This window comes from Sinohyriopsis cumingii, chromosome 11 (assembly GCF_028554795.1).
Source record: "Sinohyriopsis cumingii isolate HCF-2022 chromosome 11, ASM2855479v2, whole genome shotgun sequence".
Taxonomy (NCBI): Eukaryota; Metazoa; Mollusca; class Bivalvia; order Unionida; family Unionidae; genus Sinohyriopsis; species Sinohyriopsis cumingii.
In genome coordinates, this window is record NC_142971.1 from 14,179,267 (window position 1) to 14,251,355 (window position 72,089).

The 72,089-nt window shown below is 35.4% G+C and overlaps 1 protein-coding gene across 5 annotated transcripts; it reads right to left on the reverse strand.

Moving 5' to 3' along the window:
• Positions 1-2,660: 2,660 nt before the first annotated feature.
• Positions 2,661-51,512, reverse strand: LOC149787638 (farnesyl pyrophosphate synthase-like). 5 transcript variants are annotated; one of them, XM_089973817.1, is made up of 9 exons: positions 51,395-51,512; positions 32,311-32,430; positions 28,632-28,766; positions 23,722-23,802; positions 18,646-18,768; positions 15,585-15,749; positions 11,117-11,194; positions 10,146-10,280; positions 2,661-3,323 (listed from the first exon to the last, which is right to left on the reverse strand). In XM_089973817.1, the coding sequence occupies exons 2-9, from the start codon at positions 32,422-32,424 to the stop codon at positions 3,123-3,125; spliced, it is 1,032 nt and encodes a 343-aa protein (XP_089829943.1). In that variant the 5' UTR covers positions 32,425-32,430; positions 51,395-51,512; the 3' UTR covers positions 2,661-3,122. The 5 variants fall into 5 exon arrangements, with proteins under 5 accessions (XP_089829943.1, XP_089829944.1, XP_089829941.1 ...); XM_089973818.1 differs by having other exon boundaries at positions 51,424-51,509; XM_089973815.1 differs by lacking the exon at positions 51,395-51,512 and adding an exon at positions 34,440-34,551.
• Positions 51,513-72,089: the final 20,577 nt, after the last annotated feature.

Genomic DNA, 72,089 nt, shown 5'->3' on the forward strand with positions numbered 1-72,089 from the left:
GAGTTGGTGTGGATCCCTTTCTTCTTACATGTGAATAAAATTGCAATCAAAATAGGTAAGGGCTGTTACATTTAAATATACATGGTACCCAGGGAAAGCAGTTTTTAAAATATATATGACAGGGTATGTTGATTTCACAGAGTTCTATTTAAAATGATAAGAAATTTTAAATTGCATCTATGAGTGAGTACCTCACTTTAAAAGTGCCTTCCTTGGGTCCCACATGTTTTTTAATGGAACTGCCGTAAATTAAACAATGATATATTGTGCATTTATTGTCAAAAACAGCTGTTAATGCATGGAAAAGTCAATCAACATAAGAAAATTCAAAATTTGTAATAAGTATTCCTATATTTTGTTATATGGTCTTTTTTTAAAAGTTGTACCACATTGTAGTTAAGTTTTTATGACAAAATGTCTATTAAAATGTTAGTGATCTTATAGCCTAATAGGGACAAGACTTTAAGAAATAAATGCCAATCAAATAAGTCTTGTCAAGTGAAATTTGTGTTTTCAATTTTTTTACTAATTTGGTTCCATTGTAATCGTCATAAATGTGATATGCCCTCTTGTATTCAAACATGAAAAGTGCCAACCGTGTTTTGATCTACATCTTGCAGAAGCTTTTGCTGCATTGTTACAATCAATTAAAAAAGGACCTACTTTGTAATATCATGTTATTTCATTTGTATCAAGTCATACAAATGGACAGAATAAAAAGGAAATGCAAATTCCCACCTGCATTAGAGCTAGCAGTCACAGTTGTGTGTCAATAGTAATCTTTGCCACAACTCACATTTGTGGTCAATTTAACCATCAATTATTGCTAAATACATTTCGAATCTAGCGACTTATTGGTTGACCCATTTTACCAGCTGATAATCTTATTAATTTAGACTAATGAGAAGCAGTATTCCATTCAGCATTTTTGACTTGTACATCAAGTTAGCCCGATCTTGGCCAAATCCAGCAGTAATTTTAGAAAATGAGTTGCACTTCTTTATAGATAGAGTAGTAAGTCTGTCAAAAATGTTGAATCTCTGAGCTGAACTCAGGTGATAAATTACTATGCTGTGTGACATGTGGCTTGAAATAATGGTGTTGATTCTTAAATAGGTCACAGGAGAAATGGGAAAAGTTTTGCCCCTTGTATATTGGGAAAATTAGTACGTGCCCCAGTAAGTATCAATATAGGTTCAGTCGACTGGTTTACTGGATTACAAACAGGCATAAGTGAATTTTACAGAAAATTCTTTTTATACAGTAGTATATAGCTATGATGAGCTTTTAGTCAAAAATTTAACTCGACCATTATCAATTAAGTTTTTTTAAGTGATGGATTTTTAAACCAAATCCACTTAAGTAGTTTAGGTTGTTTGAAAAAAATTGTTGATATTTAGTTTTTATTTGCACAGGATTAAAATTTTCATTTTTATTGTTTCCTCATACCAACATAATGCAATTCAGCAAAGTAAACATTTTTAATCTGTAAACTGATACGACTTATACTTGTTTCAAGTGATACATTTTGTCATTTAGTACATAGTAATATGTCTGATTCACATGTTATGGGAGAGTCTTGAAAGAGAAGTAGCTTTCAATTTGAAAAATAACGTTTTCTGAGCAAAAATGTTTTTTAATTCCACTGAGTGATGGTCTTAAGTGAACCTTGAAAAAATAAATTTCATCCTGGCAAAAAAACAAACCCAAATGCTTCTTTAAAATAACATGGGAACCATATGTATTACATTCACAGATGTCAGAATCGTGATGTAACACCCACCAGTGTTGCTGTTATACGGTTTGGTGATAATTAGTGTTTTCAATTATATATTCAGTAGACATTAAATCCTGAACACTAATGCATGTAATATTTCTTCCTGTTTCATGGTCATTCTTCCTGCTGGATGGTCATTCTTCCTGCTGCATGGTCCTGACGTCAACAACTTTTACATATCCAATCCAACATAAAGTTCCGAGTATCATGCATTTTAAATGGCATCGGTACAGTTCTAAAGCAAAGTGCAAATTATTCTCAGAATCAAATTATACACTTTGTTTTGATGAATATGATCTTTTATGAACCTGTAAAACTGACCTCTGCCTCGCATTAGTCGGTGAGGTTTACTGGTTCATACAACCTCACATTTACCTCTACAGAGGTCTGCATTTTTATATTATCACTTGCTGTAAGGAATTTTTTGTGACTAATGTATTTAACTTGGATTACAAACTTCTGTCTTGTAATGCACCTTATATACTCACTTAGAAGACGAGTTCAACTGCAGATACCAAGATATACTGTCATGTGTGCCAGCAGATCAAAGTCTGTGCAATTTGTTAGGAGTAATCAGTAGAACAAACAAAGGCAGACCCTGATCTGCAGGTACATTATGCTACAACAGATCACGATCTTGGATGTTTGCAGTTTGAGTCATCCTGTAAGGAAGTATATATGGTTTGTTTCTATATGAAATGCATAGAGAGAGAAATAGTTAAGTATCATACATAAGAGACAGATACTCCCTTCTGAGGCCACATATCAAAAGTTGAAGGTGTTAATAGGTGTGGATTTGGTGAGTTGATTGAAATGTCAACAGAAACAACCATAGACTCACATTTTAGCTAGTATTAAATACAGGTCAACAGAACACAATTGATTTAAAAAAGCAAAAACTTTTATTTCATAATTTTCATATTAGAATTAAGGTAATCATTTGAATCACATGGGGTGAGGGGATTTAGTCTGATTTCTTTGGTGCTTTGTGGCACAGTATTACTCATAGGGTATTTAGTGCCAAGGCTACTGGAGTAAAAAGCCTCACCCAATGACACACCACGGTAGCTGACCCAGGCTAGTCCTGATGGTAGGAGTCGATTTTGCAGCCTTTCAATGGTATGCTAACTACTGAGCCACCAATGCTTCCCAGAGGAGGTGATTTAAATATATTAAATTTCATATGTGCATGAAAAAGATAGCAAAACAGAAGTAAAAACTTCATATATAAATAAAAACCTTTAAAAGTAAAAAAAAAATGCATTTCACAGATACTCATTAGGAAAGAATTTAACTCTAAAAATAATGAATTAATTCACAACAAAGCAGCATCTGCACACTACTATTATCTGTTCCTCTTGTAGATTCTCTTGGCAAAAGTAATGAAAATTTCTTTGTTTAGTGATCCACTGAGTTGGTCTATAAGAGTCAGGAGTTGATCATAGCTGATGTCTTCATATTCTCTATATAACCTTTCCATTTCTAAGTCCTTATACAGTGATCTAATTTGTGCAACTCTGTCAGGGTCATGTCTTCCATAATTATCCTGAAAAATAGAAAGAAAAAGTTTCAACAGAATAAACATTTCAAAAGCACAATTTTTTTAAATTATACATTTTTCATGTAATATGCAGTTCACATCATCTGAAATTTTCATCATATAAAAGAAATGATAACTGAATGAATTATTCTTTGTCTCTCTGTCATAAATTCTGGTGTAAGATGGATCACAGCATCCCAATCCAGTAAATACCTTTTTATTCATAATTCAATATTCACAAGTCGATGAAGTTGGTGTGTTTTTTTTGGGAAATTTTGAATAATTCTTTGTACTGAAGTACAAGTCTAACCCCAGTCCTTTATCCTGATTTAATTGTTAAAATTCTATACAATTCTGATTCTTTCAGCAATTTTCCATTTATAAGAAAAAGGTTTTTCCTTTTACACAAAGATTTTGCTTAGGTTTGAAGCATTTGCTCAATTAACTCAGAAAATGATAAATTGCATTTAAGCCTAGAAAATATCCATTCAGTTCTGTTAAAACAATATCGTTTTAAACAAAGAGAAAGAAAATAGTAAAAACCAATGAGTTTTGTAAAATTTAACAAATAATTTATTTCCCAAAAATACAAAGTAAAAATTTAAATATTACTTACAGCATAGTGAATGAAATTTTAAATAGTCTTAAAGTTCTATCACAAGTCTAAAAGTGTCAAATATTTTAAATGAGTTTCAGTGGTATTCAATCTCTTGTGCTGATGTGCCAATAGTCTTGATGTGTTACAGTGATATAATCCAAAATGTCTTTAAATAAATTCACAGTAACTACAAAACAGCTACTAAATCCTAAAGTCCGATCACTTTGTAATTCCAATGAATAACTGAAATAAATGAATTAAATCCATACAACTGAATTGAACACATATGACTCTTCCAGTACTGATATTTAGGCTAGGAATAAATATATAAAGAATTAAGATGCAAATTCAGAAGCAGAATGAGGGTCAAATAATCATTTCAAAAATCACTCTTTGTCAACAAGGTCAAGTACTTTAGCAGCTAGCCAGTCAGGAATTAGGAGAGCCATTTTTTTTTATTCTTCAAGAAAATCCATTACATGAACTCATCAATGTTTTCTTCTATCCTGAAATTATGTAATCTGTTTACTAAAATGACCTCATCCTAAAGTACCTAAAATCAGTAATAAATATTATTTACTTAATGACGTTATCACTCGATAATCATAAAAATTAACATACATGATATAGATGAACATAACTTTTAAATAAATCTGATAACTCGGTAAGAGAAGATTTAAAAATCTCCATTCTCTTCTTGGCTTCTAGGTCTAATTCAAACAAGGTGTTTCCTCATAAGCACAAATCTATTCAATAACTGGAGCACATCTGAAGTAGCAGACAATATACCGTATTTGCCGGCCTATAAGTTGATGCAGAATATAAGTCAAATCAACAAATTTGACAAATTTTCCATCCATCATTGATATATAAGTTGATGCTGAGTATAAGATGAGGCCAGCTGAATACCTCATAGTCTTTTTCACTTCATTCCAGACAGCATCGCAAATTTTATCCTATCTGTAACTCTGTAACCTTTCCAGTCATGATCATTAGATGCAACTAAAAGTACCTAATTTGTTTCACACAGTATGTTAAATGTATTATGTACTTTGAGCTAAATATAATGATGCTGACCTGAAAATTAATTGAGTTACAGATAGGATAAATCTTGCAATGCTGTGTTGAATTAAATTATAATAACTTCCAGTTTCATAAACATTAAAAGTATCACTATGCTATTTCCGATTACCAGCAATAGGGAAATTGCATCATTAATGCTAAAATGCTTTTTCCACGTGTTTTTTTTTTTTGGGGGGGAAGAGATACAAAGAGAGGGATGCATATGTATTCTATCACATTTTTCTTCTGGCACCTTGTGATCAAAATAAAATATGCTCCAATATATGAGAGAGAGAGATTTCAGCTCTTCATTTATTTGGCTTTTTTTGTTTACCAAATTGCCCCTGTTTAGATGAAGCTTTCGTCAAAGAGAAAACATTAATAAATGAAACATTAAATGTAAGCTATGAAAATACATACCATACTCCTTCAAGGATTAAATATTCACAATAGATATATCCACATAAACTCCATTTAGGTTAAATTCCAAGAATGACCATGTCACATGCAGTCTAATTTTCTTTGCAAGTATAACGACCTCTCCATTCCCAACAAAACAGATTTTTTTAAGTGCATGTACTCTTCCTGTACTTAGGCAGCAATTGTTTTTATTTATCTTCGCGCAAGTTAGATGTTATGTTGCTTTAAATTGCTGTCTGTTCCATTGGTGAGTTAAAAAGATGTCACTAGCTGAGAAATCTACACAAGAAACCACCTTGCATTTCCTATCATTATATGGTACGGTATTCATAATACTCCTGGATAGCCTCATTTCCCTATTGGTAGCCAAGTTAATCTGATTTGGTCTGCCAAATCTTGACCTCAAACAGGTATTGGCTTGGAATGACTGAATATAACTGTACCATATTTAATTAACACGCAAATACCACAAAAAAGTCACATGATTCATGAGCAATAGAAGTGAGAACTAAAACTAGAAGGAATTGCTTACCCAGTGTTATTAACTGATAATGGAAAATGGTACTGCACTTGTACACGAGTAAGATCAATCATGTAAGTGAACAATACAGATTTAAAACCGTGAAGACATCTCTCTCTCTCTCTCTCTCTCTCTCTCTCTCTCAATGGGGCATAAAAAAAATTTTTTTACATTAGGTGCAAGAAGAAAATTGTGATGGAATAGGTCCATATCATAGATACTGTATTTCATGTATTTTTTTTGTACCCTTTAATAATTCATACAAAATCTAGTTATCAAAATCATAATTATTTAAATGTATCATAAATTTTCATACAAATCACTTTGTATATTTTAAAAAACCATTAAATTATCAGACATAAAATTTCTACTAAGAAGATTTACATTTGCAAAAAAGATCAATAATACCATATTAGCCATTTTGTTTTTACAAAAATATATAATTATTGGTGAGAAAATACAATGATTGATGCATAAGCTCTCTTGTTGTCATTACAATATCTACTGGTGTTTATTAACAAATGGACAAAGGACTTCACAGACCACACATTTAAATATTATCATTAATTAGTTCTTATGAAGTCCATCACCAAAATAAAACACCACGGGCATTTTAAAATGAGTTCGGAAGCCCTCTGATGTTTTCTTATCCAACAAAAATTACATCTCCGTACATGCTAAAGTGAAGACCACAGACCCTTGGTCAACTAGTCTTATTGTTTCATTATAGTCATATATACATAAAATATAAAAACTTTGTCATTTTTTATCGTAAATTTGAAAGTCATGGACTCCGTTTAATCGATTTGTATATATAATATACTTTTAAGTGTTTGTTCTGTTTCGTCTTGGATATAATTAACATTTTATTGCAAATCTATTCAACAATATACCCCTCTATTTATTGGTGAGTTCAAATAATAAGTATGATAGCTTGTCCTAATAACAAATTCTGTATGAACAAATACTCATTGTGGGATCCTATATTTTTTCATACACAATCTCTTCCCCAAAATGAAATATTTTTTACACATTAATTTTCGTACTTTTGGAAAATTATTTTCCACATGAAAATTATCATAAAGTGATTTGGATGACATAATCCATATATGTCAATTTGGCAAATGTTAGAATTATTCATTTTGAGACGTATCCACAAACCAGTTATCATAACTAGATAACACCAGGTCCATGATACTGAGGGGATAATGAACAAATAGCTGAAAATACAGATGTTATTAAGTGAATATTAGGTCACAGTGACCTATCTATAGTATGTCAGACTTGATATCCATCAGATGCATCCATATATCTGATTTTATCTGCATGTGAAAACCCGATCGAAAATATTGAGTATACAAATGGCTGATATACTAATGCAAATATGGTCACAGTAACCCAGCTTGTGTCGCTGAAACAGTGTCCAAGATTCAGATGGCATAACAAATGAATGAACAAATAGAGACAAAACACCATATTCCTTACTAGCTCTTTTGGTAAGTGGCTTAAAAAAATTCCATGACACAATTAAAAAGCCTTGCAGAAATGTGAGCACAATGAATATAGGTCACTGTGACCAACCTTTGCCTGTAGTGAGTTTTAATTTCCATGATGAATATACCCTCTAGGTTCATAGAAAAGTGTCAGAGAAAGCAAGTTAAATGCAAAAACAGTGTGTAATCACTAGAGCATGAAAAATAGTTCAGTGACCTTTTAGTACCCAACCATCAAGTTTCAAAACAAACATTCAACAAATTCCAAGAAGAAACTTGTCTAAATGCATACATGCCAACCATTATGCTTTTAGCATAATCATTATGCTTTTTTTCACTAAACTCTGCCTTACACGTATATGTATTTGGATTATGCATTTTCGGTATATCCCCCTCCCAAAAAATTAATAATTTGTTTTCTCATTTTTATTAACATCCCATTAATCCCACAGAAAAGACGGCTTCTATGTAACTACGACATAAGAGTATGCTTGTCCGTAGACTTGCATGCACATTCCTAACAGCATTATGTTCTATTTACAGTAGCTGTCCGATTTTTAAAAAACATGCTGGTTTTACTTTCAATGTTGTGACCTATGTTTCTATTTATAGCAGCTGTATGGCTTAGATAGGAGAGAACAGACTGGTTTTCTAACTTGTAATCTTTGCTCACAGATTCTTTGTTCAAATTCATAAATGGTACAGAACCAGTCTGTAGGTATTTGGCACTAAAAGTCAAGTCAGATTTATTCTAGTTGATGCATGTGTTAGAGCAAAAATGTTTTTCAGATAATTTACAGATGGATTAGAAAAACACAAAAAAATCAATTCAGAGATGAATACATTAATTACACAATACAGCGTTCCATTCTAGGGCAGCTTCTTGACCCTTGCAGGCTGTGTGGAAAGGATTTTAATATTGGTCATGGTGGTAAAACAAAGAAACTTTGAATTAGCTTGTTTTACTAACTCCAATACTAAGGTAACTTCTTTTTTACAGCAGAACTAAATTGTGGACATGAATTTTATAAATGCAGAGGCGTTACGTACCAAGTCCTTAATAGAACATGGACTATCCCTAGCAGTAGAAGACTACACTGGTCCTTTGTTCAAACGGATGTTTCCTGATTCCAAAATTGCAGACAATATGCATGTGCAAAATAATCTAATATTGTTAGGTATTTAGCAGAAGATACTTCACTTAAAATTGCAGAAGCCAAGAAAATTGAGCCATTTAGTACTGCAACAGACAGGAGTAGTGATTGTAATATAATGTTGTACCCAGTCTGTGTAAGAGAGTTTGACATCAAAAGAGGACAAAGTCAGAGTACCCTTCTTTCATTACCAGAATTAACAGTAGATTCCACTGGAGAATACATTTTGTTTGCTTGATAACGCTTTGAATAACTATAAGTTGGCAGAACTGTATGGGCTTTGAGCTGATACTGCATCAGTGATGACTGGAATTCATAGAGGAGTTGCATTCTATATTTTGAAAAATGTCTCCATCATTGTTCATATCAGGTTGTCTCTGTCATATGATGCACCATGCTGAACTCCTGAAGTATCAAGTTGGCACTTTACCTGGTAATGTATTTATTTCTTATTTCCCAGCTAAAAGACCCAATAACTGGAAGATATAAATTTCCTCTTCTTTGTCAGGTTATGAAAGGAATATTGGTTCTTTACCATTCTGATGCTGACTGTGAGAGATTGTTCAGTATTGTTAACAAAAGTAAAACTGAATTCAGGTCCAGGCTCTGTAACCCAGCACTTAGTGCTCTACTGGTGTGCAAAACATGCGTAGTCTCAGCTGGTACAAAGTGTTTTGAAATGCAATACAAGAGTCTGTTGCATTTTAAAGCTCAAAGTGTTATATAGAAAACCTGAAGCAGTAACTGATGTTAAAAGTCCAGAGGGGTAAATAAATCATTTTGTACATATGCTCATTGAATTTTTATCATGTTATATGTGAATTACTCTTTTTCTGCTCAGATTACTCTTTTTGTCCACTTGGATTACACTTTTTCCTCGCCAGGGGTTGGCATGTATGTAAATCTTCAATTTAATGTAACACTGGCATGTGAAAAGTAGGTCACCATGACCAACTTTTACCCATGTGAGTAGTACCTGCCAACATAAATATATGCATTCAGTTTCATTAATGTACTTAAAATGGTATTGGAAAAACTGAGCTAAAAGCAAAAACTTACTTGAGTGAAAAGTAGGTCAATATGATCTACTTTTGCCTGTTGCAAGTAGTACTCAAAGATGAACATACCCATCAAACTTCATAACTGTACAACAGTGTCAGAGAAAATGAAATGCAAAAAAACAATCACTTAAGTCTGAAAAGTAGACCACTGTAATCTATTTTTGCTCATGATGAGCAGACCCACCAAGATGCTGTTAGATGGTTACATGGTTTTAATGGTACTTTTAAAACAACATTGGCTATATCATGGTGAGGAAGGAGTATCTAAATTCCTTTCACAAGGACTTCAAATCAGCTAAGTTGGGTTGGCCTTGGTGGGTATCAAATCCAAAACCCTTGGATGACAAGTCCAGTTCTCTACCCTTATGAATATACCCACCAAGTTTCATGACTCTACATACAAGTGCCAATAAAACTGAATGAAATGCACAAACTTAATGATGATGACAATGACAAAAATGCTGCTGAAAAAGGGACCTATCTGTCTTGCCTGACAAGACAACAGCTATAATATGTTTACCTTCAGAATCTGTCTCTGTTTTTCGTTGACATGTCCAAGGGCAGTCACTACCAGCCAACTACATTTATTGTCCTCAATGTCTGTACCAACTTTACCTATCACCTCTGGGTCCCCATAGCAGTCCAAGTAATCATCCTACAAATATGTAGTGAGGATAACACATTTTGAGACTTGTATCACAATGAAAATTCATATATAAATGACTACTGTGTAAAGGTCACATACTGACCATGTTCTGAGGGTAACTTGTTCTATTTAACTATATTCATTTCATTTAGTAACAACAGCGATACTAGATAGGAATAAAAATATCATAAGTAATTTTTTCACACTGCCCCTGGGAAGTCTCCTGAAAATAATTCTGGCACATTATATACTACAGGAAATACTGACTGAGCCATTCTGCATTAGTTGAAAATGGGTTTTCCACCTGGCTGCTACACAAGCCATCACACACATCAGATAACATAACCTAAGAAACATTCCTACCAAGTCTGGTCAAAATTGGCTTGACCATTCTAGTAAAGTTAAAGGCTTTACATTCTTATGGATGCCACATCATTGTCAGGGAAACAGTCTCAAAACCAATTCTAACAGAGCATGTTCCATGAAACATTCATAAAAAGATAGCAGTGATTGGTAAAAGTGACCACTCAACTGCCCAAAGCCCTTCTCTCTTTGTGGACAAACTGCTAACAACTACTAGGGAACAACAGATGCAATACCATCAAAAAAGTCCTTCTGGTCTAGGACTAGTACAGCTAATGCCACTCCATATGACTCCAAAGAATGGATGTGTACATAAAATTACTTTGCTTTAAGAAACAGCTATGACAATTTCTGTGGAAGCCATAGTATCACCAAAAGGGATCAAATATATCAATTGACATGGGTTATTGTAACAACAGATAATTTATGTCAAAGTGGACAGTAATAAAAAACATAAGATTCTTTTCTGAACTAATATATACCTGCACTTGAAAGAAATGTCCCATTTGCAATAGAATGACTTTGGCATTACCATGAGATTTTTCATCTGTTATTCCTGCCTGAAAGGACAGAAAAGGTGCAAACATGTCTTTTTGAGGCAGCAGGTGACCCAAACATCATTATTTTATATATCCCCCCATTTAATTAATAACGAGAGCCAATAAGAAATATTAATATGTAAAAACACTATAAAACATGAACAAAATTTAAAAAATAAGAAATTGTAAATTTATGCTTATCATACAATATGCATATTCGAAAGACTACCTGGAGCTTGACTAAACGAGTTTTTGCACTACTTACAGTTTACCAAATCAGCAAATATCTTTGCTTAAATATTTAATTTATTTGGTCATTTTGATGTTTTGAAATTTTGCAGAATTTTTCTGAAAAGCTATATTTTAGTTTTCAAATTTTTACCGGTTTATTAATATTATAATATAGTATGATTTTAATTTCATAATTACATTTAGATCATAAAGTGTGGTGGCTAATGATTCTGGATGTAAGCATTTTAGCCAGTGCTTTTAAAAGTGATTATTTTCAGTCATGAATTTTTAAAGTCACAAATTCATGATGAGGACATTTCAATAATGTAAAACTGGTTGATGAAGATTTGGAGGATTCACTGCAGGGATGTTCCACATTAAATATTTCTGTCATAAGAGATGATTTTTCATATGTTTCATGTTATGCATTTAAATGATAAACTCCATAAAGAATGTGTTAAACTTTCATCAGAGTTCAGTCTGGCCAGCAGGAAATTAATACATTCATCAAATGTTTGTCCCTGGAGCGTGTTAATGGATTTCATGATGAAAACAATAATTTCATACAGAAGCAACCAACATCTGAGCAAACAGTTTCATCTGAGAACAACCAATTGTTTCTAAAAATGTGGATATGTATTTGATCTTTAAAGAAGAATTGTTCAAACTTTATTGCTGGTATTTCAGAATTTTCACTATGGAGTTTTGCAATCGACAAATCATGAAGGCAATTTGGCAGCATCTTGTGTATATGGTTTGGCTGGTTTAGATGAAACTTGATTGAGAATGTGCAGCACACAAAATCGAATACCATACACATCTGCCTATGAGATGAGTTCAACTGCAAAATGCACAGACTCAGATCTGAGGTCACATAATGTGCTGGCAAATCTGGGTCTGTGCAGTTTGTAGGGAGTAATCAGCAGAATAAACAACACAAACCCTGATCTGCAGCACATTATGCCTCAGCAAATTAGGATCTTTGTTGTCTGTAGTTTGAATTATAAGCGAGTATGTATGGTAGATGAGTGATGTTGACCATATGGTACAAGTAAGACCAAAATAAAGAAAATGTTATTTAAAAAAGAAAACAGACTTTCAACCTATCACGGTTTCTGTGGATGTGCTTGCAAACTGTAATATTTAACTGTGAAATTACTATTTTTGCTGGGGTACCAACTTTCATGAATTTTACAGCTGCTGCAAATTAGGGGTGAAACAAAAAACCTGTGCAACGTATTGATACATTCATGATACACAGCCTGCGATATGATACATTATTGATACACATATGAACTTGATGGTTATCCATCTTTGAAGGGTAGGTGGTGTTCTTTCCTGTATGATGACATTCTGGTTGTATTTCTTGCATGCAGATTACTGATAGAGTTATTACTTATTTATATGCAATTCTCACTGATGACAAGAAAACAAAACTACTTTCAAACAGACTACTTGCTGGTTATCAGTTTTATACACCATTTTAGGCTTTTTAATGGTAACTCCATTCTACTCACTTTAGCCAGCAGGCCTTTCTTTTGCATGGCATAAATGCTTTGAAACATCTTATTACCAATTTCATGTCTCACTTAAACTTGCAAGACATTACGATGTTATCTTCAAAACAGAAGAAATAAAGCAATTTCCTCATGCAAAGAAAATCTCATCTAGAACAAATCTGGGATAATAAATGAAAGTGAATACCAACACAATCTATCTTATTGTATTTCCTGCAAAAGACTGCTGCATTCACAGATACTTGTATTTGTTAGTGAAGAAGGAAAACTATTAACAACACCTTGTCCTATTATGAATTTTTAAAATTGTTTTACACAAGGTGATAAAATTGAGCAGTTTAAAACCTGCCCCTTGCTGATTCTATGCTTATTTTGTTTAGTCCATCAGCACCTTCATTCACTGGGTAAATATCTCTGCATTAAAAGAGAAATTCCAACTTTGTTCCCGATGTACATGCTGCCAGGATTTTATCTGAAGGGGGACCCTTTGTCAATGAAAGAAGTGGGAGTAGAAAGAAGAAGGGAGAGGAGGAAACAGTCCAATATTTACCTAATACTTCAATATCTGTCGCTCTTTCTTCCTGCTCCACTTTTTTAGAGCTCTACTAAAATCAAAATCTTCAAAAGATGTCACTTCTATTTGTACAAGTATTAACTCATTCGGCCCCAATCCTACCTGCAGGCATGATGAGGCTGTACCCTATTTCCGAGCTCTGCAGCATCAAGGTCATTTAAGATACACCAAAGTGGGTGGTATTACAAAAAAGCAGACAGATATAGCTCTACAATGATACCAAATAATCTGCATTTCAGGCAAAAATGACAAAAACCTCTGGGGCCAAATGAGTTAATGGGAGAATTTTTTGGTGACATCACCAAATCTGAATATTACTTATTTATTTCATCATTTGTGCATCAGCATTGCACATAAGTTACAAAAAGAGCCATTCTTTGACAATTTCTAAGAAATTTCCATAAACTTGATTAACTCATTCAACCCCAATTCTGCCTGAAGGTGTGATGAGTCTGTACACTATTTCCGAGCTCTGCAGCATCAAGGTCATTTAAGATACACCAAAGTAGGTGGTATTAAAAAACTTTTACCCTTCTGCTCATGCGCAAGTAAAATAACCAATGGAAAACGATGTTTCTAATACAACTAGGAATTAGTCTCATGGAAAATCTGCTGAAAGCTGATGTATTACGATGTATTCAGAAATAGCCCCCAAAATGTCTTTCCTACTCGCATTTCAGGCAAAAACGACAAAAACCTCCAGGGCTGAAAGAATTAATCTGTTAATTATTTCTGAGCATACTCTGTTCTTTATCTGTGTATATATATTTTTCTGTCTTCCTTCTGAAAGGCATATGCATTGCCAGCTTTGTCAGCTTGAAGATGTTGGGGAACTCATCTTCATGGCTGTTATTTACAATTTTCCAAAGCTCACAGACATTATCTCTTTGATACATCTGCTCCAAAATAGCATTCATGGAAGGTTCAAACTATGCCATAATGCTTATTCCAGGGCACAATGTGCCAATCAAATTTAGTTTAACAACCATTCATGTCATACTTGAAGAACCAAGATGTGTGAACAGTTGCCTACCTGAAAAACAGATGTCACGACAAGTTAAATAAAAATTGTATACTTCACCGAGTACACTTTCATATCCATTTTCAACTAATTTGCAGAGTTCTTGCACATCACTGTTCTCCAAATGTACAAATTTTGCATGATATATGCAATCACAGCCCTGACAGCATCTCATAACTGTTTAAGTACTACATATCAATGACTTTTGCACTAAGTTTCTCTGTTGCTTTGCTAGTACCTCCTGTTGCCATGCCAGCAATAAGCTACACTAATTCCTGATTGGCAGTTATTATTTAACCTGCAATGGAATAAGCAATAACTACCAATTTCAATGTAACATTTCATGTGTGACACACTGGTTTAGCAGCTTTCAAATCTGCTAAAGTTGACAAGATAAAATTCAATCTAAAAGCTTCACGTAAATGTGGTTAGTAAATGATGAGTAAAGTACTTTATTACAAATGTGGAAATTGTTTGGATGTATCCTATATGCTGAACATGCGGCTGGGTTAAGATAATTAGCATGGAAATGGAGTTGGCAGATAACCAACCATGTCCCTTTGTTTTAATTTGCAGACAGTGAGCGAGTATTCTCAATGGTCTTTTTCATTTATAATAATAAAAATAGTGCCTAGGACTGCAAATGATGTTTCAGATTAATTCTATAAAGAACAACAAGGTAAACTAATAATAATTATTCATGACTGCTGATGACTAAAATGACCTACATATGGTAAGTATCATTTCGTGTTGATTCTCCATCTCTTGTATTGCTATGTGTATCATTACAGCAAGACTCTTGATCCATTTATATATCAATGAATCGTTTCACCCCTCTACTACAAAACAGGAATTTAAACAGTCAACAATAATACTGACAAACTACATGATGGAGTACTAACAAATGCCACTATTTTTGCTAATCCACGAAAAATAGTAATCTAGTCCATTAGTGAACTTTCAAAGCTGCTGCTGCCATCTCTGCTGGATGCTACTGGAAAATGATGCCAATGTCTCACTGACTGTTAACACTGGTTAGACAAAGGACGTGATTTTAACAAATCTCACCATGTAAAAAGCTATTGCCACTGGAAGATAGAAGGAATAGAAAGCCGTCTTCCACTTGACAATTGCATTGTATCTTTCCATTGTGAAGAGGGAAAAGTCCACAGAGCCCTCTGGTGGGGCTGTGATTAAATCCAGACACTGTCCATGAATAGTTTGCATAGTGGTCTGTATAAGAAAATAACCAAGGTTGTTCAGTATGTGTTGACAGCAAAAACAATACAATGTATCTAGAGAAAGCATATACTTCAGGTTCCTGACTTATGAAAGTACCCTACAGTACACAATCACAATCTGAATGCTAATCATGGAAGTAATCTACAGTCCAACAATCACAATTTAAATACTAATCATGAAAGTAGTCTACAGTCCAACACTCACAATCTCAATACTAATCATGGAAGAAATCTACAGTCCAACAATCACAATTTAAATACTAATCATGGAAGTAATCTACAGTCCAACACTCACAATCTGAATACTAATCACGGTAGTAATCTACAGTCCAACACTCACAATCTGAATACTAATCATGGAAGCAATCTACAGTCCAACACTCACAATCTGAATACTAATCATGGAAGTAATCTACAGTCCAACAATCACAATCTGAATACTAATCATGGAAGTAGTCTACAGTCCAACACTCACAATCTGAATACTAATCATGGAAGTAATATACAGTCCAACAATCACAATTTAAATACTAATCATGGAAGTAGTCTACAGTCCAACACTCACAATCTGAATACTAATCACAGTAGTAATCTACAGTCCAACACTCACAATCTGAATACTAATCATGGAAGTAATCTACAGTCCAACACTCACAATCTGAATACTAATCATGGAAGCAATCTACAGTCCAACACTCACAATCTGAATACTAATCATGGAAGTAATCTACAGTCCAACAATCACAATCTGAATACTAATCATGGAAGTAGTCTACAGTCCAACACTCACAATCTGAATACTAATCATGGAAGTAATATACAGTCCAACAATCACAATTTAAATACTAATCATGGAAGTAGTCTACAGTCCAACACTCACAATCTGAATACTAATCATGGAAGCAATCTACAGTCCAACACTCACAATCTGAATACTAATCATGGAAGTAATCTACAGTCCAACACTCACAATCTGAATACTAATCATGGAAGTAATCTACAGTCCAACACTCACAATCTGAATACTAATCATGGAAGTAATCTACAGTCCAACACTCACAATCTGAATACTAACCATGGAAGTAATCTACAGTCCAACACTCACAATCTGAATATTAACCATGGAAGTAATCTACAGTCCAACACTCACAATCTCAATACTAATCATGGAAGTAATCTACAGTCCAACACTCACAATCTGAATACTAATCATGGAAGTAATCTACAGTCCAACAATCACAATCTGAATACTAATCATGTTAGTAATCTACAGTCCAACACTCACAATCTGAATACTAATCATGAAAGCAATCTACAGTCCAACAATCATAATCTGAATACTAATCATGGAAGTAATCTACAGTCCAACACTCACAATCTCAATACTAATCATGGAAGTAATCTACAGTCCAACAATCACAATCTGAATACTAATCATGGAAGTAATCTACAGTCCAACAATCACAATCTGAATACGAATCATGGAAGTAATCTACAGTCCAACACTCACAATCTGAATACTAATCATGTTAGTAATCTACAGTCCAACACTCACAATCTGAATACTAATCATGGAAGTAGTCTACAGTCCAACAATCACAATTTAAATACTAATCATGGAAGTAATCTACAGTCCAACACTCACAATCTGAATACTAATCATGGAAGTAGTCTACAGTCCAACAATCACAATTTAAATACTAATCATGGAAGTAATCTACAGTCCAACAATCACAATCTGAATACTAATCATGGAAGTAATCTACAGTCCAACACTCACAATCTCAATACTAATCATGGAAGTAATCTACAGTCCAACAATCACAATCTGAATACTAATCATGGAAGTAATATACAGTCCAACACTCACAATCTCAATACTAATCATGGAAGTAATCTACAGTCCAACACTCACAATCTGAATACTAATCATGTTAGTAATCTACAGTCCAACAATCACAATCTGAATACTAATCATGGATGTAATCCACAGTCCAACAATCACAATCTGAATACTAATCATGTTAGTAATCTACAGTCCAACAATCACAATCTGAATACTAATCATGTTAGTAATCTACAGTCCAACACTCACAATCTGAATACTAACCATGGAAGTAGTCTACAGTCCAACACTCACAATTTAAATACTAATCATGGAAGTAATCTACAGTCCAACAATCACAATCTGAATACTAATCATGGAAGTAGTCTACAGTCCAACACTCACAATCTGAATACTAATCATGTTAGTAATCTACAGTCCAACAATCACAATCTGAATACTAGTCATGGATGTAATCCACAGTCCAACAATCACAATCTGAAAACTAATCATGTTAGTAATCTACAGTCCAACACTCACAATCTGAATACTAATCATGGAAGTAGTCTACAGTCCAACAATCACAATCTGAATACTAATCATGGATGTAATCCACAGTCCAACAATCATAATCTGAATACTAATCATGTTAGCAATCTACAGTCCAACAATCACAATCTGAATACTAATCATGGAAGTAATCTACAGTCCAACAATCACAATTTAAATACTAATTATTACTAAATGTGCAAACCAAAAATGGTGAACTCGAATTATCATACAGAAATGAAACAAGTGACAGACACATGTATAGACTAATGAATGGAGAAAGTAACATAATTCTATGGCGGTCATATCAAATTGGCAATTTTTTTCATACAAGAGACAGAACCTTACATTTCTGCTAAATTCATATGAAATCTTTTCCCATATTTTAGTTGTAAACGTTACCAAGAGCAGAAACTAAGTAACACATTTCATATAATCAATCTGAAATAAGCAAACTATTAAACATTTTCTATCTACTGGAAAAATAGAACGCATTCATTCATATTACTCTTACTTCATGAAAGAGTTCCATCATGTCAACATAGTATGGCTTCCCCTTGCAGTAATGTTTGAGAATTTGATATATGCATGCTTCCATGTAAAAGGAGTCATTGATGGCTATGTTGTTTACATTTTTCTGAAACAGAAAACATTTACAATACAATATTATCCATAATCTCTCAACATTCTTTCTCTTTGGCACACCATCAATAAACAACAAAATGGCATTCATGCTTTCAAAATTTCTGTGAAGATTGTACTCTATGTAATTGAGAATGAACAGAAAATTAGTTAACTATTTCTTGCTTATAGTAATTCAAACACCAACAAATTAATGAAATGTGTACAAATAAATACTGACACAAATTACATAAGTTAGGTAAATTCAAAATCTGTGGGGCAGTTTCCTTTCAACTGATCATGGGTTACCCAATAAACAGTGAGCATTTAAGTTCTCCTATCAAACTGATCTTTTAAAAATATCTTCTACATCTTATTTTCAGTGCAAACGGGATGTATAGTAATAATTATGCATGAAAAATATTTATGGCTCATTAATAATTTTGGCATACATGTATACTAAACAAAGTAGTAAAGACAATATTGGTCAATTATGTCTGTATCACCAGAAAAATATGTAAAATTTCTACTGTCATCCAAACCATGGCAATTGAAAATCAACAATTTTTGGAAGAAGTACAGTAAGCAGTATGTTATATGCCCACCATATGGTAAATAGCACTGCAATATTTATTTTATGTAAAAACCTCAGATACCTTTTTTATCTGAAATCAACAGCATGACTTATAAGCGTGACATCCTTAAAATGTGGACAAGGTAAGAGACACAGAATTTATTTTGCAGAAACAGTTTTCCTTAATTAAGTTTTGATTACCTGTATCTTTCACCTTTTGACCCAGATACTGATATGTGCTTTTCTTGTTGCAAATGCAACCCTTCTACCGAGTTTGGTTATGGTCAGGGTCTGAGGCATAAAACATCTGATAGTTAAGAGTAGTTATTTTCCTTCTTAGCGACTCTCTGGTCTTGACATTTGACCTTTTAACCCTCAAATCAATAGGTTTCTTCCTTTTCTCAAATGCAAGTCATCTAAACGTTTAGTCATGAAGACATTTGGTTCAGAATTTAAGTAGTTTTGTGGAAATTGTTATTTCTTCTTTCAGTTGCTATAACAATGACATTTAACCTTAATAAATGTCTTCCTTGTCTCAAATGCACGCCAGCCACAAAAAGTCTGGCCAAAGGTAGTAATAAAAACTCATTGTGCAAAAATCATTTTTTTCTTCTTAGAATCACCATGACCATGGCCTTTGATCCCATGATCAACTAGTGTAATGCTCAAATATGAATCATTTATTATGGCAGATCAAGGTATCTGGAATATAAGCCTAGTTGTCATGTGGAAACAGGTTTCCTTCCTTCAATCCCTTTTACCATAACCTTTGACTTTTTGAGCTCAAAATACTTAGGTCTCCTTCCTTGCCCAAATGCAAGCTATTTAAAAAGCATGGTAATGACAGGTAGTGATGAAATCAAGTTATTGTGTGGAAAGAGAATAGGAAACAGAAAGACGCAATCATACAGATGGAAAGCAACAGAACATGATACACTTTTCCTCATGGCAGGCTTATGGTGTTACAACTCTATGATCTTAAACTAAATAATAGAAAAGAGCAAAATCCAAGTTTTGTAACATTCAACAATTAATTTATTTCCCTAGAATACAAAGTGAAAATTATAAAGGAACTTACAGAATTGTTAATTAAATTCCAAACAATCATAAAAAATTCTATCACAAGTCCAAAAGTAATGTTTCAAATGAATTACAGTGTAGAATGTTCTCATGAGCCAGTAGCCTTGAATAGTTTGATGTACTAACAATCTTGATGTATCACAATGATATAATCCAGAATATCCTTGAATGAATTCAGAATAATTCCAAAATAATAATTTGGTCATATAGGCAATCAACACTTTGTAATTCCAATGAATAGTTTAAATAAATAGTTCCTCTCAAATTAAATCTGAAAACAAGTTAAAGATAAGAATGAATAATTCTGATGGAAACAATCATAATACAAAAACCTAAAACACAATAAGAGACCAGGACAAGGATCAAACATTCATTTCCAGAACATTCTAAGTTGTAAAGACTCTTATAAAGATCCCCACTGAAACTGTCACAACAACCATTTTTTTAAAAATTCTCTATCTTAATGGAAATTTCCTTTGAACTGTAAACAAAATCCATTTCTAAAAAATTCTAAGGTCAGATACTAAGTAAACATCTGAAACAAGTGAAAATTTTATCTTAAAATATAATCTACAATCATCGAAAAATACAAATACTAGCTATGTAATATATTTACAAAATAACCCTTACAATATATAATCATAGACACACAAAAATTAAAACAATAGAGATATACATAACAATAGTAAGTATTGCCAGCCATTCAATGAAATTAGTATAACTAGTTGCTGGAATCACAAAATCCCTTAAAATAAAATCAGTAATGATGGGGGGGGTGTTTATAAAGTAACAAAGAAAAATGACAGAGCACTGAAAAAGGCACATTATTATCTGTAAAAATGTGCACAAAAATTATCAATGATTGCAAGATGTCTAAATATTGCTAAGCTATGATGTTGAGCAGACATAAAACAAAACATTTCAGATGAAGAATCATAAAATTGTCTGAAAGGAAGACAAACCCCAAAAACCAAGATGCATTAAATTAGCTTGACAATATACAGTCAAACCTGTCATTAGCTGCCACATATGGAAAGAGACCAAGCTAGCCTTTGTACACAGATGGCCTCTGAATGCAGTGTCATCTTTCACACCTGGTTTTAAACAAATACTATGCACTGAATATCATTATTGTTATCATAATTATTGTCAACAGATTTAGAGAACTTTCAACAAAATTATAAAATACATAGTTTGTTCTCTATCAAACTTATGTTTCAAATAAAATCACTGCATCCTGTTCACTTTAAATATACGTTAAACCATCACTATCTCTTAATACAAAATCAATTTAAGTTTTGTGAACTATGACAAATGCTAATTTCACCACTAATTGCCAACTTACATATGACTGAAAATAAGGGCGTAGTCTTTGTTCTACCAACTTGTACAAATATGCATAGAAAAAACTGTTTACACTTCAATTAATATCCATCACACTTTTAAAAAATCTGGATTAACCAGTTGTTCAACTCCTCAAGATCAAATGGCACTTGTCTTATGTGAGAGGTCTGTGATGAATAGAGCACTAAAACAACTCTTATGTAGCTATTGTTAGCAACACATGAATTGACACTCTGCCTGCTTTCACAGATTAAAAGGTGAAAGACCCATGAACCTGATGAAAAAAGAGGTAACTTGTATTCCTCTTCAAGATAAACTTTTTTTATCAGAGATAGCTTTAATTCACAGGTAAATAAGACAAAGATATCAAACAATAACTGTCACATTGGCAGAAATGGGGATGCCGATATCTGCTTTGACAACAAAACTGCTTTCCCCACCATCCAACAAATTCCATCTACCCTGTCAACTAAACACATAAAATCATCTCACATACAAATTTAACACAGTGTTACCTTTCAGTGTGACGGGAATACTTTCAGTATATTAAAAATAAAAAATGTTTACAAATCCATTCATATGCCATGCCTTTATAAAAAAAATGGCTTCTTCATGTAACAAGTCAATTCATATGCCAAGCCTTTATCAAATTAAACAATGCTTTCTTCATGTAATAAATCAATTAATATGCCATGCCTTTATCAAAATAAACATTGCCTTCTTCATGTAATAAATCAATTAATATGCCATGCCTTTATCAAATTAAACAATGCCTTCTTTTCATGTAACAAATCCATTCATATGCCATGCCTTTATCAAATTAAACAATGCCTTCTTCATGTAACAAATCCATTCATATGCCATGCCTTTATCAAATTAAACAATGCCTTCTTTTCATGTAACAAATCCATTCATATGCCATGCCTTTATCAAATTAAACAATGCCTTCTTCATGTAACAAATCCATTCATATGCCATGCCTTTATCAAATTAAACAATGCCTTCTTTTCATGTAACAAATCCATTCATATGCCATGCCTTTATCAAATTAAACAATGCCTTCTTCATGTAACAAATCCATTCATATGCCATGCCTTTATCAAATTAAACAATGCCTTCTTTTCATGTAACAAATCCATTCATATGCCATGCCTTTATCAATTTAAACAATGCCTTCTTCAAGTAACAAATCGATTCATATGCCATGCCTTTATCAAATTAAACAATGCCTTCTTTTCATGTAACAAATCCATTCATATGCCATGCCTTTATCAAATTAAACAATGCCTTCTTCATGTAACAAATCCATTCATATGCCATGCCTTTATCAAATTAAACAATGCCTTCTTCATGTAACAAATCCATTCATATGCCATGCCTTTATCAAATTAAACAATGCCTTCTTTTCATGTAACAAATCCATTCATATGCCATGCCTTTATCAAATTAAACAATGCCTTCTTCATGTAACAAATCCATTCATATGCCATGCCTTTATCAAATTAAACAATGCCTTCTTTTCATGTAACAAATCCATTCATATGCCATGCCTTTATCAAATTAAACAATGCCTTCTTCATGTAACAAATCCATTCATATGCCATGCCTTTATCAAATTAAACAATGCCTTCTTCATGTAACAAATCCATTCATATGCCATGCCTTTATCAAATTAAACAATGCCTTCTTCATGAAACAATAGTTAAAATTTACATACAATGAATGGTCACTGTCAATACACTTCACTGCTTAAAGCAGTGAGAAAACCTTTCTGGCTAGCAAACATTTGTCCACTGACTACAGAAAGCAGGTGACTACTGTATACATCACTTTTATATAAGAATTTTGTTGGGGATAAATTAAAATTGCCATCTAGACCAGGTGACTACTATACAAAGGTGACTGTTTTAACAGGTATGTCTGTATTCAGTAAAATATTGACAGCTGCCTCTGTTAACCTGTGCAACTTACTCTTTTATACCAGCATGGCTTGCCTCTTCTTGTTGGTGAAGCATCCATTATGTCATCAGCTACCAAGAAAAAAGCCTGCAGCTAAAGCATTAAAAAAAAGTCATTTTTATTTTCCCAGTAGCACATGAGAAGCATGAAAATGTAATGTACAAACACAAAATACTGAAACTGACAAATGAAACCAGAACATGAAACAAGCAAATTCTGAGAATGTCTGTCCTCAACCTACCATTATTAAGTCATAAAAGTTCACAATTACGAAATCTGACTATTGCCTAATGGAATCTATTTGCTTGTGACAGAATTTGAATCCACTTGGAAAACGAAAACAGACAAGGAATAGTAAAATTCAAATAATTCGACTTTAATTTGTGGAAAAGTGTTTATATGAGCTGACAAGTGTACAAGATATTCCATGAAAATATTGCCTCTCATTTCCCTGTCAGCTGATTGGTGAACACAATAAATAATGCCATTTGATTAAGCCAAAAAAGGATGTGTTTCCTATTGCACTGATTTTAAAATTAGGGTAGGTAGGCAGGTAGGTTGTTTTAAAAAACACTATATATATTATAATGATTATTATATATAATGTTATGAAGATAGATTAGCAGACAGCTGATTCCTTCCTTATTTCCTTTTAGTAGATGGTAGATAGATCAGTAGATAGTTGATTCCTTCCTTATTTCCTTTTAGCAAATGGTAGACAGATCAGGAGATAGTTGATTCCTTCCTTATTTCCTTTTAGTAAATGGTAGATAGATCAGCAGACAGTTGATTCCTTCCTTATTTCCTTTTAGTAGATGGTAGATAGATCAGTAGATAGTTGATTCCTTCCTTATTTCCTTTTAGTAAATGGTAGATAGATCAGTAGATAGTTGATTCCTTCCTTATTTCCTTTTAGTAAATGGTAGATAGATCAGTAGATAGTTGATTCCTTCCTTATTTCCTTTTAGTAGATGGTAGATAGATCAATAGATAATTGATTCCTTCCTTATTTCCTTTTAGTAGATGGTAGATAGATCAGCAGACAGTTGATTCCTTCCTTATTTCCTTTTAGTAGATGGTAGATAGATCAGCAGACAGTTGATTCCTTCCTTATTTCCTTTTAGTAGATGGTAGATAGATCAGCAGACAGTTGATTCCTTCCTTATTTCCTTTTAGTAGATGGTAGATAGATCAGCAGGCAGTTGATTCCTTCCTTATTTCCTTTTAGTAGATGGTAGATAGATCAGCAGGCAGTTGATTCCTTCCTTATTTCCTTTTAGTAGATGGTAGATAGATCAGCAGGCAGTTGATTCCTTCCTTATTTCCTTTTAGTACATGGTAGATAGATCAGCAGACAGTTGATTCCTTCCTTATTTCCTTTTAGTACATGGTAGATAGATCAGCAGACAGTTGATTCCTTCCTTATTTCCTTTTAGTACATGGTAGATAGATCAGTAGATAGCTGATTCCTTCCTTATTTCCTTTTAGTAGATGGTAGATAGATCAGTAGATAGTTGATTCCTTCCTTATTTCCTTTTAGTAGATGGTAGATAGATCAGTAGATAGTTGATTCCTTCCTTATTTCCTTTTAGTAAATGGTAGATAGATCAGTAGATAGTTGATTCCTTCCTTATTTCCTTTTAGTAAATGGTAAATAGATCAGTAGATAGTTGATTCCTTCCTTATTTCCTTTTAGTAGATGGTAGATAGATCAGTAGATAGTTGATTCCTTCCTTATTTCCTTTTAGTAGATGGTAGATAGATCAGTAGATAGTTGATTCCTTCCTTATTTCCTTTTAGTAGATGGTAGATAGATCAGCAGACAGTTGATTCCTTCCTTATTTCCTTTTAGTACATGGTAGATAGATCAGCAGACAGTTGATTCCTTCCTTATTTCCTTTTAGTACATGGTAGATAGATCAGCAGACAGTTGATTCCTTCCTTATTTCCTTTTAGTACATGGTAGATAGATCAGCAGACAGTTGATTCCTTCCTTATTTCCTTTTAGTACATGGCAGATAGATCAGTAGACAGTTGATTCCTTCCTTATTTCCTTTTAGTACATGGTAGATAGATCAGTAGAGAGTCGATTCCTTCCTTATTTCCTTTTAGTAGATGGTAGATAGATCAGTAGATAGTCAATTCCTTCCTTATTTCCTTTTAGTAGATGGTAGATAGATCAGCAGACAGTTGATTCCTTCCTTATTTCCTTTTAGTAGATGGTAGATAGATCAGTAGATAGTTGATTCCTTCCTTATTTCCTTTTAGTAGATGGTAGATAGATCAGTAGATAGTTGATTCCTTCCTTATTTCCTTTTAGTAGATGGTAGATAGATCAGTAGATAGTTGATTCCTTCCTTATTTCCTTTTAGTAAATGGTAGATAGATCAGCAGACAGTTGATTCCTTCCTTATTTCCTTTTAGTACATGGTAGATAGACCAGTAGATAGTTGATTCCTTCCTTATTTCCTTTTAGTAGATGGTAGATAGATCAGTAGATAGTTGATTCCTTCCTTATTTCCTTTTAGTAGATGGTAGATAGATCAGTAGATAGCTGATTCCTTCCTTATTTCCTTTTAGTAGATGGTAGATAGATCAGTAGATAGTTGATTCCTTCCTTATTTCCTTTTAGTAAATGGTAGATAGATCAGCAGACAGTTGATTCCTTCCTTATTTCCTTTTAGTAAATGGTAGATAGATCAGTAGATAGTTGATTCCTTCCTTATTTCCTTTTAGTAAATGGTAGATAGATCAGTAGATAGCTGATTCCTTCCTTATTTCCTTTTAGTAGATAGTAGATAGATCAGCAGACAGTTGATTCATTCCTTATTTCCTTTTAGTAAATGGTAGATAGATCAGTAGATAGTTGATTCATTCCTTATTTCCTTTTAGTAAATGGTAGATAGATCAGTATATAGTTGATTCCTTCCTTATTTCCTTTTAGTAAATGGTAGATAGATCAGTAGATAGTTGATTCCTTCCTTATTTCCTTTTGGTAGATGGTAGATAGATCAGCAGACAATTGATTCCTTCCTTATTTCAATTTATTTCACAGCATATGGATCAGTAGATAGTTGATTCCTTCCTTATTTCCTTTCAGTAGATGGTAGATAGATCAGCAGACAGTTGATTCCTTCCTTATTTCCTTTTAGTAGATGGTAGATAGATAATAATAATAATAATAATGAGGACTTTGTATAGTGCCTAATCTTAGAAGCTCTAAGCGCTTTACAACATTAGACAACACCTATAAGATAAGAAACATAATAATATTATTACAAAAACAAACATGAAATTAGAAAAACATTAAAAAATAAAAAACATGCTGAGAATATTTCAGGTAGGAAACATTATTAGGTCTTTAAGTTTGTTCTTGCAGTTGAAATAAGTGAGTTTTGAGAGCCCTCTTGAATGTGATCACTGTGTCTTTGTGTCTAAGTTCGGTGGGCAATTCATTCCACGTTGCTGGGCCCTGATATGCAAAAGAACGCTGTCCATATGACTTTGTTTTCATAGTGGGAATAATGAATATATGATTGTCAGAAGAGAAGCGTAAGTATCTTGCTGGTGTGTACACAAGGGTGAGATCAGATAGGTATGTTGGACTAGAGTCCGACAGTGAAATGTAGCACAGAGAACAAATTTTGTGTTTGATTCTGGATCGAATGGATAGCCAGTGTAGAGTACAGAGCAGCAGGGAGGTGTGCTCTGATCGTGGTACTCTAAGTATGATCCGAACAGCTGTGTTTTGAACTTTTTGAAGTTTCTGGCGTAGATATTGAGATGAACCAGACAGAATTGAGTTACAATAGTCCAGTCTTGAAAGTACTAATGAACACACAAGTGTTTAGTGGCATCAACTGAAAGATATTTGCGAATTGAGCTGATGCGTCTCAGCTCAAGATATGCAGCCTTGCATATGTTCATGACATGTTGGTGCAATGTGAGAGTACTATCCAGAGTAACACCTAGGTTTCATACTGATTGAATTTAATGTTGGCGTTGCTGATATTTATTGTTTGAGGTAAAGCATGTGAATGAGAAAGTCTTTGTGCTGTGATCAGAATGGCCTCAGTTTTATCATCATTCATCTGCAGCTTGTTACATGTCATCCATGATTTCACATCAGAAATGCACCTCTCTACACCTTGGATGGTAGCATCAACTTCAGTTGGGTGGCTAGATTTGTATATTTGGGTGTCATCAGCATACAATTGGTGAGACACTGGATGATGATCTATGACACTTGAGAGCGACTGACTTAGTAGATGGTAGATAGATCAGCAGACAGTTGATTCCTTCCTTATTTCCATTTAGTAGATGGTAGATAGATCAGTAGATAGTTGATTCCTTCCTTATTTCCTTTTAGTAGATGGTAGATAGATCAGTAGATAGTTGATTCCTTCCTTATTTCCATTTAGTAGATGGTAGATAGATCAGCAGACAGTTGATTCCTTCCTTTTTTCCATTTATTTGACAGTATATGGATCAGTAGATAGTCAATTCCTACATTATTTCCTGTCAAAAAAATGGTAGATGGTTCAGCAGATAGTCTATTCCATCCTTATTTCCCATAAAACAAATGGTAGATGGTTCAGCAGATAGTCAATTCCTACCTTATTTCCCATCATAAAATGGTAGATGGTTCAGCAGATAGTTGATTCAAAATCATAGCATCATTCTGAGCTAGTCAAAATAAATGGAAGCCAATTTTAACCAATAAAGTAATGGTATTTAGAAGGTGATCTACATGACCTTTCCAGTCCAGCCTTGCACTGAAAGCATGAAGACCTCTACCTTCAACACAAGAAACATGATTCAAAAGATAGTACATAAGGATCAATTCAGAATTAAGATTTTGCTCACATGTTACATATCAAGACAAATCAAAATTTGTTGTGCAAATGGATTCTATTTCATACCCATTCTATGCACCAGCCTAGAACCCTGGCAATGTGTAACTCTTCGTCTGAGGAATTGGGAACAAGCATTCTGTAGGATGTGATCACAGAAATACCTCTATTCTTCTTCCCATAAGGTACATTGTATTCTATCACCTGCAAAGAAAAGAAAAACACAGTGATTAGGAATGGTGGGGACATGGTACACTGTATTCTAGCTCATGCAAAGAAATGAAAAACAGTGATTAGGAATGCTGGGCAAAGGGACATTTGCATATTACTTTTCTTAAACTAACCTGTTTTATACTACAAGCAGACCATAGAAATGACAAATTATTTTATATTCTTGAAATAACTGCAAGTGCCAGATTAAAACATCAGTATTCACTGAAAATTAGTATATAAAGGCAGTGGTACTAAATGCGTTTCCAAATTACTTTAACCACTATTTGTTTCACTATTATGTATGATACAATCTGCCACAGTGAGAAAACCTTGTGGGATACATCTATTTAAGAAAGCTGAAAACACTGACACAATAAGACATCATCCTATTTTAGATGTCATTGACATCTGCTATGTCTCTAGTGCTTATTTCTCAAGTGCTGAATGTCTCTAATGATTATGTCTCTAGTGCTATGTATCTATTGCTTATGTCTCAAGTGCTAAATGTCTCTAATGCTTATGTCTCTAGTGCTATGTATCTAACGCTTCCTTCTCTAATGTTTATATCTCTAATACTTATGTCTCTAGCGCTTTTGTCTATAATGTGCATGTTTCTAGTGCTTGTCTCCTACCACTTATGTCTCTAGTTCTATGTCTCAAGTGCTGATGTCTCTAATACTAATGTTTCTAGTGTTTGTGTCTCTAATGCTTATATTTCTACCTCTGTCTCTAGTTCTTAAGTCTCTAGTGCTATGTCTGAAGTGCTTATGTTTCTAGTACTTATGTCTCTACTGCCGTGTATATTGCTCATGTCTCTAATGCTTGTTATGTATATTTAATTTGCACTGTTTACTCATTAGTTTGTTTTAAAAAAAATTATTTCATTATATACTACTGTAATGTAACATTGTATGTTGGTGTTAACCATGACCAAAATCAAGTTTATTTTCTACTCAATCTGAATTTCTTTATATTCTGTAACGAACTAATACATAGCTAAAATATCCTCTATGTGTATAGGTTTATTATCAGGATCATTATTAATACTGTAAAAGTAAATATCTTTATTTGTCCAGTTCTAGGTTATTAAGATTCCCCTACAATTTACCTGGTGTACCTGACACTGTCCAGGTTAATTTATTACAATTTTACTAGCAGACTGCTAATTAGGGCTAATCTTTGTATTGTAAACATTAAGAACTTTCTAGAAGGTTACTTTCCATTAGGTAATGTTTTTTTTCTTTTTTTAGAAAATATTAATCGTAACCTGAGGTCAAGTAACTGGAAAAAATATTCATTCGTGCTTAAGATCCAGCAGAATCAATTTGTATTATTGTTGTGTTCAGTGTTTATTTGGGCTGGAATTTATTTCAAATTATTTAATTCAGTGATTATGATCTCTGGAATTGTGGAAATACAGAGTGCTCATAAAAAATAATATTCTTGAACAGATGCATTCACTGGGATTTATAGTGAATTCAAACCTGATTTATATTACTGTGTTTTAACAAAAGACTTGGTACATTATACATTATACATGGTACCACATCAACACTTCAGCAGTGAACTTAATTTCGATTTCAACTGAAGTTTATTCAGAACTTTAAATTATTAGGACTTGTGTCTGTAATTCTAGGATTATTTTAGGAATTAATTCGCAATACTGTAAGTACTTTTTTCATTTTCAATTTGTATTCTAGGAAATATTTGTTGAATTTTTAGATTGTTGCTTTTCACACTTTTCTGTTACTTATTTTAAAAGCATAGACTCATAACAGTGATTATGTCTCATATGCTTATGTCTCTGGTGCTATGTCTTAGTGTTTATGTCTCTAATTCTTATGTCTCTGGTGCTATGTCTTAGTGTTTATGTCTCATATGCTTATGTCTCTGGTGCTATGTCTTAGTGTTTATGTCTCTAATTCTTATGTCTCTGGTGCTATGTCTTAGTGTTTATGTCTCATATGCTTATGTCTCTGGTGCTATGTCTTATTGTTTATGTCTCTAATTCTTATGTCTCTGGTGCTATGTCTTAGTGTTTATGTCTCTAATTCTTATGTCTCTGGTGCTATGTCTTAGTGTTTATGTCTCTGGTGCTATGTCTTAGTGTTTGTCTCTAATTCTTATGTCTCTAGTGTTATGTCTCTAGGGCTGTAGTATCAAGGAGACAAATTTCAACAGCCTGCGAATAACATTTAAAAGATTTGTTGTGAACAAAGGTTTTTCATGATCTTTCTAACAAGACAAAATGGGTAACAAAATTAGGTATTTTCATTGTTCCATTTTCTTTTCAACCACTTTTTTAAATTTAGAAAGGGCAGAAATCTAGCTAATTACGGGCATATAAATACAAAAGTGAAAATACTCGTAACTAATATGACAAATCATAAATTCATAAAGATATGGTATATACTAGGTTATAAGTCGAGTTCAACTATAACTACACAGACCCACATTTCCCTTAATGCACCAGCAGATCTGACTTTTTCCAGTTTGTTAGGATTAATCAATAAAACAATCAAAACCGAGCAAATTTCACATCCGAAAGAAAAAAAGACATTGTCTCAATGCAAAAGATTTAATTTCATGATGCATATAAAAATAAAAGAAATCCAACAGATTTACAAATGTTAAAAGATTGGTTGAACATAAAATACTGCTGTGTTACAATCCAGGTAAACTTTGACAGATAATGGCACCAAATAATGTTACAATCCAGGTAAACTTTGACAGATAATGGCACCAAATAATGTTACAATCCAGGTAAACTTTGAAGATACTGGCACCAAATAATGTTACAATCCAGGTAAACTTTGACAGATAATGGCAACAAATAACTGTACTATTTATAACTGCATGTTCCCTCTATTGCTAAAAAAATTATCTATGCATCTGTATGGCAAAAGCATTTTTGGATTTGAGGACTACGGGGTGTATTCCGATAAATCAAACCCTCAAATCTGTGTTGATACTGATGGACAATTGTAGGTCTGATATCACTTGTTTATTAAAATGTGCAATTTTGCTGCATGCAATATCTTTCCAGAACACACCTGCATACAGTCAAGATACTTATCTGTATTTGGTACTAGCCATATCAAGTGCAAAATTCAAAACTGCTACAGGACAGAGATCTGTGCTATTCCACGTGGATTTACAAGTCATCAAACATGAGATTTGATCTGGAAATATTATGTACGTATCACCAAAAGAACCCTTCAGCCTACAGTAGCTCAAAAAGTGACTATTATCAGTAAGTGTATAAAATGTAAATTGATGTGTACTGATGAAACTGTCTTCAAACAAATGCAACTTTTAATTACAATGTGATATCAGCCCCATAACCTTCATTCAGTATCATTATGGGTGTGGGGCTGATTTATCAGCCTATACAGGGATGTCAAGATATTTTATTTACCTGCAAAACGCATTCAATTATAAAAATGTTATATTAAAAACAGAATTCTCATATACTTAATAAAAGATCTAATTTTTAGGTGCCTCACTACAACAGATTTAAATATAGTTATATTACCTCTTTAAACCACTTTGATGCATCAGCAATTTCTGGGTCTTGTAATCCCTTCTCTGTGAGAAATGTGACAAGTTCAGGAAATACTGCATCAAACAGATCCAATTCTTGACTCATTATGGTCTGGAAAAAAATTGATAAAAAACAAATGCCATTTTCAAATACAGTGTATATGCCTGCTCAGTATTCTAGTAAAACTGCAACTGCACTGACCCAGATCTGCAAAATGTGCTGGCAGAGCAAGAACAATACAGTTGTTAGGAGCAACCAGTACAACAAACAATGTAGTTCTGATATGCCAGTACATTCTGCAACTGCAGATCAGGCTCTATGTTGTCACAAGGAGTACCATGACATCACAAGGGTGCCAACATCTCTAACAGTCTAACATAGATGACTGCCAAAGACTTTGAACTGGAACCATCACATTCATATTTGTGTTGGAATTCTAATTTTTAGCAACTGGGCCCCAGTTGCCTGAGTGGTCTAAAGGGCTCACCTTTACAGATCACTGCCAATTCACCCGTGTCCACATGGAATTTAGTCTCTGGCTCAGCCATTGTGGGTATGTGAGAAAGCTTTCCAGTAGCTTCCTGTGGGTCAGTGTTTTTCCCAGGGTTCTTCCTCCACCAAATATATTGGCTGCCACATATAGCCATTAACGTGCTGAAAAATGGCATTCACCAACAACGACAAAAACTTTTAGCAAGAAATAACACAAAAAAGAATTTAAAATGTTATCTATCAATGATGTAAGATAATTTTAAAAAATAAGCCAAAATCAGATATTTGTAAAATATCAGATCAAAACATAAACTGCAGAGACAGTGATCTGCAATCATGTGCTGGCAGATCTGGGTTATGAAGTTTATTAGAAGTAATCAGCAGAACAAGCAATACAGACCCTGATATGACAGAATATTATTTGATGAAGATCAGGATCTACAATGTTTGCAGTTATAAGCAAATTTACACCATAAATAAGAATACTGTCAAGTTACTGGTCAAATTTACAGCTCTACCTCATTATAACACCATGCATTATAACATGATTCTGGATACAATGCAGTATTGCTATGGACCCCATGACCAAAATAAAAACATTCTACTTGATTTGGTCTTTTAAATGTGTGACAATATTGGTTGAAAGAAAACATGAATCTATTCCAGATACAACCTGATCAGCAGTTATTGACTCCAACTACAATGTAACTAGTGACAACTATATGTTTCACTGGCATTTTTGTTAATAAATTGCTCCCCCCCCCCCACCGTTTCACCCTGACACATACATGAAATAAAACAACTTTTCTATCATTCTCACAAAACTGGTTTGGTTCATACTGCAGTCAGTAAATATGGATCCTAACTACCACATTTATAATATCAGAAAGCTGTACTGACCTGATATGGTACATTATGGGGTCAGAAGAACCCGTATCAAACATTACTTCAAAATGCAGTCTGATGTACAAGATCACAAAGAACCTTAACAAACCTGATACACTGCCAATGACGCTGCTGCCTTTGACAGATAGTGATATCTGTATTGAAAGCCTTTAACAGATAGCGATATCTGTACTGAAAGCCTTTGACAGATAGTGACATCAGTACCAAAAACCATTGACAGATATCAAAATATGTACTGAAAGTTTTTGACAGATAGGGATATCTGTACTGAAAGCCTTTAACAGATAGTGATATTTGTACTGAAAGCCTCTAACAGATAGTGATATCTGTATTGAAAACTTTTGACAGACAGCGATATTGTTACCAAAAGCCTTTGGCAGATAGTGATATCTGCACTGAAAGCCTTTGATAGATAGTTACATTTGAAATGAAAACAATTTGACAGATAGTGATATCTGTACTGAAAGCCCTTGACAGACAGCGATATCAGTGCCAAAAACCTTTGACAGATAGTGATATCTGTACCGAGAGCTTTTATTCCTTACAATTTAATACAGTAGGTGAGACAAGGATTATTACCCTGTAGCAAAGCTCTATCCACATGCTATCATGAATAGTACACCATAAGTCTTCAGATCATGCATATACAGTGTTCCCCCAATTTCTTGCCCCCATGTCGCTTATCAACCTCAGTTACCACAGATAAATTTAAATGTACCAACTGATCTGCTCTTTGATTCCACCTTTAATCTGCCACCCTCACTATCCACCATCTGCCATGTCTGATCAATGTATGCCGACTCCAATAAAGGAGATTAGTATTACACTATCTCAATCTGATTTCAATTTAACTCGAGAAAATAAAGGAACATAAACTGTATCACAGTGTTTGCATGACCTTAATGTCAGTCAGTATCTTGGCTGACTGCCCTTAACACCATTCATGATAATAGCCAGTATAACTTTAATGTAAACAACAAAGATGACAATGAGTGCAATTAATACAAAAAAAAACAATTAATACAAAATAATGTAAGCTTGGGAAAAATAATTATCTCCTAATTGTGAGGCAGATTTATCATCTTTGTTTAAAGTTACAGCATGATAGGGAGTTAAACAGCTCAAGAGAACTTTGTTAGATCTAGTGATAAAGCATGAAATCGTACATTACTACAAGTTACATACTAAAGCTAGTTAATAATAACTTGCAAACCATTTTGTTGCTGTGTGTGATTATCCCATCAAGAGGTGCATTGTGGATGATATTCTTGCACATGTTAACAGGTTTTGACTATGCCCCCCCCCCGAAAAAAAACGACAAAAAGAACCCATTAAAATTACTAACAGACCGATATGTTGTTTCTGTGGTTCTCAATTGCCAGAGCACTGATCATTCTTGTAACATACAAAATTTTAAGAAAGAATCTAAGTCCTTTGGTTCCAAGCTTAATGTGACTAACTCTTTAGATTCCATGGGCTGGAAGTGGAGATTTAATGCCAGATACAGCATATCATGGCAGGTTATTTCTGGGGAATAGCGCAAAATTGACCAAAAGCTTGCAAGTGATAACTATTGACATAACAAGTGGCTAAGATGTATTCAATATGGATGTGACAGGACTTTTCTTGAATAGCTTGCATAATTGATCCCTATCAACAAATAAAAACACAAATGGAACAAAAAGAATAAAGGATGAGATCACAGGTGGCTTTGTGTTAGTGTAAATGGATCTGTGAAGTTCAGCCCAAAAGTTTATTAAAAAATCAACCAATCTGAGGTGTTTCTGTAACTTGCCACAAACTGAATGTGGACTAATATCACATCCTGAAAGCCTGGATGTAAGCAGCAACTTTCTCTCAGTGGATTAAGGAATCAAGGACACAGGAATGAAGAGACAAAGGAGTTAGAGTCTGCTTTTGATGGAAAATACACCCACCCACATCATAAACAAGTGACTGATGCATGTTAAAATCCACCACCAACTAGTCATATGCAGCCTCTGGATGCAGGAATTATACTAGTCCAATAAATCAATCCCCCAAATCTGTGCTGATACTGATGGACAATATGTGGGTCTAATGTCACCTGTTCATTAAAATGTTCAATTTTGCTGCATGCAGATCTTTCCAGAACAAACCTGCATACACTTTAGACACATACCGGTAACTGGTAACAGTCATATCTAGCGCAAAATTCAAAATGGCCACGGGACAGGGACTTTGCTATTCCACATGGATTTACAAGTCACCAAACATTGGATTTCCTCTAGAAATATAATGTACATGCCACCAAAAGAACCCTTCAGTCGATGGTAGCTCCAGTCATATGAAATAACAGTAAATGTATAAAATGTAGACCGATGTGTGCAGCCAAAACTGGCTGCAGATTTTTGCATGTTATAATGAATAGGTAATATCAGCCCCTAAACTGCCAATCAATATAATCACAGGTGAGAGGCTGAATTATTGGCCTAGAATTATACCATAACCTGTTCAAAGCCTATACTGCTGACTTCATCTCAAACATCTCATCAACTACACATACAACATACAACAAAGAAACATCTGCACTTACTCTAAGTAACACATTCCACTTTATCTAAATGGCTAAAGGCTGTTAAACCTGAGACTATAACATAATATGATTACACACAGTATCAGAAGTATTTGTAGTAGCTGTAGGGTTTAATGGAACAACACAATACTTGCTATAAGGTGCCGATTCAAGTTAAGCTCTAAAAATGTAAATACCAAGTACAGCAGAAAAAGGATGATAAAGCCTTTTAAATCAACACAAATGATAAAAACTTAAATGCTAAAGTTACAAAATGAATATGTTAAAATTCAGTAAAAGGCAAACATGTACAATCCTTAAAATATAGAGTCCAACATTTTTATATTGATCCCATTCTGAAAAACTCTGGTCAAACTCCATTCTGAAACATTCACCTCCCTTAACTTTCATCACCAGGATTGCTTCCAAGGTATCAACAGACATGGATGATCTGGCTTTTGAGAGGTAACAAATGAGATCCCTCTCACAACCTGCAACTGAATGTAAAAAGCAAGGAGTGCTTTCTTGAACATGGACATTAGTTGGTATTTCAACTGGCCATTTGCATTATTGAGTTTACTCACAACAGCCTACTGTTGGTCAATTCTATCAGCATTAGGATTCAATTCATCCACTTGGTCATTCAAAAGCTTTGCCTTCATAATCTCTCTTATATTTTAAGTTCTAACAAATTTGTGATTTATCATACCTGTCCAATTTAGTAAAATTAAGTATAACCGAGTGATGTCATTATATGGATTGTGCCACAAATTGGTAAAAACTAGTAAACAGTTCAGCTACAAATACTCACAAAATTTGCCTTGCTTGTTATTATTATTATTAAATCAATTACAAATCATAATATAAGGGTGCACACCAATATATACACTGAAAGATGTATATAATTGTGTATTTCGGTGTGTATTTCATTATTTTTTTTGTGCACTTTGGTGTTTCTAAAGTACAAGTCACATGGGTCACATAGGCATTCAATAGAGAATATTTTAGTAATGGGTGTCATTTTTTAGAATTTGATTCTACATACCTTTAAGTATCAAGTATTCACTTCATTTGGATTCGTATACATCCATATTCCTTTGGAAGGTGATTATATAAATGCCTAAGAGGTACATATGGCAAAGTCAATGTTAAAGTATGTAGACATTTTTGGATGAAATGAACCTAAAGGTGAGATCCAGTACAATCCGGATTGAATGTTGTGTGATGTGATGTCACAATGAAAGCTATGCATATTGATAAACAAATTCGTACAACCCTCAATTGTAATGATTCAAATTGATGCAATCTTGATCTGACCCAAGTTTAATACATAGCCACTACTGTTACTTAAAGTCCATAGCAATTGATGATTTTCATCTGGCAGTTTCTTGCTGACAGTTAAGGCATTCTATAATCAGGATTGGTTCAAGAAAATCAGTGCTAAATTTTAAAAGAACAATTTATATTTAATTTATAATGAGTAAATACCCATGTGACTTGTATTAGTCTATGGAAGTGTCTATTCACACAGCTGCTGTGTGGCTACTGTTGAAAAGACTATTTGCATGGCCGCTGTACAGCCACAACAGAAAAGATTATCCGGGCGGCAATAAGTGCATCAGGGATGAGTCCGAAATATTCTGATTCAAATCGAATTGTGTGCTTGTTTCAGCAGCTGAGATGGAAGACATGGAATTAGGGACGAGTCTGAAATATCCTGATTCAAATCAGATTGCACTCTTGTTTCAGCAGCTGAGATGGAAGACCTGAGAGAAGGAGACAACTGCAATAATTACATCGATTTGTTCGCTATGTTGGAAAAACATGGGAAGAAAAACAGAATTCAGTGGGTTAAAGCTGACACTAAGTCTGTCAAAGCAGCGAATAAGGCACTGATGGCATCTCAGCTAAGCCTTACAATATCAAATTTGTCTATCACTACATAAGGTTTCGCTGCAAACATGGTGGACAAGGCAGAAAGCAAAAATAGATATCATGAGGCATTTCTAAGAGGCGGAGTTAGAAATTTACTCCTCTGCCCCCACCCCACCCCTCTCTAGGGCCGCTACTGGCCCCACCTCACCCCATGCACCAAATTCAACCAGGTACACAAATCAATTGGTCAGGAGACCTGGACAACCATAAATTACTGGTGGGAAAGCATTTTTCCCAAATGTGATTTTCAACATTTTTCTACATAATATGATTTGCCTCATGATGTAGTCCTTTTATCCGTTTTTACATGATCAACCTATTAATAGGTTTGGATTAGACCTCATAAACTATGGTTGGTTAGGTATGGGACCTCTATTTCTTTTCCCATACACTTTAATGTTAATGTATAAATAAAAACAATACATTTGGTTTGCATACCAAGCCTACAAAATAATTTTGAATGAATACTCTTGCTCCGATTTGTTGAAGAAAAAAAAAATCATCTTTATATGACCTATCCATCCTATTAAGACTTGGTACTAATTAATTTTATGTATTTGCAGATCATTCAAGAGTGGCTGCCCTGCAGAAGTCTGTCTAACAGCCGATACAGACATTGGTAAACTTTTAATTCGCAAGTTGAGTAATGTACATAAGCATCCATTGGATCCAGATTTGTTTATACAGTATCCTGAGCAGTGGCTATTAGACAGAAATGCAAAGGAAATGGTGAAAACCATGCTTAAGATGAAAGTCAAAGTTAAATTGTTACAAGACCATATTCATTGCCAGGTATATACTTTTATGATTGATTGATTGATTGTAGTTTTATGGCATACCAGCACTATAAGGCTATTGAACACCATTGAAAAGATTAAGATTACTTTTTATGACAAAATAACTTAACCGTGTGAGTTATTAAATTGTCCAAAATATGATTCTTTAGACTGCTACAACTCTATATGACCTTAAACTAAGTAACAGAAAAAAGCAAAAACCAACAAGTTTTTGTAAAATTCAACAAATATTTTATTTCCCAATAAGTTAACACAAAGTGAAAATTTAAAAAGAATGTACAATATTGTGAATTAAATCCCCAAAGGTTCAGTGGTATTCCAGACAAGATCCAGCATTGAAGGTGTTGATGTGCCTGTTCAAGTGAATGTGCTAAAGTGAAAGTGACCTGAAGTGCAGGGTGATGTCCCAACTATTTTTCAATATATATCGCAATAATATAATCCATGATGTCATTGTCTGAATTCACTATAGTTCAACATTAATGCTTGTGTGCAAAAGTATTGTGGAGCACATTGTAATTCCAGTGAATATTTTAAATAATTAAATACATCCAGATTAAAACCTGAACATAACAATACAAACAATTCTGCTGCAGATGTTATAGCAAGAATTAATTTTTTCAAGTAAACAAGAGTATATAAACAGGTAAGAGAATAGTAGACGCAGGATTAGGGTCAAATGTTCATTTGTAGAAAATTCTAAATTGTCATCAAGATAAAATCTGTTAATAAAATTATTATAAAAAACAAGGTACACATTAAGCAGAATAGGTCCATCCAATGTCATTGACTCATATCAAGAAATTGATCATAATTTTTAACCTACTCTCACAGGAAAATATTTGTCTTGTATTATGTTGCTTACAAAACAAATGTTCTAATTGCAGAGGTCTCAGAAACGCTTGATCACTTAGGCGGGAGTACTCCATATGCAATAAATGTACGGCAACAATCAAACACTTGCCAGTCCTGCTTCAGCCACCTGCTTTGTGGGAAAATGTGTTGATCAGTTAGCTGTGCTGATATTTACAATCACAGAATTCAGTGGCTGAAAGACCATTTGATGTACATGTTGCCATCATAAGAGTACATCAAAAAGAACATGATGCAATAGCTGGGCGGCAAGTTCAAAGACTTTGACTAGCAGCTGGGTGGAAAAATGTTCCAATATTTACAGTGATTCAATTCAGAGGCAGAAAGACATAGATATGTACATGTGGTCATTTATAAAAGTACATCAAATAAACAACTTTAGTTTTCAGTAGTGTGTTCCTTTCTGAATGTAGCAGAATAAGCAGTGCACATAACCTCGGAATCAAGACATGTTGAGACTTAGACAAAATGCCATTCGCAAATTTGGCTAAGTGTTTTGGGTTTAAACAGCAAACTGACGATGATTGTTACGAGATTCAGAAGACTGCTAAAGTTCTTAGAACTGAGAGTTCGGATGGGATAGTAGCTAAGTGTAAGAAAGTATATGATGCCTAGCTTAGTGTCTGGAATAAGTCCTTACTTGGATTGACAAAATTCAGTCTCACTCTGAAGAACAAACAAGAGCTATGTGGGTGTTATAAAGAATGTAGAAATTAAACTCCAAAGGCAAGCAACGGTTCTTGTAATTTTCATAGTTTTTAGGGAATGGACTGCAACTTTTGCTGGTGGTACTCCTATTGTAACCAAAATGGGAGTCCTGGACTCCTAGTTTTAAATCCTAGTGAGACTATCTGAATTAGGTAAACCATTAAGTTTATTTTAGACAATCTCAATTACAAAATACAGCCATACCTAACAGGTAATCACAGTCATGTTTAGTTCCATGCTTTTATAACCCCACTCCCAACCCCCTGTCTGTCACCACATTTGCTGCTTTGAAGAAATACATTTTACATATTTTATTCTAAATTAGGAGATAAATGGTGATTGCAAACAAAAGATTAAACATTTATTTTATCATCATTTCTGAGTTTCTGTGTGTACAATTTTAACATAAAGTCAGCTGAGACAAGCTGGATTATTATTATAGAGCAGACACATTTGCAGTTATTACAATATTTTTGTCTTCAGGGATCCTCTTTCATCACTGTGAAGGATCTGCACAACATGAGACAGAAAATGAAGGAGGAGGAATTTGGAACACAAACTGATGAAGAGAGATTGCTTGCAGAGTTGGAAAGACTTAGCCAAAATGTATTCTACTGTTCACTCGTGCTTGCCAAACTTCACTATAAAAGTGTCCTTCCTCCATGATTCTGGTTGGCATGGTAACACACAAGAATGCTCTTTTTTGTTGTTGCCTGTTTTTATGCCCTGATACTTTCCTTTTCAAGCCAATTTTATAAATAGAATATTTTTTTTGTTTCTTTACACATTTCATAAACTTCAGTCCATGTACTATAGTTGACAACAAAATATTTAATTTTACTCTGATATCCTGTACTAAATTCCCACTGACAAAATAGCATAATGACTTGTGGTGCTACACTATGCTATTAGGTGCAGACTGGGCAGCCACCAGTTTTGCATCACAAGGCCCAAAATAATGCTGCGAAACACCCCGGGGTCACACTGCCAGGTGAAGTGGAGGACTGGGTCACCTAAAAAATGTAAACCGTATCACTTCGTTTTAATTTGTATGACCCCTGCCATCTGCCTTTTCTAGGCTGAAAAAATTCTCAAACTCTTAAATGGAAGCATGTATTGTTTTTATGCCAAACAGGTGAAGAAATCTATTCCATAGGAAATGTCCAACAGGTGAAGAAATCTATTCCAAAGGAAATGTCCAACAGGTGAAGAAATCTATTCCATAGGAAATGTCCAATCTCTTCAACCCTGTATTGTATTAGCACTGTACTTTGCTTCTAGATGCCAGAATACCCCTACATTTGTGTTTGCAATTTTTGTTTTTAGGTGATGAAGATCCCGATACAGTCATATGAGTCCAGACAGAAGAGACTGGAAATTTGGAATGCATTTTGGTTGTGATGGAGGAAATGAGAACATATGAAATGTTCCCAGAGGTCTTGATGGTGGATGGAATGTACAGAGTCACTAAATTGAGAATGCCTTATATCTATTAATAGCCAAAGATGGATATGGTCAGAGGCACATAGTGGGTTCAGTTTAGTTGCCAATGAAAAAAGGGAGAGATTCGAAAATCTGATAGGTGAATTTGGACAAATATACAATTTGAAGAAAGTAAAAACTGTAGTCGTCGACAAAGACCAGAATGAAATAGCTGCCATGCAGAACATCATGCCAGACGTTTCCATCCATTTGTGCAAATTTTACATAATGCAGGCATCTGCAAGAGAAATAAAGAAATGTGCAGTGAATCAAGAGGTGCAAAGTACAATAGCTTGTATGGCAGATGGTGTAATGGTGTATACGAGGTCCAAGACAGCATATGACAACAGCTTTGGCCAGCTGCTCAAGGTAGCACTACAACAGTCTGTTGACTACAAGAACTGGTAAGATAGTGATCCTATGTGGTGTGCATACTAGATCAACATGCATATAAACCTTGGGAACACAACTAATGACAAAATGGAATCAATAAATCATAAGATAAAAGATGTTCTTCACAGGAATTTATCTGTTCCAGAAGCTATTCAGGGTTTACTTTTGGTATGCAAAGCATCTAATAATGCTGTACGACATCAATCTTTTGTTCAGCAGATGACAGTTCCATACAGACTGAATGATGATGATGAAGTTGTCAACATTGTTATGAAGAAACTGACTCTCTACATAGCCAATATCATTGTGCACGAGTTGAAAGCAGCAAGATCTAAAACAGAAAAATATGCATGCAATCCTGAGAACTGTTGCATGCTTAAAACAACAATGGGACTGCCATCTTGACACATCTTTGCAGCAAAAATGAAGAACAAAAATGAGATTTTCTTTTTAGACACTGATATATTTCCATGATGGTGTTTAGGCTATGGTGATGAAGTCATATTTAAACGGAAACTTGATCAGGTGGAGAGCTGGGTGCTATCCAATCCAGAGAAACAAAACGTTCCAACGTCAAAGGAAGAAGAATACAGAGATGTGATGGTTGTGTGCAAGTCACTTGCTGACTTACTTTCAAGCCTTGGATCGAAAGAATTCACAGACAAATATGATGCATTGAAGGTCAGAAGGTGGTGCTGGTAAACATAACTAAGATGACCAATTAGGGCATAAACCTGATAAAACCCAGCTTCACCACTCACCTGATAAAAACAGTTATACCGTATTTACCGCATATATTGGGACACGATAAAATAATTATTTTTTATCCTGTCCCAGAACTTATGGTGAAACATTTTTTTTCACTTTGGTCATATGTCCCAAGACTTAAGAAACGAAATAAATTTGTATTATATTTGTACTCCCCCCCGGCACGTTGCAATAAAATAGATAAATAAAACGCTTAAATGATAATAAAAAGAAAGAAACTAACCTTGTGTTGTTATCGTTTATTCCTTTTTTCAACATGAGCATTAAAGAATAAAATATTTCCACGAAATCCGTATAAGTGGTGTAGGCTTCCACACTGTAGCGTGTATCAATTATGTCCGATACCACGCACCACGTTGTTCATTGACATGAACATGGAGAAACAACTGTGTGTGGTTGTGCTCAAAAGTTTGAACATGTTTCCGACTGAAAACTGGAACCAACAAAATCGCAAACAAGAGGGAAATATTCAACCAATATCTTGAAGACGCCATACACACATGACACGGTGTTAGGTGGAAAATAATCAAGATTGAATTATATCCAGGTCCAGTGGATGACAGTACGTCGCAAATAAAAATCGTCATTTGAAATACATTCACTTGAGTGCAAGTGATGATCTTTTCACCAGCTCGGGTTACAAAATTATCCTTACTATTTACCCGCAGACATCAATGCTCCTTTGTATTAATTGTAACTACATATGCCAAGCACACAGAAGCCCTGGTGGTAAATAAACATAACTGGCAGCAAGTGGTTAACTCCTCCTTTGAATCTACCAACAGGACATCAAAGACAAAAGGTTATTTTTATTACAAAGCAAGCAGATCTCAGAAGCCAACTTTGGTTACTTTTGTTTTGTAAAGGATATCAACATAAAGGCTATTTTATTGAAAAAGCAAGCTGAATCAGAAGCTGACTATGGATTCTGTGAAGTGAGCTGATTTTTTTTTTTGAATATAAAAAGATGGCCAAGATATGGAAGTAAACTGGGGTTCATTTTCAACTGTATTCGAGGGAATTTTGATAATAAATTGAAACAGTGGAACAAATTTTAAAGTGACACAATATAGTGCTTTGTGCACAGATGTCTATGAGCCAGCAATATTTGGAGAAAATAAAATCATGTGATGAATTCGTGAAGGCCAGAAGAGAAGCAAATGATTATGCAAACGAGAGGGAAATAATCAGCCGATATATTGAAGACAAGTGCCATTCATGCATGGCACGGTATTAGGTGCAAAATAGCCAAGATTAATTTATATCCAGGTCTACTGTATGACAGTATCTCGCAAATAAAAATCATTATTTGAAAACACATTCACTTGAGTGCAAGTGACAATCTTTTCGCCAGCGCGGGTTAAAAATGTATCATTACTATTTACCCGAAGACATCAGTGCACCTTTGTATTAATTATTACTACATATGCCAAGCACATAGAATCCCTGGTGGTAAATAAACACAACTGGCAGCCAGCAGTAAACTTCTTTGAACTTACCGACAGGACATCAAAGACAAAGGTTAGTTTTAATGCAAAGCAACCTGACCTCGGAAGCCGACTATGGATTCTTTTAAGTGTGCTGATTTTTTTTGTTTTAGCTTTGAATATACAAAGACGGCTGAGATATGGAAGCTAACTTTGGTTCCTTTTCACCACTATTCATGAAAATTTTGAAAATTAAGTGAAACAATGGAACAGTTTTTAAACTTACACAATATCGTGCCTCGTGCGCGAACATAGATGACCCAACATCATCCAGAAGATTTGGAGAAAATAAAATCACGTGATGAATTCATGAAGGCCAGAAGAGAAACAGATCATTTCGCTGACATTATGATCATTAACATGGATGAAACTTGTGTACTTTGATCTCATTCCTGGATGGACTGACGATAAGATGGGTGTCAAAAGTGTGAGAATTAGCAAGACTAGTACAGATTTGAAAAAATCTGACTTTTGTCCTTGCAGTTTCTGCTTCAGGTGGTGTGTTGCCTCTAACAATTTTTCATGGTATGAGAAAGCTAAAAAAATATTCATGTACCAAAAGAATAGATCGTACGTGTGCAGGAGAAGAGTTGTGTTGATGAGATGCTGCTGCAGTGGATTAAAGAGTTTTATCTCAAGTACAGTTTTATATTTTTTTAAATAAAATTTCAGCTGGAGTGCAATTTCTGACATGTAATTTTTGAATGATTTAAAAGGTGTCCCACAACTTACGACTCGAAAAAAACGATGTGTTTCAGAACATACAGTGCACACAAAAATTACTTTTAAAATTAATTTATGGTGTCCCAACAAATATGGTGTCCCAACATATACAGTAAATACGGTACTCAGGATGGCATTGCTCAAAACTCTTCCAAGAAAACAAACAACAATGTGGAATGTGGAGCCGAACACACAAATCAAATGCACAACAGAAAAATGCCAAGAAGACGAAGAGATTCAAACAAGGTATGTGTCAGTGAAACTGACAATGAACTAGGTTCAGACTCAGAAGAAAACCCATCTTCTTTGCCTTTGTTTGGCAAGAAGAGATGAAGAAGCTTCACACACCTATCCAACAAGCCAAATGATCAGGAAAACAATGCCATAACTACGGAAGCAAAAACTGAGGAACATAAGCCATCAGAAGATAGTACTAAAGAGTGTCCAAGCAGTCTGCCTAATAATGAAACTTAAAAACTGGTTTGATAAGAATGGGAACCTTCTCAGATGTACTCCAGCATGTAACAAACATAAGATTGCCATCATCTCTATCAGTATGTGGAAGATTTAAAATTAAGAAACAGAAACAAAAGAATGCTGAAAATAAAGAGAATATGTTCCAAGCAAGCAAAAGAGAAAGGACACGAGAAAAGAAAATGATCTTCAGTGCAAAACAGTCCATCACCTTAAAACCAGAGGAGCTTGCAGTACTAAGAGATGGTAGAATGTCAATGGATACCTACATAAATGCAGCTATAAGGCTTTTAAAGAAACAGCATCCTGATATCCAGGGATTTCAGGATCCCTTACTAGGAATCAAACTTCAGTTTGACATCTGCAAAGGGAAGTTTGTGTAAATAGTGCATGGTGGAAATTTGCACTGGTTGACAGTATCAAATGAAATCGGTAGTAATTATGAAATAGATGTATATGACTCACTGGCATATTCCACTCATCATATTTCAATGTCAAGATGCAAATAACAGAAATTACAATGACACAAAAAAAGCACATAACATTAAGGATTAGAAAATGTCAGAGGCAAATGGGAGGGGTTGACTGTGACCTGTTTGCAATAGCTATGACAGCATCACTTTGCAAAAGAAAAGATCCAACTAACCTGAAGTATAACCAAGATGTCATGCAGATACATTTGGAAGATTGCTTACACAAAAGTCATACTGCAGAATTTCCACACAAAGAGATCATGGTAAAATCAAATAAAGAGACATATAGAATATCAAAAGTAAATCTTTACTGCATTTGCAGACTTCCTGACAACCATATGGAGAGGATGACTGAATGCTCCAGTTGCAAGGAGTGGTACCATCAGACAGGTCTGTCAATTCCAAAGGAAATGTTCATGGATAAAACACTCAGTGAAGGGTGGCTATCCTTTTTATAGGCCATAGCAATTTACTGTGAATAAAAGTCTGATGCAGTCGTATCATCACAATGCTGGTAATCATTCCCATGATTTAGCAATGTAATTTCTGTTATGACTGAATCTTGATGTGTAAAAGCAAACATTAAATTTGTACTATGGAGGAATTAAAAAGACAGTACTATTTTTAGTCATTTTTAACTCCTCCATAGAGCGAACTAGATGTGTGCTTTTACACATCAAGATTCGGTCATAACAGAAATTACATTGCCAAGTCATGGGAATGATTACCAGCATTGTGATGGTATAAATTACATTGCTAAGTCATGGGAATAATTACCAGCATTGTGATGGTATAAATTACATTGCTAAGTCATGGGAATGATTACCAGCATTGTGATGGTATAAATTACATTGCTAAGTCATGGGAATGATTACCAGCATTGTGATGGTATAAATTACATTGCTAAGTCATGGGAATGATTACCAGCATTTTGATGGTATAAATTACATTGCTAAGTCATGGGAATGATTACCAGCATTTTGATGGTATAAATTACATTGCTAAGTCATGGGAATGATTACCAGCATTGTGATGGTATAAATTACATTGCTAAGTCATGGGAATGATTACCAGCATTGTGATGGTATAAATTACATTGCTAAGTCATGGGAATGATTACCAGCATTGTGATGGTATAAATTACATTGCTAAGTCATGGGAATGATTACCAGCATTGTGATGGTATAAATTACATTGCTAAGTCATGGGAATGATTACCAGCATTGTGATGGTATAAATTACATTGCTAAGTCATGGGAATGATTACCAGCATTGTGATGGTATAAATTACATTGCCAAGTCATGGGAATGATTACCAGCATTGTGATGGTATAAATTACATTGCCAAGTCATGGGAATGATTACCAGCATTGTGATGGTATAAATTACATTGCCAAGTCATGGGAATGATTACCAGCATTGTGATGGTATAAATTACATTGCTAAGTCATGGGAATGATTACCAGCATTGTGATGGTATAAATTACATTACTAAGTCATGGGAATGATTACCAGCATTGTGATGGTATAAATTACATTGCCAAGTCATGGGAATGATTACCAGCATTGTGATGGTATAAATTACATTGCCAAGTCATGGGAATGATTACCAGCATTGTGATGGTATAAATTACATTGCTAAGTCATGGGAATGATTACCAGCATTGTGATGGTATAAATTACATTACTAAGTCATGGGAATGATTACCAGCATTGTGATGGTATAAATTACATTACTAAGTCATGGGAATGATTACCAGCATTGTGATGATATGACTGCATCAGACTTTGTTCCTTCTGACTTTAATGATTTACATCAGGAACGCAAAACAATGTCCAGGATTCAGTTTTTATTGTTTGAAACAGATGATAGCAGACCTATGGTGAGTGAATGATGGATACTGGTGAAAAGACAGCATCTCAATATTCTGATTTCCATATATTATTCATAATAGATGCTTGTTGACTGTATATCTGCATGGAACAACTGTATTTATGTGATATACCGGTAATCTTTGGAAGGAATGTATATTGATAAGATAATTCTTCATTAATTACATATCTTTAAAAAAAGAATAACTTTCTTAATTTTGTGCACTCTTACACACAAACAGATGCTCTCATAAATGCATATCCTCTCTCTCTCTCTCTCTAATCACATAATTGCCTAGAAAAGGACTTTTGCCACATCTGCAAGAACCTCAGTAAACTGAAAACCTTGCAAAACAGAATCAAATATTGAATCTTTGACATTTTATCTCTTTCTGTCTGGCTCTGTCAATGCAAGGTTTACTATATCTGAACTTATAAAAAAAGAGAACACTTCAGAGAGTATCTACAGACTCAACTTGTATTAATGTGTTATAATAATGGAGGACATGTCCAGGCAAAAGAGGCCACATTTCAACCCTGGTCAATGTGAGAATGTGCTAGCTCTTTGTCATTTGCTTTGTATGGGTCAGTGATTGTTCCTGGGTATTCTTTCAGGTTCTATTGGCTGCCATGTACAGTCTTTAATGTGATGAGAAATAGCATTTAAACCAAACCACAAGCACAGACTGTGCTGATGTATGGATATTCTGCCTTTCTCACATACATATAAAGTTTCACATATAAACATACTCAAATATTAATCTGGTATGATTGTGGAAACATTCTGGCCTTTGACTTTCTTCAGATGTAAAAATAATATCTGTTCCAATAAAGTATTATTTCCAACTACAAATCTGAAAAATATATTCTAGAGGGAAATCCCATCCATTTCCACCTCATGTTACACATTAAAGAAGGGTCTCATGTTGCTTCATGAGACAAGTTTGAAAGAAAAATTGTATCTGGATTTGTTGCAAAAAATTATGTTTGTGTCATATGATTTACGGTGTTACTGCTACTTTCTCTACCAAAGCCAATAACTCAACTTACAGACCGACCACTTCATTTTCGATCCCACCTCCATTGTACTGATTTTACAGTTTTTAAAAAAATCTGCATACCCCACCCCCACAGCTTGAAAGAAACTTTTTGCCTTAATAAAAAAAAGGAAATCATTATATTGATTATATTGGTTACCCATTATATTTGTTAAAAAAATATTGTAGTTAAAAAGAAAATTCCATGCATCCACCCCCAATGGAAAAATTAAGTAGTTAGTTCCTGATGTGTTATTAATTAAAGGCCATGTATGTAAGATGATGTAAGGGTCAGGGTAGATTTAATCCAATAGGTGAACTAGGCCACATAAGGTACCAAAATGGGGGGAGGGAGCACAATGAAGTCAATGTGTAGACTAAATAATGATGTAAAAAAGTTGTCAATCCAGACAAGTATTAAAATTAATGAACAGTTTGTACTAAGTGTTATCCCAAAGGGTGGGTGGGGGCGCAAGGTGGAAAGTTCGCCCAGGTTGCTAAATACTCCATGCATCAGTACTGGTAATGGTGATGGCGATTTGATTATTACTTTAGCCTTGAGCATACCAGAGTGCAACATTGTACCAGTTTTACCTAAAATCACATGAGAAAAAAAAGGAAAAAACCCCGGAAGCTCAGGTACATGACATACATACTGACAGCTTCCTAAATAAATGATGCAATGATCGGCCATGTGAATAGTTTTCCATGTTCAGGTAAAGTATATTTTATAAGGTACACAGTGCCCACACGGCGGCCATGTGAATTGTCTTTTCAAAATTGGCCACACGACAGCTGTGCAAATAGTCTTTTCAAAGGTGGCCAAATGGCAGCCATGTGAATAGTTTTTTCGAAATTGGCCACACGGCAGCCATATGAACAGCCTTTTCAAAATTGGCCACGCAATGGCCGTGTGAATAGCCACAGCCCTAGTCTATAGTATCTGGCATCAGAAATGAATTTGCAAATTCTTTTTATACTGGTGCATTATGTAATTTGTTGAAAGGTCAGGATTCAATAGTAACAAATTTAGGCAAATAAAATCAGCCCTTCATGATGTTGATTTTCGGGTGAGGGGCTGATACCACTTATTCATTAAATACTGCAATTATCTGCATTCAAATCTGGCTCCACACATCGGTGTAAATTGTATACACTTACCAGTATTTCTCGTGGCTGTACAGTTACCATCAGCTGTAGAGTTCTTGTGGTGACATGTACATTATATTTCCTGAGCATATCATATGTTTGGTGACTTGTAAATCCACCTGGAGTAGCACAACTACCCGTCCTGTGGCTATTTTTTAATTTCGCGCTCGATATGGCTGTAACCAAATACCAGTATGCGTCTTAAGTGTACACATGTTTGTTCCGGAAAGATTTGCATGCAGCAAAATTGCACATTTGATCTACAGGTCACATCAGACCCACATATCGTCCATCAGATTTGGGAGACTGATTTATTGAACTGCGCAAACGCCCCGTCCTCACCCACCATTAGTCTGTGTTTGTGTGAGTGATTTGGTTTTTAACGTAGCTTTAACAATTTTTCAGTCATATCGCTACGAGTGTGGTAGTTTATAGTGATGTCTAGCACTGGCGCATCATGCCGCAGACATGTAGCATGATGTCCCACCCAGTCACATTATCCCGACACCATGCCGACCAGTCCTAGCACTAACCTCTTCATGCTGAGCGCCAGGCGAGGCAGCTGTTAGTACCATTTTTGTAAGTCTTGGGCATGACTCGGCCGGGGATCGAACCCACAACCTACCGATCCGAGGCTGACGCTCTAACCACTAGGCCACCGGAGCGGTGCATCCCGTTAGTACGCTACTGGATTTTCATGATTATATAGATAGATGAAAAATAACAGAAACACACCTAGATCAAGCACAACAAAAACAATTTTCAACATTGTTGGTAATGTGCTGTCTTTGTTAGCCTTGGCCCCTTGGGACACAGAAGAAGTCGAGCCACTTAGACGAATCTTAACTCGTCGGACGCGACTCGAAAACAGGTTTCACCACATGCCGGCTAACGCTTGACTAAAACCAATTTATATGCTATATGCAGCTTTCAGAGAATTTAAACAACCTACCTGATGCTAATTTTTTATAAGTTCTTTACCGAAAATACTCTTGATTTTCGATTGTTGCGTCTATCTATAGGTCAACAACAGCAACAACGTCGTGTGTAGTGTAGCTGACTCCAATACTTCATAGGAGCACCCTTAAACGGTGCGGTAAGAGTGCAAGTGACAGTTTTTATCACAGGAATCTGACGTTTTATCAATAATGGGTACGACACAATCTCTGACAACACGAAATCACCTTATCGGACATTTAAATTCAATACCGATAAAGTGATTTCGTGTTGTCAGAGATTTCATTGTACTTTACTGATAAAACGTCAGACTCCTGTGGTTTTTATGCACAAATTTAATGTTACATACACCTGCCTAATATAAAAATTCAATAATAAATATTAAACAAAATACACGAATGAGGTCAAAAAGGTCCATATGTTAGATAGGTATCATACAGCAACATATAACAATATCATTCATTTGACCTGACAAGTCAATGGAAATTAATCGAATAAAATGTTGATGTACCCCACCCCCAAATCGATACATGCATTTTTCATGTCCAAAGGCCATTTTTGAGAACACGTGATGCTCACGATGCAGACACAAGTCCTTTCCCTGGGTGATAATTTTAAAAAACATTTGTGTACTTAATAGCTTGACGAATTCAAAATAGTTTTCATCCAGGCAGTTTTAGAGATATTCTACTTGCCTTGAACCAATGTGTCTACTGCTATAAATGTCTAGCTCTTCTTCTAACCACCTCTTGGTATTTCACTGGCTACATACTGTGCAGTGAGTACACGAGGTGCACGTGTCTCACATCAGTTCCAAGAACGACACAAACCGGAAAGACCAAATTCACAAATATATCCATATCTTTAATTATTACACAATAATGTAAAGATAATTTGTATATCTGTCCCTTTTTGTTTACACAATTTCACTATTTGAGTGAATACATTCTTTCGTTGTGAAATCATTCTGAATTATTCACCCCTTGTGCTTGTACTGTGTAAAGCCATTTGTATTTTCACTAATAAGTCTGTGCGTTTTATGTTAATTGGTTCAATATATTGATCATATACACGCACATATTAATCATAATTAGCAGCAGGGGGTGGGGCGAACCCACCTTTTTTGTAGGAGCGTCCAAAACCGAAAATAAACTCTTTTATCTTTTATATTATATCTTAAGCAAATATATTTGAAACAAAAATATTAACCAACTCGAGGAAGCCTCGAATTGGTTAAATATAATTTTATCCGTGTTGATAGCGATCATATTAAAAAAAAATCGACTCAACTTGAGGTCGCGTCTTTCCTGCTGCTATTAATTAAAACAATTATTGTTATAATAAAATAGTTCACTCTGAATCTCATACTGCAAGAATAGCACGAGAACGATTAGAAGCAATTAAGAAATTTCTTCCTGTTAGAGACTCATTTAGAGAAAACTTACGAGCGCAGCAACGATCACAAGTTGAGTACGAGGATGACACTAAAAAACTATTTAAACCCGTCACTACAGCTACTGAAAAAGCTTCAGCGGCTGCTGACAAAAAACTATATGGGGAGATATTAAGGAGGACGAGGAGGAGAGGAAAAAGGGTATTTTTTCAGTATTAAAACAATCCGCAGAACAAACTGAAAAAATAGCAAGAAGAACTAAACAGACAAAGAAGATTTTACGAGATCTTCCAACTGATATAGCTGCGGCTTAGCCTCCACCCGTCGATGAAGAAACACTTGAAGGTACTGGTAAAATTCGTGCTGAAATAGGTGATATAAAAGATCGTGTATCAGAAACAGAAACAGAACAAGCAAGTGATAGGGTTGATGCAAAAGATAAATTTACCGAAAAAAGTATTAATGCTATAAAGGAACTTGGAGACGTAAATAAATTAGCTGAGTTTATCGTAAGATCTTATAATCAGCGAGGAAAATTTTTAAAATCCGAGTATGCTGATGATGCTATAAGTCGTGATACCTGGCGAAGATGGATATTTCGTATATACTATGATCTTGGTCAAGCTAAAAACTTTGATCCTAGATTTATTGACTTATTAGACGCAATAAAAATGTATTATGCACGAACACAACAACCACAAATACAACTTTCCCTACCACAACAAAAACCACAAACTCCACCACCGCAGCAACAGAAAAAAAATCACAAATTCCTCAACGACAGAAAAACAACAACCCCCTCGACCACAATCTCCAGAAGAAGAATTTCATGATGCACCTACTACTGGTAGTGGTCTCGGCGGTAATATTATTTGTCCTGATAATATTCTCGATGACGTGTCACGGTTAGAAGTTCTCATAGGAGGAAAACTTGCCGGAAATAATTCACCAGAAATAATAAATGAAGCAGCTGATATTTGCCAGCGATTATTTCGCGGCGGCATCATGGATATCGGTGTTTACCGGGAACTTATTGATGAACTCGCTGATGATTAGTCACCGCGATTAGATAAATGATAAATAAGATAAGATGATCATACACAATAATTATCGTAGACCTGTACCGGTCAGAGTAGTAAACTCACGACTACCAGTCTATGGAGCAATTTACGGAGATGGACTTGGTGATGTTGTACGGGGATTATTTACAAGGATAGCCCCAAAAGTAGCACCTGTTGCAAAACAATTATCGATGAAAGCTATCGATGTTGTTCGTGAAAAAGCTCCTGGTGCAATTATCAATGTTGCTGGTAAGGCGTTCTCGGCGATCAAAGATAGACTAGCACGATTAATAGGACGAAAACGACAACCAGTAAAATTACCGAGTACTGAAGTGATGCCCGCAGATGTCAGTAAAATAATAAATCAAGCTGCAAATCAAAAACTAGCAGCGTTGATGGATTAAGAATCTGATGAAGTACAAAGAAATATTATTGCAAATTTAATAGCAGGAAGTGGTCTTCGTCGACGATGATTTAGATCGTAGTAATTACAATAAAATGTTTAAACGCGTATCCGATCCAACATTTGACATGGACGTACCGATTTTTAAAGATGAATCAGCACGTGATTATCAATTTTATTCCTATGACGCAAGACAACCAAATCAGCGGGGAAGAATAGAATTACAGGTTCAGGATACAAGTAGATATTTCTTGTCCGCTGAGGCGTTTATTGAAGTAGAAGGAAAACTTGTAACGAATGTTGTAGCTAATACGCCATATGGTGACAATGTGCGTGTTGGTTTTGTCAACAATGGGATTATGGCACTGTTTGATAGCGCCACATACATGATTGATGGAAAAAATATCGAATCGATTCAGAATAATGTCGATGTTGCTACAACAATAATTGGTCTAGCGAGATATTCTGATGATTACACAAGATCAGCCGGTCAAACAATGATGTTTGCTAAGGATATTACCGACAACGCTAATCGTGTTCAATTTACTAAAATACGGACACCACAAAATACTGCAGCTGATCCACAACCAGCTGATTTTGAACATGCGATAGACCAGGTGCTGCTTTTGATATTATAGGAAGTGTTAATGAAACTTACAACTTAGGATTTGCAACACGCCGAGCGATGTTGAAAGGTGACAATAAAGAGTTTTCATGTGCAATTCCATTATCTCACATCTTTGGATTTTGCAGAAATGTTAGAAAGGTCATCTTTGGAGCTAAACATACAGTTGTGCTCGCAAGAAAAGGTGATGATAATGATGCAATCTGGCGAGCTGAAGGTGTTGCTGATGGCAAAGTAATTATAACGAAACTTTCACTGTGGATGCCTGTATTAACTCCATCAATTACAGAAGAACAGAAATTATTGTCGTTTATGGATCAAGGCGGTAAATCATTGCTATCATGGTTAAGAGTAACCACAGATGCTGCTCAAAGTTCTATTCGGGGTTTATTTACATGGCATATAGCATCACAACAGGGTGTTTCTGCGCCACAACATATTTTTATTGCGCTGCAAAATAGTAATCGGATAGGTAATCAGGAACGTTCACATATGATATTTGACAAATTTGGAGTTAATGAAGTTTCCTTGCGGATAAATGGACAGCAAGAACCAACTGAAGATATATTGTTAAATTTTGATCAAAATCACGTAGCGCGTGCATATCATCGTTTGATGTCATTCATGGGTCGTGATCAAAATGTGGATACTGGTTTGCAAATATCACAGTTAGATTTTACAAATCTATATCCGATTTATTATTTTTTCGCTGGAACATCTTGATTTATCTAGACAATCTTTCGTTGATATACACTTTCGAGCTCGTGTTAATAATCCGCCAGGTGGTGGTGTTCATTATAGAGCAATCGCGGTCATACTTAGTGACAAAGCCATGTTACTTGAAGGTGGTGGTGGTCGAATGAATGTCATTGATGCACCAGTGGAAAATCTATAATCGTGTTATTTAGAAAAAGATATTTATCATAAAATGTCATACAATCACGTTAATGTCACTCTGACTCCCGGTCAGGTGAAGAAACCTCAATCAAAAAACGCCAACAAATGCGGAACAAAAATATCACTAAAGCGAGATCAGATTTCTGGTGGCGGTCCAAACAAATTATCATTGACAAATAACCAAATTAAACATCTCAATAAAGCGCTGAAATCAAAAACCGGAGTTCAATTTCATCTTTCTCCGAGCGCCATCAAGGACATGGTTAAAACAGGTGGTATTTTTCCACTTCTCGCGGCCATTCCGGCATTAATAGCTGCTGATGCTCGAGCCGTAGCAAAGCAGCCGCGTTAGGTGCTGTTGGAACCACTGCTGGAATGGCTCTAAAGAAAGCAACAGGAAAGGGATACAAAAAAAAGGGACGCGGCCTAAGATTGCCAGGATCTCGTTGGGGAAGAGGTCTGAGGCTTCCAGGATCACTTCGTTAGAGGTTCCAGCATCAAATTTTGATTTACTTAATGCTGCTAAACAACTTAAAATATCTGCCTTTAGAGGTGTTTTTATGCGAGATCAATTGCCACAACGACCAAACAGCGTTGAAACGATTATTAATCTTGACTCAAATTCAGGACCCGGTACTCATTGGGTATCATACGCAATTGATCCACGTGGAATCGTTTATTTTGATTCATACGGGTTAGCTCCACCCGTCGAATTTATCAAGTATGTCAAGCCACTTCATAAAAAAGTTTGGTATTCAACGCTACCAACACAAACAATGACAGATCCGCCAATATGAGGCCGTGAAGCAATTAATGTACTTAACACCATATCAAAATCATCCAAACCGCCACATAAAGTTGTGCATGATTATACAAGTAAGCGCTTCGTTGCGCGCAAGGTGTTTTAAACAGATCAAGGATTTTATATAATGGTTGATATTTACGGAAGATCTTCCTCTACGTGTAAGAAAAGTAAGAAAAAATCCGATGTCATCGATTTGTCAAAGTACGCAACTAAAGATGAACTCGCTGATATTATGAACCTGGCTGGAGTTGACCGAGATGAAGTTGTTTTTTTTTCAGGACCGATATGGTGTTTTAAAAACGAGTAACATCAAATGGAATGACATAGTTCGACGAGTACTCGGTGCGGTCACGGGAAACATTCCTGTGTTTACTGACAGCGGAAAAATCAGAGACTCAAGTATATCGTTTACAACCATCAGAGATGAAATTGCAAGAAGCGTTGCTAATCGCGTGAAAAATACCGGTGACACAATGACGGGAGAACTCAGCATGAACGGGAATAAGATAGTAGTGTTGAGAGATCCAACATGCGACGAAGACGCAGCAACGAAAAAATACGTCGACGTCAACTATAACACCGTAGATGGTAAATTATCCACGTTGCGGGCCGAGTATGATGTTCACGTAAACGCGTTCACAAATCTCCGTAGAAATTTTAGAAAAATTAACGAAACCGCAGAGGAATTTTTTGGTACTCCGCCCACCGCTGATATAAAACTCTCTGATATCAAAACTAACATCGACACGATCAAACGAACACACGAAGACATCGTAGCGGTGATTCCTGAGATCGTCAATAAAATTAGTTTGATTAAAATTCCACCTGGAATAACTCCCGGGCATATTACCAACATCGTATACACGGTATCATCGGGATTTGCAACATGGTCAACGCAGAATAAAACTATTAAATATACCGCAATAGTCACTGGCGTGTACAGGCTATCTGTGTTCAGTGCTGCAAAATTCGAGATATTTACAACGTATCCATGGCGTGATTCAACTGATAAGTTTTCTGGAGTAGTAGCTATCATATTAAACAAAGGAACCGAAGAAATATTTATTCTGGAAGCAGCTGATAAGAAATTAACCGCAACATCTTACTGGTGGTGTTTGGAATTTGTAGCTGAAACACCTCAATTGGTTACTGCTTAAAATATAATGAGTACCTCAATCGACGATGCCTCTCAATACAGGTATAATCAAGCACGTGAATGGCAAGTAAAATTAAAAGATATCATCGAACAATATAAGGTAAAAGTAAAAAAATATCGACGACGACTGATTATCGTCGACGTGATTGTTTATTCAGTATCCGCTGCTGTTGCTGCAACAGGTGTTATATTGTCAACAATGACGATGATGGCACCAGTAGCCGTAACAATCTGTATTTCAGCCACAACAATAATTACAGGTGTTCTTAATATCGTTGCAAAAAAAATATGCACCTGCATGAATGAAAAATTATCCGATTACATAATAAAATTACACACAGCGACAGTCGCATATTCCAAGTTATCTTCGTTGTTATCAGCAAGCCTCAGTGATGGAATTATCTCTGATTTTGAGTTTTCAGAAATGATTAAAATATATAACGGTGCTGTTAAAGGTACGAGTATTAATAATGAAATCAGTAGAGCTACTTCAACAGATCGTGACAAACACAGTTCCACCAAAACCAACAATGATCTCGATAAGCTCGACTATCCTGAATTTAGTGTTAATTTTCCAACTGCGATTCGCGCAAATGAAATCGCGTTAGCACAATTACGAGTATATTACAGCTGGCCAAACATCAGATCAAAATCATTTAATGGAACACCAGCAAATAATTCGCTTGTATTTGCTAATAACAACAAACCAGATGGAACACCTGACTGGAACGTTGTTGGGATACCCACTGGTAGTTATGAGGTCGAGGAAATCAATGAAGAATTTCAACGTAGAATCAAATCAATAACAGGAAAAGAAGCAAAAATATCAATTAACGTTCATGAGCCAACTTTATCAGCAACGATTGAAATACAATCACCTGATTATGCCGTGGATATTTCTCAATCATCGATAAGATCCGTACTAGGTTGGCCTGAAATCCCGCCACAGTATCATGGATCATCAGAACCGAAGATAAGTGAATTTCTCACCGACGAAGCAAAACTTATAACGGTTCCAGGATATCGATTTTCTCGTCAGTATCCAGCATGGAGAGATTCTGTTGCTGCTGGTGGTGGAAAACTTATTACACCAACATTTTCTCATTTTCTTGTTGTTGATGTGACAACTTCAACCACAAATGTTGGTGAAAAATATGTCAGGATTATATCCGACGAAATTAAGGCCGAGTTTACAAATACATCAACAACATTAACACAGTTGTTTAAAAATTATATCCTGGAGTATCCTAATAACTATCTGAAAAGGAAAACTATTAAAACAATACAACATCTGAATCAAATTATATTAGATCTTAAATACGTTAATCGGTATTTTATTGATGTCATAAATTAAGGTATTCTTCCGCTTAAGACAGGTAAAAGTACCAAACAAACTTATCTTGATAATTATAAGATAAATGAAGCAGATTTATTAAGTTTTATAATACCAGGATTTGCCACCGACGACTTGACAAAATCAATCAAGGATCTTATCAACGAAAACTTTCCTAAAATACTTGATGCGTGGAAATAAATAACTCCACCTGAGTTTATCCTTAAATATAACAATGATCCATACGGAGGTGGTAGACATGTTTCACCAGGAATTGTTAATATAACATCAACGATCGCAGTCAATCTTGTTTGTGACGTAATCGATGGCAGCTATCAAATCGATCTTGGAAAGTCGAATCAGGCTCAACAAGGATATATTTTATACACGTTCACTCCACAAGTATCTCCTGGGAGTTTGATCGTGCAAGAGGCAACCAATCCTGTTTATCTACGTACACATAATCAGTATTTGTCACGAATCAATTTCAAACTCACCGACCACATAGGACGATTAATTGACCTGCGTGGGGAGGAATTGATTGTGAATCTACATGTAAGATCGTAGATCTTCATCTGAAAGACTTTTATCGTAATGATTTTGATCATAGATCTTTGATCAGAAATAAAATAAATATTTCTGATAAAATAACAAAAATATTTCAGACAAAAATAAATATTTCGGAAAAAATAATATGTTTCTGAATAATATAAAATAAAACAAAATATTTCAGAAAAAATAAATATTTCTGATAAAATATTGCACGTGCTCGGTCGTTTCATCAGTAACGAAGTTACTCGCTGACATAATTTTTCTTAATTGTCTTATACGAGTACTAATTATTTTTTTGCCTCGTATTCGTGGGATAACTCCGATCTAATTTTTTCTGCTGCAGCAAAAAGAGGAACGAATTCCTTCACTTGATCATCTTCTATAGTAGCTAGCGACTGAAACATCACGGCCTGAATTCGCTTTATGAACCTGTATTCGGATGATAGTGTGTGTATTCCTTGGTTCTTACGTTCTTGTAAAATTTCAAAATCAGAAATTATTTTTTCAGGATTTAGTTCATCTGATATATTAATACCATCTTTTTCCAATTTTTAATAGCAAAAATAATATCATTAATATTTTCGTAGTTCATTATTATATGGTATATATTTATTTAAATAAAAAATATATCCCCGTGTGAACCCCTAATCGAGTGTTTTAGCGAGTTCAGAAGGATGTTTCAGGGACAGCACAACATATAATTCCCACATGAACATCTATTCGACGTAGATGGTTAATTGACTAATTATGACCGTAAATCGAAAAAATCAGTAGTATACGAGTACAATACAGACCCAAGAATAAATAAAATTAAATAAATAGTTAATAAATATAATTCTACGTAATTACTTGCTAGTGATGATAGTTTATCTCATTAACAATATTGGAAAATAATTTTTTGCTTATATTTTTTTGATAAGGTAGATTTGGTTATATTATCTGCGATGTATTTTACCACACGCGAGTTAATATCAAAGTATTTCGCAGCCGCGTTCATTGATTGAAACGTTTTCTCTTCACCAGTTTCTATGTTTGTAGATTTAACCACCCTCCTTGCAATTGCTTTTTTAATATTTACCAGTCCCTCCCCGTGCAGAATTATCAATCTGTGTAACAGCTTGAAGACTGGATAACCTATTGTCGGTTTTCACACCGTTGATGTGATCGATCACAAGACCATCTTTGATCAACCCCTTGTGACACTCATATACGAAACGGTGACAGAGATAACTTTTCTTTTCATCAGCACCAAACGTGAACATTAGATAGCCAGTATTAGTAACAAAACCAACTGGTCTTTTCAACCTACAATTTCTGAGCATACCATCACGATTTGATTCGTAGTTTGTTATTATAGGATGTGGGACAAATTCATTTTGCTCCATTGTATAATAATATTATTTGTTTAAATCATAATTTATCTGAAAACTTAGTTAAATAATCCTCCACGGATTTTATAGCTCCGTCACTGACATTATTTTTTTTATCATAGTATCTTTTAAGCTCGCGATATTTTTTTCCACCACAACGCGCACATAACTCTGTTTTAACTCGTACTTCAACACCACATCGCAGACATGGTATTGGTCCTAAACAACATCTACGAACGCTCTGTAAGTGAATCCCGCAGAATTCCTTCCTGCAGGATTTATTGCAGGGAGTTGATGATCCGATCATCAATCATTTGCACTTGTTCTGTTGAGACATTGTATATACAATATTTTTTATTTAAATACTTGTCTGAAATATAATATGGATGAGTTTGAGATATTATCCAGAATCAAGCCTTGGAAAACAAGTAAATTCAACCTCGACAGGATATCTTCTGATTTATCAATAAAACATCTAGTTGATAAGAAAAATAAAAGTTTGGTCAATAATATTCACGACGCCAAGAAAGAATTTCACGCAGATGGTGCATCTCATGTCTGGTCAACGTTCAAGATTATACGCGACAAAGATATCATCGACGCTACGATGAATGACAAACGAGCAGCAGCTATTATTGAGCAGCTCGATGATAGAAGTTTTCTTTCAGAATAAAACTTGTCGTGTTAACAGAAACAGATAACTGGATTATCCGTGACAAATATGATCATGTCATTGGTAATAAAAAAAATCGTTATATTAAGTAAAAATTCCAAACCAGGAGCGCTGACTGGTATTGACAAACCGTATTTTGAACGAGCACATCCTGTGACAGCAGTTATTTATGGAATCTATGTGATAAATGAAAAACCCGCGTTGATAAACTGACGCCGATGAAATTTTCAAAACTAAATTGTGTAGCTGAACGAGTAATAGAACATTTTATCGTTTCGACTCGTGGAAACGGTCTAACGGATAAAAGACGTAAAATAATAAATGAGTGGGGCGAGATGGTTAAAGATACCGGGGCGTCTATCAAAGATGTCGCTGAGTTAGGAAAAAAATTAAAATTCCCAATAACCGTAGCGACGATAACAGTAGAAATATTATATGAATCAAAATTTGAATCAAAGGGAGCTTCGATTGAAATTATTGATCATAACGCGTACGCGTGGACATGCGCAGTAACAATATTTCCACGAGATCGAACTGTTAAATACTATCGCGGATATATGTTTGATTTTATTAACGAGATAAGTAAAAACGATCCTGTGTCAATATGGCTGTTTCATAGTTCTAACGACGAATCAGATATGGAAGAAAAAATCAAGTTCGATCAGTTTGTAAGACCAAATGGTGTTATTTATCGTACAGATCTTCTCCACGAAAAAATGAAAAATCTTGCGCTGCAATATACTGATGATACTGACGAACTATTGAGCAACTGTTTTAATGTTGTGTCAGTTGCGGCTTATTTTGCTAGAAAGAAAATTTTGTGGAAACCAACTAGATTTGATTTTCTCAATGATATAATATCAAGTTGTGTCGAATACGGACACGGTGGATTGTGGAATACTAAATACGATCATAAAGATGTTATTTCAGTTGATATGGTTGCATGTTATCCTGGAAGTTTTCTTGGATACGGAGATTGTTCTGTGTACTTTGAGCAATTCGGTTATCCGACGCACGAGATGACACGAGTATCGATAAATGGACCATTACCGGATTTTGACCTAACTGGATTTGCTTGTATCGAGTCATTCGAGTTTGCTATTGGTCTTCATCCAATTTGTTATGTTTGGTTTGGAAAACATTTTTCAGAAAAAATGTGGGCACCAATAGTACTATTACCGTATATGCTCGATTGTGCGATGTTAACACTGTTGATTGTAAGTGAAGCAATTATATCATATCGGAAACAAACCGAAGTTTGGTTATCACAACATAAGAAATATTCTGATGATGAAAATCCCGATATAACCGATTACGAGAACAAAATCGCAAAAGATCTCGGTAGAAAAATAATCGGCAAGTTCACCCAAGGAGGAGCATATGATCACAGACGACATTGTACAGGATTGATCATGGATGATGCTGAGTTAGATTTTATAATCGCTGATACAACGAACAGAAATACGTTTATAAGTCGAGAAATAGCTCTCTTGTCAAATGGAACTAAATTAGGTACAATTGTAAGTTATATGGACGGTAAGTCACCTCAGTATACTCATTTAAGATCATCAATACTCGCACATGTTTCGATAAATCTATTATCGATGATATATAAAGTTTCTACACCCGCTGTCAGAGTCGCTACAAATTCATTTATATCAATAAAAAATATTCAGGATTACTAGAACAACTACATATCGGTACTTGTGCATCATGGGGTTCGTGGAGAATACAAAAGGAAAATATACTTGATTATTCCGAATCAGCTGATGTTGCGGTTAAAGATATTTATTGTGAAAATCATCAGAAACTACAATTATCATCTGCACCATCGGTATACGATCCAATAACTAGAAATAAAATAGTTTATCTAAACGGACCTGGAGGGTCTGGTAAAACCACTCGAGCGATCGAACTGTTTCAGAACTCAGATATGATCGTGCTGACACCCACACATAGACTCGCGCGAGAGATGAAACGACGAAGGGTTAACTGATGCACTTATCACAGCTTTTTCAGATACAAGGGCGACGCATGGACTTCTTCGAGGATGGGAAAAAAATATATTTCGAGGATTATAATATGGGATGAAATATGCACGGTGCTGTTAGAGACATTAAAAACATTTCTAGATTGGTTGTTAACAAGAAATACTGCTGTCATAATGTGCGGCGATCATGGTCAACCACCACCGTTTGTTGGACTATCTCCACATAATTGGTTAGAAAATTTCGTTGATTATTACGAAGAAATAAATGATGATCATAGAGCGCTTGATGCAGAATTAAAACATTTTAAAAAATTAATCAGACTACAGCCGAATAAAATTCAATGTGAAGTAATGCGTGGAATAATGTCAGAAACACCCATTAACGACTTTCTGCAGACGTGGAAACCAAATGATCTGATAGTTGCAAGTAGAAAAATAGTTCGTGATACACTTCAACGGGAATTGTTTCAGTTACATAAAGAAAAATTTCCAACATTGCCAGTTCCGTTATGTTATCGACCAGCTGATACACGGCGGCAAAATATTGAATTTGATATACCAGGACAGACCGAGAAACAAATTTTAGTATTAAATGATATTATCACAGTTGATATCAACGCTGTTGAAGATGCATTATCGTTGAACAAATCTCCGTGGACACTAGGATATGCAATGACAATTCACTCATCTCAAGGATTAACTATTTCTGATACAGTTGTTTGGATTATAGATGATCGTATCGAGCGGTCAAACTTAGTTTATCTCGCAGTGTCTCGAGTCAGAAGAATATCTCAGTTACGGAGAATTGTCTTGACGAGTCAGTGACTAGTGATGATACTGACAATGATATAATAAGAAAAAATTAGCTGGTAATAAACAAAGCGATAAAAAAATAATCGAGAATTTGATCTTGATGTTGAATTTATCAGCACGTTGAAACATCAACATAATAATCATTGTACAAGTTGTAATTGTGTACCGTGGATAGAAAAGATAACAGTCGTGGTCATACACGAGAAAATACCATGTTGACCTGTCTTGAGTGTAATCAACGTAGGGGTGCTAGTTAAGTGATCGCGGTGGTAATTGCCTATCCTCAGGAATCACCTGTAATTGTTCACGTGTAAATCCACGTTGAGGAGCAGTTGAATCTAATCTGTAGATTGCGAGTCTACCTGAGGATCTTCTTACGTTAGATATCTTATGTGTGGTAACACTCCAAATAAGATCAGTCGCTCTTTTTTACCACCTTCGAGTTCACAGGGTTCATATAAATACCTTACAGTAACATTACCTAATCCTGGTTGCGTTGAAAAATCACGTCGTTGTATTGGTATATTTTTTTGTAATTGCATTAACAGGTTTCATGTTGGTCGTTCGAGTTACTTCATTATTTAACGCAGTTATCACACTTGGTAATCTTGCAACCCATTCACGAGATCTCCTGTCTTGAATAAATTTCTTCGCGTATTGATATCCAAATAACTGTTCAGCAAGTGTTCGATTAAATCTTTCAACGATTGCCTGATCACGATGAATTGCAGTGTGTCCTCGTTGTATTTTGACATTATATCGCTTCATCAACGATGATACTGGACCAAGAAATTCTTTACCAGGATCAACCTGTAGCAGCTGTGGCCATTGCAAGGGTCCTCGTTGATAAATTCGTTTAAACGCAGAAGCTATTTCAGCAGCTGTCTGTTTCAATAATGGTTCTGCTTCTTTATATCTACTTGCAACATCAAAGACAGTTAGCGCGTATTTGTACGTTTTTCTACGTACAGTATCATGTGGTAAAAATAAGATAACTGCTTGATGAACTTCATTAGGAACACTAACATCGAAATACGCGTACTGAATTTGTTTCGGTGGTGGTAGGTAAATTTGCCATATTGCCTGTTTGGATAACCATTTTTTAGCAGTAACACGTGTAACTTTTGCTGCCTCGGCGAGTTTACTAATTGCTGCGTTACCTTTCCAGTATCCTCTTGGGGAATAATAAATCGACTCCATTTATAATTAATTACCAGCACCTAGCGCTAATTTACCTTTCATCGCGGATCTTATTAACTAATTAGCTAGTGATTCTCTTATATTTTTATTTTTTTTATAGAATTTAATGCATGAATTAATTTCACATCTGCGATATATCTGTCTTGTAGATTTTCACTTTTATACGCTACATCATGAACATGACACGCTTTATCAATGGCGTTTATTGGATACTCGCCTGGTTTTGGTTGATCTTGATTGTCAAGTCTGATATCAAGTCGAGTACCAGGACCACAATAATTATATCCTGGTAGATGTTTTTCTCCTGGTTATTTAGCCCAGGGAGTTCCTGGGAACTTTGACATTAATTTAGCAATATCACCACCATCTTTTTTAGGTAAAAAAGAAAACTTTTTTCTGTTACATACTGCACATCTTCCACTATATACTATTCTCGCATTTTTTGTTGTAACCGTGGATAGATCATTAGTTGGGGTTTTAGTTCTACAGCGTAAACAATATAGATTCATATGTTTATATAATATGGATATAATTGATTTCTTAGCGACTCGGCGACGAGAGCCAGTTAAACATCATCCTGTGTTACCGAACTCGATTAGGATGATAATAATAGGTCCATCTGGATCGGGTAAGACGCAATTACTGCTTAATTTAATAATGAGATGGTTGAAATGGGATAAGTTATATTTGGTAGCACCATCAGTTGATGATCAACGATGCTACGATGTGCTTAAAGATTTTAATGAAAACGCGCGATTACTGGATGATAAGATATTTTGATAAATTAATAGCGGCAGGGAGGGCGCGACCTCAAGTTGAGTCGATTATTTTTGTAATATGATCGCTGTCAACACGGATAAAATTATATTTAACCAGTTCGAGGCTTCCTCGAGTTGGTTAATATTTTTGTTTCAAATATATTTGCTTAAGATATAATATAAAAGATAAAAGAGTTTATTTTCGGTTTTGGACGCTCCTACAAAAAAGGTGGGTTCGCCCCCCTCCCCCCCCCCCCCCCCCCGTTGCCTAATTAATTGCTCATTCAAATCATTCGTTATTAAACATTGTATTTATTTCACTATCAAAAGTGTTCTGTTTTAAATCCGAAATTTCACCCGGTTATCGTGTTACAAGCTCTAAGTATCCATTACAACATTCACAATGACGCGTCCATCTTGTTCAATACTTTCACAATGTTGTGCTCAGATTTACTGTCAGTTATATTGATTGTTGACTTGTAACTCTGGGGGATACCGGATGTAACGGGATGATGTCACGATATCTTTTCCTAAAGCGGCCATTATAACCCACCAGCATATGCTGCTGTTGTGAGGTGGAAGAAACCGGAGTACCCAGAGAAAACCAACGTACTATCGTAGGGAAGGCGGACCATTTAGACATGTCTGTGGCGTTTACTGGGCTTGAACCACACTACTACCATGTTACATGGAAATAAGGGTAATACTATTAGTACTAGAACCATAACGGTTTGATAGAAATGGTGGTTCTTGCCGGTCATTTTCTGTTCTAGATTTCGAGTCTTTTAAACTTATCCACGATATAACGAGGCTAGCTGATCCATTACAAGATAATCATCTTGTGCTAATAACACCTGCTGAAAAAGAGGAGCAAATTATCTTTGCACAAACCTTTTTCATTGTAGACTTGAAGATAGTCTTTGATAATCTGATGCATGTCACTGACCTGCACACCCCACAATGCAACTCCAGCTTGTAAACAGCCGCTATATTTAGTTTACAGATGACAGACGGTAAAATATGTTCCAACATTGTGCCTTATCTGTTCTTATCACTCGTACCCTCATCGTGTACAAAGCATTTACCCCCGTAATGCACGATGATAGTAATGATCTACAACCAGTACGAATTAAGGATCGTCGAAGATTACCACTCTCCACCCATTGAAAATAACCATGTCGAAAGTAAAAGGACCAATTTTAGGAACAAGCTATTTCTTTCTCAATCTATGCAGCCTACTGTTTACTGAATCATATACCCACGAACTAAATCAGGACCCAAGAACCAATAAGTTTCCTTCTGGGGTCTGTTTAAAAAAGGCTGTAAATGGACAACACCTTGTGTGTACTGAATCTCCTATGAAGCACGTTATCGTCAAGATTGTACGAGTATGCCAGATGCCGTGTTCAAAACCCTTTCCATTGTAAGCTGGGAATGTATACAATCTGGCTTGCCAATTTTCTCTTCTGGAATATTCGACACTTTTCTCTCAACAATTACCAGTACCTTACAGACTCCACCCATGTAGACTGTGAGATAAGTTTTAGCAATCGATATTATACTATATCTCCACACAACCAGTGGAGCACCGCCACAACACATGGTCATACCAGACTTAGACCTGACTTTCCCACGAGATTCGTAATCATCAATTGACAACCAATAAAACAGCATGGGCGAAAATGGACTACTTAAGAATATGATCTCCTCTCCCCAAGCCACCATAATTATTGGTACAAAATAATGGCTAAACAGCAACATGAATTCAGCTTAAGAATTCCTAGTGAACACCAAGTCTTGCCGCAAAGATCGACCAGATGGATTCCATAGTGGTGGTGTATTTGACTTGATATCTGAATAGTATGCCAGCAGTGAGCCAGGAGAACTTAAGGCAAACAGTAAATTTGAGATAGTTTTGGCCAAGATCAAGTTAAAAAGGACAACAAACCTATACTTCGGCGTCTTCTGCAAACCTCCATCCAAAACCGATCTAAACTAAATGACCACCTTCGCTCACGTCTTTTCAGAATCCCACATATCACTAGAAGTAGACTTCAACCTGGCTGATATTGACAGGGAAAATGAGTGGCCACTGCCAAAGGCAACACACAACGCCCAATTCATACAGCTACTGACTATCACAATGTAAGCCTTCCTGGAACAGGTTGTAGATGTACCAACACGGGCCACTCAATTTTCTTCTAATCTGCCTAATATGTCCTACACAAACAATAAAATATTAATCAACAAATTTGATGTCACAACAGGAATTGCTAGTCAGGAAGCAGTTTACACAAAGTCCAGCGTACGACCAATGGAATTGAAGAAAGCAAGTCATAAAGGTTTCCAGTCTAAGAAGGTAGACTATGAACAGATAAGTAGAAAATTGAAAAGCTAACAAGAGTAATTTATAAGTTACACAGAGAACCTTTCTGCAAACAACACATGAAAACGTGTTCAGAAGATGAAATATTTAATGGACAAATTCGTACCATCCAGGACCATATCTGGAAACAAGACGAACAATCCTTGGATAGACAGACCTATTAAAGCACAACAAGGAAGACAGAACGAATAATTTTCAAGACAGAATTCTACAGGAAAGGCCAGAGTCATGAATCTTTACCCGGAAGCAAAGTAAGATCAGAATCATTAGAACAGCATGTCTAATAAAGGTTTCATAGAAACCCGATAGAAGTTGAAAACTCCGAAGAGGACCACCAAAATAACGAGCAGAAACGAATTTTGGTACTACGTCTTGTCCGTGCGAAGAAAAAGATGTCGTGTACCCCTCCACTCCACCCCAAGGTGCACGGAAAACTACATTCAGAGGCATACGAAAAACCGACGTACTGAATCGACAATATCAGTCTGTCTTGACACGAGATGACAAGAATGACCTGCCTATCCCACGTGGAGATCCTTAGCCTCGATATCCGTCATCCAGGCTACCAGAGCATGTGTATGCTGCTTATTGCGAAAGCTTAACCCACAGAAGACTAGCGGAACATATATGATTTCAGCAAGGATCCTGAAAGTTCTACAGAAGAATGGGCACAATATTTGAGTCATATTTACCAGAAGCGCATCCCAACAGGTCCAGTCCCTGTTTGGAAATGTCACGACTATCTTCAAGAATGGAGAAGGATTCAAGGTCAGCAACTATCGACATGTCTCCCTTATATATCTATGCTGCAGAATGCGTGAACACATCATAGTCAGCAACATGATGCATCATCTGGATCACTTCAGTTTCATAATAGACTGCTAGCACAATTTCCGTGTCAGAAGATGCTGTTAACACAGCTCTTAACCCTTGTGGGTGAGCTTGCCAAATTGTTAGGGGAAAGCAGTACGACCTTGCGGTCTTTGACTTTAGCGAGGTTTTCAGCCGTGTTCCCTATGAAAGAGTTCTTTTTAAATTGGACCGCTATGGCATCAGGTGTAGTGATCTGCAATGGATCAGAGATTTTCTGACAGACAGGTGATAGAGGGTTATCGTCGATAGATCAACATTTGTTCGCGGAGTACGAGTATTTTGAGTCCCGTCTTTCTGGTTTTTATCAACGATCTACCATCCAGCGTCAACTCCAACACAAATCTATTTGCAGACGAATGTATAGTTTACCGTGAAATCACCTCCTTCCCTAGGACTGGGGCATACAGCAAAAATATCGGAACCGGCTGTCTCTCTCTGTGAAAGAATGTGGGTTATGTCCTTCCACCCAGAAAATAAAGTAGCATCGTTAGAGTTTACAGGAGGAAATCTCCGACAATGTCCAGCTACACCATCAAGAGACACAATCTAGCCTCTGATTATGTAACAAAGTATCTTTGGGTGCAATTCCAAAAAGACCCTCTTTGGAAACGCTACATAGACAAGATCATGAAAAAGAGGAACTGAACACTTGGTTTCCTGCGCCGCAACTTTCGAATTAACAACGAAAACTTATACATACTTTTCGACTGTGGGAACCCGCGTAACCATGACCTGATAGACCAAAGAGAGATGGTTTACAGTAGGGCTGCCAGATAAACTGTGGGAATTGCTGAAGTCTAGGCGAACCAAGGCCCAGTTGGGCATGTTATTCAAGATAGCCACCAACCTAGTTGACATAACTGGGTACAAAATATCAGATTCTAGCCGAACCAGGGCAAATCATATCAAAAAGTTCAGACAGATGTCTGCAGTGACAAATCCGTTCAAGCTCAGCTTCTTTCCGCACACCAAAAAGACATTGAACAAATTACAGACTAAAGTTGCTACCGAATTTGTATCTCACAAGCAGGAGTTTTCCACCAAATTTTTCTAATGCAATCATCAGCTCCAAAGTAAGGACTAGTGATTCTCAGGACAATGCCAGTTGATATGCATTAATCTCATCGCAGGGACGAAAACTTAGAAGGATGCTCTTTCACTTATTTATACCTTTCGTATTATTACCCTTCAACCTGTCCCATCGCTACAATATTTCCTATTATATTGACCTAGCAACACACTTTATTTAATAGTAAATTGGTGTTGTTCATCTTGAGACCTTTGACTTTCGGGTACAGGTAACTTACTCAGATCGATGTTTTTCAGTTTGTCCTTTGATTTCAAATTGGCTAGGTTCTGAGGTGGTTAGAGATGACAGAAGATGAAACTCTTCCAAATGGGTTTCTTGCATCGTCAACATCGTTGGTGGCATGACAAACGGACTGAGTTCTGACTTGTAACATTCACAAGAATCTAAGTGACTCTTTCTTTCTTTTTTCACTTAGTATTCAACAACGTCCAATTCTCTGACAGCTAATATTCTTCTTTTATTATTCTTTTCCTGAACGTGTTTATGAGATTTGTAGGGTTTTCGACTTTTCCTTCTGCTTGACTTTGCTGTGGTGTGGACAAGGAAGTAATTCCCTGGTAAGAAGCTTGGAGTATATTTATAGAGTTGTCATGGTGACTAAAAAAGCCCATTTCCAGTTTGAAGCAACGTTTGTTTTTCCTGCTTTCATGAAGGCTTCTTTAGGACTTATTTTGTTGGTGATGAAGTTTCGGAGAGGTTATTTCTTCTTCTTTTTCTGAAATTTACTGAGAATCGTTTTCGAAATAGGTGACTTTTAGTTTGGTGAATATAATGGAATGGAATGGAACTTGAATTAAAGTGATTTTCGCTCACATGGAGCATGTATCGCTGGTTGCTATCACCACAGGTGACTTTTTAATTACTCCTGGGGGAAGGAATACGTGCCTCATTCCCCAGGCTCTAATGTACTCACAGAGTACTTTTTAATTAAAGCCGTTAGGTAGTAGGGCTATATAAAGTCCTTAACAACCTAAATGAAAGGCTTGTGCCATGAGTGGGAATAGTACCACACGCACTCATGAATCAAGTTGGATTGAAATGCCCCAGGTGTCAACCCAAGCAGTATGTGACGCCCGCTACGATTGGTCGGCAGCGATGACGTCACATTAGGACACCTGGTCTTGTGGCGGGTGGAAATCGTTTCACATACCGCCACGTGTACGAAGTCCGAGCGAGGTAAAGGAGGAAAAGGTACTCGGAAAGCCAGCCATGGACGTTGTGCACTCCCTAAAACGCCAGCCCGTACTTATTTCAAATCAAGTCCAGTTTTGCTAATGGACAAAATAATACCAATAATGTGTTAGCCACCTCA

What these genes read in the sequence shown, in the direction of transcription:
- LOC149787638 (XM_089973815.1), bottom strand. Translation starts at nt 34,490, where the DNA reads ATGGTGGATAGTGAGGGTGGCAGATTAAAGGTGGAATCAAAGAGCAGA. An exon ending in CATCAAAGTGGTTTAAAGAG is followed by an intron (nt 28,767 to 32,310) that starts GTAATATAACTA and finishes TTTTCTTTGCAG; the next exon opens with GTGATAGAATACAATGTACC. An exon ending in AACAGAGACAGATTCTGAAG is followed by an intron (nt 3,324 to 10,145) that starts GTAAACATATTA and finishes TCTATTTTTCAG; the next exon opens with GATAATTATGGAAGACATGA.